The 59,572-nt window shown below is 44.7% G+C and overlaps 6 protein-coding genes and 1 long non-coding RNA gene across 9 annotated transcripts; 4 read left to right on the plus strand and 3 right to left on the minus strand.

Moving 5' to 3' along the window:
- Window positions 1–3,456: 3,456 nt before the first annotated feature.
- drd4-rs (dopamine receptor D4 related sequence) lies at window positions 3,457–13,817 on the plus strand. The gene is made up of 6 exons (XM_005475696.3): window positions 3,457–3,659; window positions 7,948–8,051; window positions 8,137–8,417; window positions 8,510–8,622; window positions 10,415–11,103; window positions 13,210–13,817. The coding sequence occupies exons 3-6, from the start codon at window positions 8,178–8,180 to the stop codon at window positions 13,410–13,412; spliced, it is 1,245 nt and encodes a 414-aa protein (XP_005475753.1). The 5' UTR covers window positions 3,457–3,659; window positions 7,948–8,051; window positions 8,137–8,177; the 3' UTR covers window positions 13,413–13,817.
- Window positions 13,818–14,963: 1,146 nt separating this feature from the next.
- Window positions 14,964–17,945, minus strand: LOC112842608 (uncharacterized). The gene is made up of 3 exons (XR_003214455.1): window positions 17,873–17,945; window positions 15,158–15,265; window positions 14,964–15,053 (listed from the first exon to the last, which is right to left on the minus strand). It is a non-coding gene; the product is annotated as an uncharacterized LOC112842608 (long non-coding RNA).
- Window positions 17,946–19,393: 1,448 nt separating this feature from the next.
- cdhr5-rs (cadherin-related family member 5, related sequence) lies at window positions 19,394–28,656 on the plus strand. 2 transcript variants are annotated; one of them, XM_025899439.1, is made up of 16 exons: window positions 19,394–19,566; window positions 21,335–21,423; window positions 21,925–22,133; window positions 22,212–22,268; window positions 22,351–22,443; window positions 22,572–22,658; window positions 22,740–22,850; window positions 23,044–23,208; window positions 23,436–23,526; window positions 23,601–23,707; window positions 24,106–24,306; window positions 24,382–24,504; window positions 26,226–26,304; window positions 26,953–27,146; window positions 27,595–27,615; window positions 27,828–28,656. In XM_025899439.1, the coding sequence occupies exons 2-16, from the start codon at window positions 21,351–21,353 to the stop codon at window positions 28,179–28,181; spliced, it is 1,965 nt and encodes a 654-aa protein (XP_025755224.1). In that variant the 5' UTR covers window positions 19,394–19,566; window positions 21,335–21,350; the 3' UTR covers window positions 28,182–28,656. The 2 variants fall into 2 exon arrangements, with proteins under 2 accessions (XP_025755224.1, XP_025755225.1); XM_025899440.1 differs by lacking the exon at window positions 27,595–27,615.
- Window positions 28,657–29,553: 897 nt separating this feature from the next.
- Window positions 29,554–35,160, plus strand: irf5 (interferon regulatory factor 5). Its single transcript, XM_003448820.5, has 9 exons — window positions 29,554–29,696; window positions 29,901–30,091; window positions 30,891–31,077; window positions 31,159–31,184; window positions 31,259–31,286; window positions 31,366–31,677; window positions 32,352–32,741; window positions 32,811–32,929; window positions 34,418–35,160. Exons 2-9 carry the CDS (start codon window positions 29,918–29,920, stop codon window positions 34,604–34,606), a joined length of 1,425 nt encoding a protein of 474 aa, XP_003448868.1. The 5' UTR covers window positions 29,554–29,696; window positions 29,901–29,917; the 3' UTR covers window positions 34,607–35,160.
- Window positions 35,161–36,001: 841 nt separating this feature from the next.
- tnpo3 (transportin 3) lies at window positions 36,002–46,851 on the minus strand. The gene is made up of 23 exons (XM_003448755.5): window positions 46,575–46,851; window positions 45,109–45,309; window positions 44,626–44,699; window positions 44,382–44,538; window positions 43,960–44,103; window positions 43,682–43,857; window positions 43,458–43,596; window positions 43,185–43,331; window positions 42,722–42,829; window positions 42,545–42,636; window positions 42,325–42,464; window positions 41,995–42,186; window positions 41,727–41,818; window positions 41,556–41,632; window positions 41,419–41,479; window positions 41,188–41,328; window positions 40,716–40,832; window positions 40,523–40,617; window positions 40,279–40,435; window positions 40,032–40,199; window positions 39,829–39,941; window positions 36,667–36,750; window positions 36,002–36,575 (listed from the first exon to the last, which is right to left on the minus strand). The coding sequence occupies exons 1-22, from the start codon at window positions 46,692–46,694 to the stop codon at window positions 36,690–36,692; spliced, it is 2,772 nt and encodes a 923-aa protein (XP_003448803.1). The 5' UTR covers window positions 46,695–46,851; the 3' UTR covers window positions 36,002–36,575; window positions 36,667–36,689.
- A 3,845-nt stretch (window positions 46,852–50,696) lies between these two features.
- Window positions 50,697–52,550, plus strand: opn1sw1 (opsin 1 (cone pigments), short-wave-sensitive 1). The gene is made up of 5 exons (XM_003448756.3): window positions 50,697–51,210; window positions 51,287–51,455; window positions 51,526–51,691; window positions 51,839–52,078; window positions 52,199–52,550. The coding sequence occupies exons 1-5, from the start codon at window positions 50,871–50,873 to the stop codon at window positions 52,289–52,291; spliced, it is 1,008 nt and encodes a 335-aa protein (XP_003448804.1). The 5' UTR covers window positions 50,697–50,870; the 3' UTR covers window positions 52,292–52,550.
- A 1-nt stretch (window position 52,551) lies between these two features.
- On the minus strand, window positions 52,552–55,750 carry calua (calumenin a). 2 transcript variants are annotated; one of them, XM_003448757.4, is made up of 7 exons: window positions 55,597–55,750; window positions 55,072–55,303; window positions 54,422–54,615; window positions 54,163–54,329; window positions 54,029–54,089; window positions 53,221–53,420; window positions 52,552–53,140 (listed from the first exon to the last, which is right to left on the minus strand). In XM_003448757.4, exons 1-7 carry the CDS (start codon window positions 55,604–55,606, stop codon window positions 53,036–53,038), a joined length of 969 nt encoding a protein of 322 aa, XP_003448805.1. In that variant the 5' UTR covers window positions 55,607–55,750; the 3' UTR covers window positions 52,552–53,035. The 2 variants fall into 2 exon arrangements, with proteins under 2 accessions (XP_003448805.1, XP_005475750.1); XM_005475693.3 differs by having other exon boundaries at window positions 55,582–55,694.
- Window positions 55,751–59,572: the final 3,822 nt, after the last annotated feature.

The following is a 59,572-nucleotide window of genomic DNA, read 5'->3' on the forward strand; positions in this document are numbered from 1 at the left end:
ACCAAATCAGTCAGAGTTCTGATGGACCTGAATCGATCAGATGCTGTCAGCAAGGCTAACAGCTCATTTATTAGAAGAGATCAATAAGAAACAAACATGTCTGCACCTGGTGTTTTCATATCAAAACAATCAGTTCATCCTGACACGATCAACAGCAACTGATTACAGAGGAAGAAGAGGATGAAGAGGACAGGCTTGTTCTCTCTGAATCTTTGTTCTCACTATAAATGGAACGTCATGTGACTCGTTCCTGTCCTCACACCTCCTACAAACAAATAAATAAATAAATAAATAAACCCAGCAGGTCTGATCCTGGATCTGATTCATCACACACACACACACACACACACACACACACACACACACACACACACACACACACACACACACACACACACACATAGGGAGAGTCTGGATAAAACCTGCAGACTCTCAGAGCCTCCTCTGAGAAAGAACCAGCCTTCATTGTCCTGCAAAGAGGCAACCACGATGGCAGGACAGGCTTAGACCACTCTTCCTCATCAGCTGGATCCTCAGCTCTCACCAAGACATTAGCCTTTCTCATAGTTTCACACACATGGCTGACACACACAGTCCTGAATCCATCACTGCTTTCACTCAGATTACTTCAAACTCGTCTCAAATCAACTCTCAAATGAGATTGCACTTCAGTGGAACCAAGTTCAGTTCAGTTTTATTTTTTCATTGTCCAAATCACACCAACAGTCCCCTCAAACCATTTTATATTGGAAGGTCAAGACCTAGAATTATGCAGAGAAACCCAAACAATCAGATTTCTCTCTTTGAGCAAGCACTTGGTGACAGTGGGAAGAAAACCCTCCCTTTTAACTGGAAGAAACCTCCAGGCGAACCAGGGAGGGGTGGCCATCTCACGTGACATGTTGGAGGTGAGGGGAAGAAGACAGGACATAGACACGCTGTGGAAGAGAGCCAGAGATTAATAATGGTAAAATGGCCTGTATTTATATAGCGCTTTACTAGTCCCTAAGGACCCCAAAGCACTTTACATATCCAGTCATCCACCCATTCACACACACATTCACACACTGGTGATGGCAAGCTACATTGTAGCCACAGCCACCCTGGGGCGCACTGACAGAGGCGAGGCTGCCGGACACTGGCGCCACAAATAACTAATGATTAAATACAGAGAGGTGTATAAACACATATAAACTCATAGTGGAGCAAGTACAGATAGAAGCAGGTACTCAGTTTTGCATCTCAGGTGAACATCATGTCACTGCTAATCAGACAGGTATATATACCCACCTGCCGCTTTATTAAGCACACCTTGGAGTGGGGCTCCTTTTTCCTTCAGAGTCGGTATAATTCTTTATGCCACAGACTCAAAATGAAGCTGGAAACACTCCTTAGAGATTTTCTCCCTCTTGATATGAACAACATCACACAGTTAGTGCAGAGACCGTACATAAATAAAGTGAAGGTGTGACCCAAAGACGATTAATGATGTAAATCATCTCAACCAGCAGAGCTTCATCGCTATGAACTGACAGCGAGGGCTGATGGAGTAACTGAGGTTCTAAGACTGTTTCAAAGGTTTTATGCAGATCAGTGGCAGCACTTGCAGGGCTCCATTAGGAAACAAATGAAATGTGTGAGTAGGGCCGTGTGCGCCTCATTAGCATGTTTTCATGTCTGCAATCAGAGACTCGCCTGTTTGAATCAGGACCAGAACGCGCCCGCTGCGACAGATTCATCCACAAATGAGTTACAGCGTTGTTTAGATTCTCCAGATCAGTCATGTATGACACATTTGTGCAGCAGCAGGATGAGCAGGATAAAAGGACTCTGCTTCCTCTCACAGATGCTAATAAATGACAGCTCATTAACATGAACAGCGCTCTCATCATGAAGCTCTGCACAGTGAACAATAACATCATCTCCAACCAACACGGAGCCCTGGGTCACGCAGGAGATCAGGCACAAACATTCAGCTGTAGCACACACACAAACCTGTCACTTGTCTGTTTCCACATGTGAGCGACCAACATGTATAAGGTAAACACAATTATGACCAATTCTGTTTACATTATACATGCTTCCCTTAGGCAGTATCATCAGAAGGCATGGTATACATTTTACTGCTATGCAGATGACACCCAACTTTATCTATCCATGAAGCCTCTAATTTTCTGCTTCTTAATTCACATAAAAATGAGGTTATTGTACGTGGCCCCAAAAATCTTAGAAATATGGTATCTAACCCGATTCTTTCTCTGGTTGGCATCTGGTAACACTGTGAAGAATCTTGGAGTCGTTTTTGACCAGGATATGTCCTTCAATGCACATATTAAACAAATATATAGGACTGCTTTTTTTTTTCTTCATTTGTGCAATATCTCTAAAATTAGAAACATCCTGTCTCAGAGTGACACTGAAAAACTAGTTCATGCCTTTTTTCTTCTAGGCTGGAGTACTGTAATTCATTATTATCAGGATGTCCTAAAAACTCCCTGAAAAGCCTTCAGTTGATCCAAAATGCTGCAGCAAGAGTACTGACAGGGACTAGAAAGAGAGAGCATAATTCTCCTATATTGGCTTCTCTTCTTTGGCTCCCTGTTAAATCCACAATTTCAAATCCTTCTCCTCACAAGGTCTCAAATAATCAGGCCCCATCTTATCTTAATGACCTCAAAGTACCATATCACCCCATTAGAGCACTCAGACTGCTCTCAGACTGCAGGCTTACTTGTTGTTCCTAGAGTACTTAAAAGTAGAATGGGAGGCAAAGCCTTCAGCTTTCAGGCCCCTCTTCTATGGAACCAGTTTCCAGTTTGGATTCTGGAGACAGACACTATCTCTACATTTAAGATTAGGCTTAAAACTTTCCTTTTTGAGGTAATTAAAGAGCAGAACTGTGTCACTTCCTGTCTGTACACATTGACACTTCTAAAAGAAGAAAAGTGATGAAGAGCCTTTCAGCCTCTGATCCCAGGTTAGAAACACTTGCAGGTTGGTGCCGTTCCCATGGCTACAGTTAAAAAAATAAGCAATGCTGACTCAGCATCCTCAGGCACCTTTAGGCTTTGCCCTCAGTGGGGTCTGACAGGCACAGCTGGAGGTGACGCTCTTCATCCATCAGGCAGCAGCTAAAGGTCACAGAGGAGGAGGAGGAGCCTTCCTCAGTCACACTGAAGACCTCTCTTTTTAATTTAATGCCCTTAAAGACATCAACAGTCACCTGACTGATCACCTGATCTCATCTGAATGATGATCCATAAAAATCAGAACACCTGTCCATCACACACACCTGACAGCACACAGGTATGACAGCAGCAGCTACGAAATACCACAGAAGAAGAAGAAAAAGCACCTGATGACAGAGGAAAGAAGGGAGGAGAGTCAGTACATCACTGCTGACTGTTAGCCAATCAGAGAGCAGGAACACCAGGAGGGAGGAGGAGGAGGTGAGTAGCTTTTTATAGACGAGGAGACAAAAGTTTGTCAGTTGAGACGTGAAGAGAGGAAGGAGGGAGAGATTCACAGAAGGAGAGAAATATTCAAACAGGAGGAGGAAGAGGAGGAGGATGATGACCAAACTCTGGGTCATAGACAAAACAAAGAGAGTCACAGAAGTGGAAGAGGAGGAACAGACGATGCTGCTTCAGCTCTGAAACGTGAGTTTGTTTTTTTGTCCTCAATATTGTTAGGCTTAGATTGAAATCAGCATAACATAATATCATATTATATCACACAATATATTTAATAAAATATAACACCATTTTTTAGATCATGTAACATAATAAAGTTGAAGTGAATCTGCTTACACCCGAGCTTTAAAGCTGACGTGATGTTTGAGAATGAATTTGGCAGCAGGTTTCAGTTTAATCCCGTCAGTCTGCCTCTGAGCGCCTCGAACAGCCTTTAATTATTTTAATGATGTCATCATCACATGTTTGTTTTCTCTGCCGCACTTTAATTTTTAAATTTAACTTCTGTTCATGCTCACAAACCTCTCTGACATCACAGCACCCCCACAGGCTTTTTAATGACTGGTGAGGTCACCTCACTTCTCAGGATAGCATCCATGTTTGTATCTTGTGGCATGATTGTGCCCAAACTGAAGTTTAGTTTAAAATTAGTTTCATTTTAGTTTAAGTGAGTGGAAACTTTAAACAGCACTGAATGATATGAGCAGAGACATTGCAGTTATAAATGCCAGATTTCCTCCTTGCTGTGACCCTCAGGATTTCATCTCACCACTGTGACATCACAGGAGGCTCACTCAGTTACCCATATGTAGGATCCAATTTTTTTCAGCTGTAAGCTATGAGACGAAACCTCTCTGGTCAGGTTTAGGAGGCGGTGTAACCCAGAATGAGACCAGCGACAGGAAACTCCATAACTGTTAATGGGTGCGGCCTGAGGTCAAGCTTTGTCACCTCTAAGGCGGGCGATTGAAGTATCAGCCAGTGGAAAAGGTGGACAACACCGTGGGTTAAGCGGGCCGGAATGATCCGGACCAACTAATGGATTAGTTTTCCCTTAGCTACCACCTGGTGGTCTGTCCAGCTACAGAATACAGATACTCGACCTGTTCTCACCATCGATCTGTTTTCATGGTGCAGATGCCCATAAAGCTGCAGTGGTGACACTCAGCATCTAGCTAGCACTAAAGAAGCAGAGCAATGTTTTAAAGTTCAGAAAACCACAAACTTTCCTCAACAAATGTAGGCAAACAGACAAACCGCTTCAGACACAGAGCTGTAGCTGCTGCTGCACACGAAATAACGCTAACGATCTGAGCAAGGCAACGGATTATTCTTACAGGTGAGGGCCGGTCAGGGAGTGACGTTTATAAACTGGATTTAAAGCTGACAAGTGATGTCCTCTTATTTAATCAGGATTGACACCTGATGTAACGCGATGCAGATGATTTTATGAAACATCGAGCAAAACTATGTGAAGCACTGACTCAGAGACTATACGAAAATATACCAATCATTCAGCATCTCATTGCTTTACAACTGGATTTCATAACCAACATTAAACCTACGTGTGTGTGAGAGAGAGAGAGAGACAGAGTACGTGAGTGTGTGTGTGTTATCTGAGAAGACTCCACAGTGGGCTCAGATGGCTTCATTTCCAGCACTCAGAGTTTTTAACCCTTCGCTGACTCAGAGTGAGACTGGTTAAAGCGTGTCTGTGATGATCGTGTGTGTGGTTGCAGGTTTGAGGCTCGTTGACGGTTTTTGGCACCTCTCGCTGATTAGATGACTAGGGAATCAATAAATCATCAGAAAGGCTTTTATTGTGAAATTATGAGATGACCTAAATTTAATCAGATTACAGATGTGACAGATGTGCTGCATAATTATGACCCATTCATGGATTATGGATTATGGACTGTGTCATGTGAACTGGTGACATCATGACCTGCTGTCATTATTATGACAGAGTCACCAGCAGGTTTTGGGTTGGTATGTTGGGTCCTGGTTGGATGTTTGCAGGTGAGCCTAGTGCACCTGTTCAGGTAACGAGACATAAACCTGACAGCGAGGGCCACCGCAGCAGCTCGGAGGAAGCATGAAAACACAAAGACAATGGGTGAAAACCCACGCTGCATCCTCTCACGTCCATCCACCTGGAGCTGCTCCCTGCACATACTCTGCTCGTCTCTGAGGCCCACGCCCTCACTCTTCCTCCGTGACACACTCTGATTAACTCGTGGAAACGTCTTCACGTCGGTTGCTATGGTTTCTCAGCACAGAGATTTAACATGTCCGCCTCCTCCTCTGTTAGGAAAAAGATCTCTTATTTTGGAGGTGACGCTCCTCACAGTGTTCTTCGCCTCCTCTCTCTCTGGCTGCTGTTACCTGACACGCAGGTGTGCTGCTGGGACAACAAAACTAACAAGAACCACTCAACAGGTTGATCACAAACCTGCCCGTACATCTTCATAAAGGAGCGTGCTGAAAACATGACAGACTCACCCCGTCTACCTGTCCGTGTGTGTGTCTGTGTGTGTGTGTGAGAGAGAGGGAGAGAATCTGTTTGTGGTAGCTTCATGGTGAAGTTCCAGCTGCCGCTAATCAAATAATAAGTATGAATAAAGTTTAACTAAATTAGTGCTTCTCTAATGAGATCAGAAAAAGGTCACAGTCACATAGAGTCAGCCATTTGGGTGTGCTGTTTGCCTGTTTCCTTCTTTAGAGGAGCAAGTCTGTGACTCTGATGAAGCTTTTTCTCACTAATTGTCACAACATCTTTTCAGGAGCTAGCTCAAAACCATCTGACAGCAGCTTATCAATTATTATTGATGAGGCATTGTTTTTATTGGCTGGTTAATGAGAGAAGGAGGATTTCTGTCAGAGGACGTTATGCACTAGGTGGCGCTGTGTTTCAGTGTGCGGATGTCCCCACTGAGAACATCTGGAAGAAGCTTTAGCACCTTGAAGCTGAAGCAGGTCTTGAGTTTAACAATGCAGGTGGGCCTTATCTGCTACATTACCATGGTAACTGATGTTGATCTGTATTAGCTTATGTTCAGATAAATGCTCCACAGGTACAGATCGATGACACGATAGGTTTTGTGCTCTAATGCAGATGCACCTCTCTAGGAGGCGAGGAGTGAAAATGCCCTAAGTGCAGATTTTAAACTCCTGTATTTATTTTACACCTCAGCTCACAGACTGTATGTAAAAGATTGTTGTGACGCCAGCTGACAGACAGTTGATTTTCTGGTTATCAGTTTTCTTCCACAGAGTCACATATGTGCTGATCAGTAACATCAGATAGTCCAATAACCTCACAGCAGCCACATTACTGGTCAGGTGACATCATTACAAATGCTCCAAAAGACTCCAACAGCACAAACACGGTTCAGAGGTTCACCTGTCAGTCAGAGAGGCCACGCCCCCAATAATGCAAAGTTGGACCTACAGAGAGCAGGTGCTGGAGACAGACAGGCTGTTGGTGTTTCTTTCTGATCATTATTGATTATTGATCGTCCTGCTGTGTTTGGGAGTCTGGGTGGAGGTAGGAAGCTTTCTTGGACATTGGACGTTGTCCTGCTGTGAGGATCTTAGTGCTCATTCTGATCATAAACACAAAGCACACTCAGCTCCCTCCACCTAACATAGTTAATCTGCTGCACAGATGTTCACAGTTAGAGAGTCTGACCCTCACTTCACTGTGCTGCTGTTGGAGGACGGCCTCACACAAACTCAGTGCTTTCATACGCTGCTGAGTCAGGTGGGTCAGGCTCCGCCCCTTGTGAAACAAACAGTTGTGAAAAAAACCTGTCTCAGGTGAGCAGACGATTGTGTGTTCACCTGTTTTAAATGATGGTTAAATGTCCCCTGTTAGCTTAGTTGCCCACAAATCCTTCAGAAACATATCGCAGCTGATTATCAATCAGCTGATAAAAAAACCCCTTAAATCGAGCCCGTTAATAAGCACACACACATCTCAGTGTGTGTGTGTGTGTTTACATGTAATGTTGGCAGCCATGGTCTGTGGTCGTCATGGTAACAGAGGATGAAGAGCAGGATGAGAGCGGCTCTAAGATGTGATTGTCTCTGAGAGGAGACACTTCAGCAAACAATAGGCTGACATTTAATAAAATGGGCTCCACTTCCTTATGTAACCACCAAAATAAGAGCAACGACAGTGCCCCCCCCCACCACACACTACAAAGTGATCTGTGTGTGCTGTCGTCTGATTGGTTAATTTATCGTCCCAAACACGGCTGCGAACAGTGATGGTTTCTTCGTGTTAGTTAAACAGGTGAGAAAATAAAGCGCTACTAACATGAAGCGTCCTTCTGTAAAGCGACACAGCAAGTAAAGACGTAACTGTCCACTGAGCACTGATACATCACCTGCACTGATGCCGACACCAGGACTACTTTTTACTGCGGATGAATACAATTGATGTAAAGAGGTTATTGTTTGTTGTTTACAGTTGCAGAAGAAAACAACAATGATGAACAAAGAGAAAGACCTGAAGCAAACAGGTGCTGACACTGAAACTCACCTGAAACCACAGACGGTACAGGAAGCAGCAAGGTAAGTCTGCATTACTTTGAGTACTTGGTTTAAATGCTCAGATTACTTAGTAGAAGCAATAACACAGTAACTGTGTCATGTCCAGATGTTGAGCGAAGCCCTGCAGCTGTGCTTAGGGCCTCCATCATGGACAATGTGACACCTGGTGCCCTTCCAGGTGAGCCAGACTTGAAGGAATACAACTACCTGGCCCTGGTTCTCGGGGTGCCACTGATCCTGGTCATCATCCTGGGGAATGTGCTGGTGTGTCTGAGCGTGCTCACTGAGCGCTCTCTGAAGACTGCCACCAACTACTTCATCATCAGCCTGGCGGTGGCTGACCTGCTGCTGGCCGTGCTCGTGCTGCCGCTCTACGTCTATTCAGAGGTCAGTGTGATTGAGCCGCCTGGGCTCAGGTGTGCTCTGAGCTTAGGTGTGTTCCAATTTTACCTAAAGGCCCTCTCTCTGTTTGTGTGCAGTTCTTGGGGGGGATCTGGACGTTGAGCACCTACATCTGCGATGCTCTGATGACCATGGATGTGATGCTGTGCACTGCCTCCATCCTAAACCTGTGTGCCATCAGTGTAGACAGGTGAGTCCAGCTGTGGATTCAGGTCACAGTAACAGGATCATTAGCACATCTGCTGCAGGTGTGATTAAGATTTTGAACTGTCTGAGTTGGAAATTTTTCTTCGTCACAGAGTCATGCGACCTGCTGTGTCCCTCAGTGAGTTTAATGGATTTTAATGAAGAGACACGTTAAATAAAAGCGTGCCCTTCTTCTCTCCTCACATTGTAACTTTATTTCAGTCGTGTCGCTGCAGTCACACTGCTGACACCTCATTAATGAGGTAACACGTGACTTCATCCTGATTTTTACAGACAGCAGCTGTTAATGAACCAACTGACACAAAGTGTTGAGAAAAAGAAATTCAGTGAGTCAAATATGTCAGAGATTACAGGCGCCAAACCTATTTTTACCAGTGGTGCTACAGTCTCTATTTAAAGCCTCTGAGCTGAGAAGAGGCTGCGGTGACACCTCATACACACACAATTTTGGATACAGCCTCATTCTGCCCACACCTGCAGTTTACCTGAGAGCTAATGAGGGGATCCAGTGTCCAGATTCTTAGTATAGAACATTTTCCAGAATTAATCAGAAAAAAAGTACATACATACACACACACACACACACACACACACGCGCACACACACACACACACACACACACACACACACACACACACACACACACACACACACACACACACACACACACCGTGGTTTGAAAGTGTTTGCCCCCTTCCTGATTTCTTTTTGTATGATTGTCACACTTAAATGTTTCAGATCATCAAAAAATTCTAAATATTAAACCAAGATAACGCAAGTAAACACAAAATGCAGTTTCTAAATGAAGGTGTTTATTATTAAGGGGAGAATAAATCCAAACCTACATGGCCCTGTGTGAAAAAGTGATTGTCCCCTAACACTAATAACTGGTTGGGCCACCCTTAGCAGCAACAACTGCAGTGAATAACTGGCAATGAGTCTTTTACAGTGGAATTGTTGCAATCCAGTCACACTGGAGGGGTTTCTAGCATAAACCACCTTTTTAAGGTCATGCCACAGCACCTGAGTTGGACTGAGGTCAAGACTTTGACTAGGGCACTCCAAAGTCTACATTTTAGTTTTTCTTAAGCCATTCAGAGGTTGTGTTTTGCATTATTGTCCTGTTTCAGAACCCAAGTGCGTTTCAGCTTGAGGTCACAAACAAATGCCCAGATATTTTCCTTCAGGATGTTTTGGTAGAATTCATGGTTCCATTTAACACAACAAGTCTTCCAGGCCCTGAGGCAGCAAAACAGCCCACTACCACCACCATATTTTACTGTTAGTATGATGTTCCTTTCCTGAAATGCTTTATTACCAGATGTAACGGGACACTCTTGTTCAAAAAGTTCCGCTTTTGTCTCCTCAGTCCACAGAATATTTTCCCAAAACACATCTTGGGGATCATCGAGATGTTTTTTGGCAAAACTGAGACAAGCCTTTATGTTTCTTTTGGTCAGCAGTGGTTTTTTTCTTTGACCTCAGGCCCATTTTGCCCAGTCTCCCAGTCTCTTACTTATAGTGGAGTTATGAACTCTGACCTTTTCTGAGGCAAGTGAGGCCTGCAGTTCTTTGGATGTTGTTCTGGTGTCTCTTATTACTTCTTGGATGAGTCGTTGCTGCTCTCTTGAGGTAATTCTGCCCCTGTAGAGATTGATTTTGTTATATGTGGTCTGATTCTCTCTGTGATCAGTATAAACACTGATTGTTGGTTTAAGTCAGTACAAATACTTGCCTATAAACCTAAAACCTCCTCTGTCTCTCTGCTATTGCAGGTACATCGCAGTGGTGGTCCCCCTTAAGTACAACAGGAACCAGTTCAGTGTTCGTCAGCTGGCTCTCATCACAGCGACCTGGGTGCTGTCGCTGGGTGTGGCCAGTCCTGTCATCTTTGGTCTGAATCAGGTGCCGGATCGTGACCCGAGCGTGTGTAAATTAGAGGACGATCGCTTTGTGGTGTACTCGTCCGTTTGCTCCTTCTTTGTGCCTTGTCCTGTCATGCTCTTCCTCTATTACTGGATGTTTAGAGGCCTGCGGCGTTGGAGTGGGCGGAGCCGCTCCCAAGCAGGCCGGGCTGGTCGGCAAGTTTTCTCTTTACGGCTCAGCTCAGCTCTACGGCGAGCTAAAGCCACGACAGCTGGCAGTCAAGAAAAAGTCGTATATACGGCGCCCCCCGGGCTCAGCCCCACGTCTCCTTCCACCGTGTCTATGGCAACACCCTCAGTGACACCGGTAATGGAGGAACACCAGGACGGTGTAGCGGTGGTGGCGGACAGCGACCCAATGACGACTCAAATGGACAGCCTGTCGGATGGTGACCCCACAGATAGGAGGGAGGGTGGCAGCCGTCGAGAGAATGGCCTGAAAGGCAGCGCTGCGAAAAAGAGGGGGAGGAGGCAGAGCAAGACCAGCAGGGTCAGCGGCCGTGAGCGCAAAGCAATGAAGGTCCTGCCCGTGGTTGTAGGTGAGTCTCATGTCCAGGTCTTAGCTAGGACCAAGTCTAAGGTGGGACTAAATCTGAGACAGGAATCACCTAGAACTATGGGGAGGACCAGCCTCAGAGTTCTTCCGTCTCATAGTTGTAGCTGATTCTCCAGTCCAACTGTGAGGCACCAGGACAAGGTAGTGACAGGTATAAGGCAGGACCAAGTCTGATATAGATCCAGATCTAAGGGAGGAACAGGTCTAAGGTAGTATCAGGTCTGAGGCAGGACTAGATCTGAAGTAGCAGGTCTAAAGTAGGACCAGATCTAAAATAGTGGCAGGTCTAAGACACAAACAGGTAGAAAATAAGACTAGTTCTAAGCCAGTAGTAGGTTTGAGTAGTACCAGATCTGAAGTCGTACCTGGTCTTGAAAGAAAGAATGGTTAGGTAAGAAAACTCCCTAAGATAGTTTTGGGTTTGGTGAAGAATAAAGGTGGTCATACCATATACTGACTTTCCAGTTTGTGTACAAAAAATTGAACAAAATCTTTTTTTCCCCGTTGTATACTGTATTCCCAACTCTGAGGCAGATCCAAGTGTAAAGGAGGTCTACTTCTGAAGTGGGTACAAATCTGATACAAATGGAGGTTTGAAGCAGCAACAGGTCTAACGTTTCCAGAGATATTTCTCTGTGCTGAGTTTTAGTATAAAACTAAAGCTCTCAGACATGTAACAAGTTACAGATGGGGCCAGAACAGCTTTGAAGGTCTACATACATTCTTTGGACTCAGCTCTTACAGTGCATTCACACCAAACCTGTTTTACCTCATTTAACTCAAATAGCCAAATATATGTCCCAACAGCCAACAGGACTAGGACTAAGACTATAACAGCTGGAATCACATCACAGAAACATATTTTAACCCGAGTTTTCACAGTCTCTGTGTAAAAGCAAGATCTAAAGTTTAGACTTGCACCGTGTAAAAAAGTTTATATTTGCTGTTAATGCACCATAAACATTCCCTCATTCCATGTTTTAGTGGAGAGTGCACATCTTCTTCTTCAAACCATTAGATGAGCTCGGCTGTGCAGTGCCAAAAGAGACCACCCCAGTCAGACAGAAACATCTGATCAGAGGATGGAGGCGATCAAGCTGTGTATTGATCTGCAACATCCTTCACTTTGAAGGATCAGTCGACCCAAACAGAGCCAGTGCATCAGTCAGGTTTAGAGGCCAGAATTCAATCTGTCAGAAACTTCAACTATGATTTACAAGCAAATGAGCGCAGACACAGTTTCACACATCATTATGTTCAAAGTTGTTGCATACAGTTAAGTTCAGCAGATTTAATGAAAGAGAAGCAGAAACGCCACAAAAAAATGGACATTGAGATAAATATGAAAACAAAAGCTCATCATCACGGCTTATTGTTGTGTCTTTTCATCTAAACGAGAGCTGTCTCTGCTGGACGTCTCTGCACTAACTGTTCATAACGTTTTGTTGAGTGAATCTTAGTAAAAATAGAAACGTCTTCTTGTATATATGTGGAAACCGCTTTAATTCACACCACAAAGTGTTCACAGCTCATCCAAAACCATGAGGCTGAAGGTGGTGTGAAGGATTTAGTTAAAGAGAAAACATGTCATTAGAACTTCAAAGGAACATCAAACAGATCAAGTGTTGAGTAAAAACAGAGGTAAGAGTCATTTTGGATAAACTGGTCTGCAGGAAGACTGGAGTCTCTGCGAATGCACCACAGTGCTTAAACTTCTTTCCCTAAAATTTAATTCATCAGGTTTATTGCAAATTCAAACTTAATAGTCATTGTTAATATCTGGCATACTTCCAGAACAAGTCTTTCCCCTGTCTTCCTCTCCTCACTCCAACAACCGAACACGGCAGATGGCGGCCCCTCCCTAAGCCTGGTTCTGCTGGAGGTTCCTGCCAGTTAAAGGGGTTTTTCCTTCCTACTGTCGCCAAAACACTCACTCATAAGGAGTAATGTGATTGTTGGGGTTTTCTTTGTTTTCATTGTATTATTGTAGACTCTTTACCTTACAATATAAAGCGCCTTGAGGCAACTGTTGTTGTTATTTGGCGCTATATAAATAAAACTGAATTGAAACTCTCTCTCTGTGTCTCAGGTGTGTTTCTGGCCTGCTGGACTCCGTTCTTTGTCGTCCATGTCACCAAAGTTTTGTGCCAGTCATGCAACATTGGTCCCACACTCATCTCCGTGGTAACTTGGCTTGGCTATGTGAACAGCGCTGTCAACCCGATTATCTACACGGCCTTCAATGCCGAGTTCAGGAACGTCTTTCACAAACTGCTCTGCTGTCAGACGTGAAAGCAGATCAACATCCAACAGGAAGAAGCCTCAGCGTGGAACTCAACTCGACTCAAACACTCTCAGACTTCTTAAGGTTTTTAATGTGTGCGTGCTCTTATTTTAAAAGTTTGGAGATGTTACAGCCCAGAGGCATAAAACCTGCGAACATGTTTCTGATATCTGACTGTTTCCATGTTTAAAGTTTGCAGCTCATAAAAATTTACTTTGACTGTTTGTACAGTGTTTCTGTGACTGAAGCAGAGAGCTTCATGTGGACCTGGATGTTTCCCTCGGTTTTGTGGTGAAGCTCGTTGAGGACAGATGGTGTTTTTAGTATTCTGATCTGTGGCATGAAGGTGATGAAATGTAGCTGAGCAATCTTCTGTGTCATTTGCACAAACACAATAAAGAGATTAAAGACTGTTTGATGGGAGCAGCTGATCTGTGGGGTAACAGCAGATACCCAGCAGGATGTGACTGCCCCGGGGGTGGGGGTCTTGGCCAGGTGAGTTTTATGTCACAGGTGGAGGTCTGGCAGCTCATTAAAAAGATGCAGAAGAAGAGTCAGGATGTGACCCAGAGCCACTGATTCATCAGAGAAGCTCCAGTTTGTTCACCTGTTCTCTTGCTCATCGTGCAAGGCATCACCTGTCTGCAGGCTGTCCGTGAAGCTGCTCATTCACCTTTTGTTTTAAAGTAATGACACCTCTCTGTGTGGGTGGAACTGCCTCCACCTGTCAGAGCACTCCTGCAGATATTTGAGTTTGTGTGCCTCTGAAGTAGCTTCATCACAGTCTGATGTGATGACTTACTTCATCAGAGTGGGGAGACCCCTTAATAACCACAGGTAACCATGGTGATGGGGAGCATCTCATCCACACATGTAATAAACATGGGTGTTCAGACGTCCATCTGGAAATCAGAGGGCTTTACTCTGCCTCAAATGACTAAGTTGTGGAGCTGACTTTGCTTCATCTGTGTGTTGATTTAGAAAAAGCTTTTCTCTCTCAGCTTTCAGCTTCATCACGACTCTGCAGACTCAGAGTGTCTGCGATGAAGCTGAAGCATGAACAGCACACAGACAGCTGCAGCTCTTCACTTCACAGACCAAGTCCAAGGCTGTGTTTTATTAACTGACCCGTACAAACACCCGAGCCTCGGCCACCCTCTGCAAAGCAAACTGAGAGCTGAAACACGCACTGATGCTCAGCAGTGATGCAAACACCATAAAAACATGAACAAAGGCTGGAAATGAGAATGAATGAAAGGCTGAAACATAGTGTGCAAAAGTCTTGGGCTGCCCCTCATTACTTTATAATCCAAGCAGCCAGATTTTTCTGTATTTTTAAAGTACTCTTGAGCAATAATTCTGCAGCTTTCTAAAGGATTGGCTGCTTTTCACTGTTTTAGACCAGTCCTTGTATCTGAATGTTTTTTGTGTGTTAGGCCTGAACTCTGACCTCTGAATCAATCAAGCATGAAAAGGCTCCTAAATCAAGGATGAACCAGTGTTATGTCTGCATATAATAGACACCTGAGGAAAGAACCAGTTTTAAATTGTGTCTTTAGGCTCTTTATTACTAGCAGCATGTCACACAAACACAACAGGTGATTCCAAAAGAGCTGTTAGCTGAAAACTTGGCATATCTCAGTGTGTCTCTAAAAATAAGAGAAAAAATGTACAGAAGAAGTGTGAGGGCTAAAACTTTCTACAACAGATGAACAAGATCTGAAAGTCATTCCAAAAAAAATCCAGCAAAGACCTGACAGAGGAGCTGCGAGATGATCTGGACCTTCAGCTGATCATCTACTGTTCACTCAAGTCTCGTCAGAATTGTTCTCAGAGGGATGGCAGCTGCCAGGAAGCTGTTCTTAATAAAGGGAAACAAGGAGGAAAGACGAGGCATGAAAATGACACAAGAAGTGGGCTAAGGAGCTTGGAAAGAAAAGTGTCTGGACTTCTTTGAGTTGCTTGAAGACGTTTCACCTCAGCCATTTACGTCCACTGTGAGCGACCATCTTTGAACAGAGGTGGTGGTTTACGACACCAACTCTCTGCCATCTATAATCCAGTTTTGAGATCCCTTCCCAGACGCGTTAACGCCCACTCACATCCTGGGCCATCTGACCTCAGGAAATCACATGATAGGGTGGGGCCAGGTTTCACAATGAGCTCATCCGAAACCCTGGCTGATTGGGACCCACACCCACTTTCACACCTTGGCTCATGTGATTAGGTAGAGGATCATCAGGGGGTCCTTTGTCCCTCTTTGGGGGGAAACTCCCACTAGGTTTAAATCTGGGACTCTCCACCATTGAGCCTTAGAACTGAAGAAGCTTCTCGGATGAGAGGTGAAACGTCTTCAAGCAACTCAAAGAAGTCCAGACGCTTTTCTTTACAAGCTCCTTAGACTACGATGACCTGGATGACTGAGAACCTTCACAGACATAAGAAGTGGGCTGAAAATCAGAGGAACCGCTCTCTGTGTGCTGACAGAGGCTTTGAGGCCTGATAGTGTATGAAGAAGCTGTTGAGCAGCAGCTGAAGGAGGAGAGACACATCAGCATGTCCTGTCAGGACTGACTTACCAGAAATACAACTGAACCTCCACCGAGGTACTCCTGACCTGCATGTGATAACACCTGAACCATGAGGCCTCTGAGAGGTGACCTAAAATGTAGTCTAGTTTCTGAAACCGTGAATGTTTACTATAGTTACCATGTTTAACATGTTGGCAAAGTGGGACTGACTGTGTACACAAATCAAAAATCAGCCTTTACTTAGGCTTTAAAAACTGGACCATAGGAGGACATGAACACAGTTGGCCGATTTTCCCACACTTGTACTAATGACCTCACTGCTGGATCACCTCCATGATCAGTACACAGTGACCTCCCCGCAGCAGGATCACTGTTTCAGCTTCCTCTCACTTATCTCATATCCAAATGATCATTCAGGAGGAACAGGAAGCTCTGACCTTGGTCAGACGATCAGAAACAGATCTGAGATCCACATAAAGGTCAGAGCAGCAGAACAAAGACACAGCAGCTCAGCCGGACAAATTAACCTTTAAATAATGCTGAAGGCGGAAAGATGAGGATGAGAAAGACGAAGGTGGAGGATAATGGTGAAGGGTAGGGGTGCTCCAGGTTTAAAAACAGGATTTAAATGTGGAGAAGAACAGCTGGACACACAGTGTTGATCACAGGATTCACACCTGAGTGTGTTCAGCAGGTCGTTTCCACTGTGAAAGCAATGAGTCACTGACGTGAGTCAGGCCACAGAAGAAGAAGAAGAGGAGCACTCTGTGTGGCGCTGACTCTCCGAGCATGGTTTGGTGCTTTGAGTGTTTGTAATCTGAGCTCATCGGTCAGGTTTCCCATCTGCAGACTGAAACAGTCAGAAATATCTGAAGATTGCCGTTTGCTCTCTGAATGAAACGTGATGGCTCAGGGCTGATCGGTGACTCTGTTCACTACTCTGCACAGAAACCAATGCTCGATGTCATCGATGAAGCTGTGAAATTACTCCCTGTTTGAGGAGCGCAGATGTTGCCTGTGCTGTGGTAACCAAATGACACACGTTTCCTATCGACAGTATCTATGAACAGGCTGCAGGTATCACTACACTGAATGTAAACCAATGGCCTTCTACTTCAGTCCCACTTACAAGACATGGTCATAGTGTTCCTGAGGTAGAGACTATATGAATCTCTTAGGATTTCCACAACTTTGACAAAACACAATGAAAAAGCTTATTGAGTCCATTAATAATATTACAACCACAATGTGCAACAATAAACACATTCTTTTAAAAAAATGAATTAACATAAACACACTTGTCCTCTCTGTCCACCTTTTTAACTGTATTTGTTAAACATGGGTTTGTTTTTAACTGTTTTAATACTTGTTATGGCACTAAACAATTTACATGACATGCTTTTTTAATCAACACCTCTTTTATTATGTTTTCACCTCCTTTACAAAAAGAATTGGTTTTGACATAAAATAAACACACTTACTGTTTTAATGCAATCTACAAACTATATAAAGTGCAATGCTCCTTTAATGGCGGGCTCTCTTACTGAGTTGAACCTAGGCAGTCACCATTAATGACAAAGTAACTTCATAAGCTCAATAACTGGCTTCGGTATTAAAGTACAAAAATGTTCTCATAGCCAGAAAAATACCACATAGTGTGAAAACTGTTCAGCTCAGCAGTAGTTCAGCAGTTTCTTGTTTGGTTTAGGTTAACTTACACGCACGCACGCACGCACACACACACACACACACACACTATTCTACATTAAGCCAAGCCTGCTAGCATTAGCATCATGTAAGCTACAGCCCCAAATCACAATTTATACACAATTCTCATAACAAACCACTTCTTTTACCAAGTTGTACAAAGTCCCTAATAAACATTTTCTAATCTTGAGCTCTGTAGTCTTCAATAATGTTAATACAAATTTACTAACCTGTGGTAAAGAACAGAAACAGCACACACTTTGAGCTGGTGTTAGCTTCACAATACAAAGAGTTATTTTTCTGCTTCACACACTTCTCTGTACCACGAGCATGATAAACGCCCTCTAGTGTCTGGATGTGGAATAGCATGTTAATGCCTGAAACTGCCACAAAAGTGCTTGACTGACAGGTTAACAAAACAAACATTAATTTTCGCAGGTAATTGTTTTCCTCTTTATCTTTTAAAGTATCATATTTTAACAGATAACTGTTTTCAATTCTCTGCACAAAAGATTCGCCGTCTCAGCCATCCACCCTCTGATTTCAGTGCATGCGGGTCAGGTCTGAATGAAATGACTCATCTGCAGGTAAAAGCGCCTGATCAATGGTTACTGTGAAATCAGACCGCTGCGAGGATGTCCCTCTCACATGTTTACAGACCGCAAGAACCAATAAATGATTTAGAAACAATCAGACGAAGCACAGAGAACCGATTAGGCTTCTTTTGAGTGCAGGTGCAGATCAGGAATCAGTTTATCCATACACTCAGTGAAACTACACTCAGCCCCATGGTTACAGCCTTAAAGCTTTCTTTTAGCGTGATTAGTGATCAAACATCTGACACGTACATGGATGTATATGTGTTTGTAACTATGTTTGGATCAGAGGTCACTGACTCTGATTGGTTCCTCCAGCTGTTCTCTGACCGCCCAAACAGGAGGAGGTGAGGGTGGACCTCGGAGTCCTGATCCACGTTCCTCGATAAAACTGCTGTCATTTGATCAATGAGAGGATGACATTATCGCCTCCATTCAAAGAGCATGCTCAGTAGCGACTGTTTCATTAAGTCCATTAAGAGTATCCCCACATCTGAGCTAGCCGACTTCATTGCTGCCAAAATAAAGGGCTGGCAAATACGGCACCAGACAAAAAGGAAGAAAAATTGCCTTCTTTTCAGGCTTTCAACACTACCAGACCCTGGACAGACATGACAAACAGGAAACTGAATGTTCATGAACGTCATTGAGGAAAACTGCACACGTGACAGCAGCCACAACCAATGAGACAAAAGAGTTTCTGACATGTGACAAGGTGGTAACTCAACCCAAGATTACAATCCCTGCAGATGGCAGCGACAGTTACTCATAGTCATGTGACATGTTCAGTCATGTGACCTGTGAAACAGGACGTGTTCATTTATGGCTCTGTGTTTGTTTGTGTGCCCACCCCACTCAGAGCCTCCTGTAACACCACATTAATTAAACATTTTCTCCTTCTACACACAAAACTTAAGTTTACATTAAAGGAGTCAGGCTGAGAGCTGATTGGCACTCTGACAGGAAATACTGACTAAAAACAGCATCTCTGAGGATGTGGATGTTTTACTTCTGTGTGTTTGAAATAAGCTCTGAGAGCAGCAGGTGGAACCAACAGGATCCTGCTGCTTCAAAGTCCTGCAGCATGTTGGCCTACTTATCCTGCTCATTAATGCCGGGTAAGCCTCTAATGCTCACACACAAACACACACACACACACACACACACACACACACACACAGTGACGGGGCGCTCTGTTCTCCGGGGACAAAGCAGAACAACAGATCAAGGCTGAAACACAAAATCATGAATGTGTGATGACATGAGGATGAAATCAGCGGCAAGGTCGAGAGACATCGGCCGATTGTAGGCCAGCAGAAGAGAGCAAGGTGAGTCTGTGTGAGGATGAAGAGTTGGTAAGAGGAAAAAGTGAAGTGGCAGGTGAAGGGTTAACACAGGCCAACACACAGCGATCCGAACCAACGACTGTGAAAACTCTTCAGTCTGTTCGTGTGTGTGTGTGGTTGTGTTGTTTTACTGCTTGTGATTTGTGTCATTTTATTGCTCTATTCTCTTACGCTTTCATCAGGGATGTTAAACTCTTTCACATCCTGGGCCGTGATGGGGGGGTGGGTCAGACCGGTGAAACTGGCCTTCCTGTCAGCGTAAAGATGTTTCACTGCACATTTAATCCCTGAGTCATCTGAATATAAGATAAAGAAGTACAACTCCAGCAGCACATTTCAGTTTCTCTACATGACAAAGAAATGTTGCTCCAGGTTTCAGTAGCACTGCCCTGTAACAGAAAGTTTTGTTTGTTCTTTCTTTTCTTTCAAACTGGGAACCCATCATGATAAAAAAGACATTTCTATAGCAGATCGCAAAAAAACAGGAACTTTTCTGTCACTTTATCTGTTATTTAATTACTGTGGTGTACCATGATTGTGTGTGTGTGAGTGTGCATGAGTGTGTGCGTGTATGGCGAACATTAAACACTTTGTTCCATCAGGTTTGATCAGGCTTTTTCAGCCTGTGATGGGACCTTGAATCAAACCGAGGTGTGGGGGTTATGTTTGAGCAGACAGGGACTGAAGAGAAGGAAGCTGAGCTCGTGGTTGAGGAGACCGATGCAGGAAAATGATTTCAAAGTTCACCAGCAGGAAACCTTCGAGGAGGAGGTTTCATTCATAGGCCTTCATCCTCAGTCTGTTTTTTATGAGACTCTACACATCCTCGGGGCTGCAGGAGCATCCCAGCAGAGCCTTTCAAAATAAAACCTGGATAAGGTGCAGTGATGATTTTCAGCTGAACACGTATGAAGTGGTGATGACCTGATAAAGACACATGAGCAGCGGTGTCGGCCTCTGATCATCCTCTCACTGATCTGAATTTTAAAAAATACCACAGCTTGAGTTTCATCCAGTTTTGACTCCACAGCTGCAGCTGAAGGTCATAAAAAAACATGATCATGTGACATTTTAGTGGACCTAGGCAGAGCTCAGGGCTCATATTTTCAGTTTGGTCACGTCTTGTTTGTTCACCACTCTGAGGTCAGCTGTTTGACCACTGCAGAGTTCCACCTCAGGACCTTTTTGTCACATGTGAACACAGCAGACTACACTGTGACCTCTGAGTTCGTATTTCCAGTTCATAAATAAAATCTGCTCAGATGTTACGTTCACACAGTGGATATGAAACAAGTGAAATGAGTCTGAGAACTCAAACAAACAGGCTAACAAATCACCTCACCGGAGCTGAGCCAGATGTTTTATACTATAAGGTGATGAACAACAATATTAGAGAGAAATCCCCAGCAGTTAGACGATGGTGTAGAGACTGAGGTCATTCCATCTCAGTCATAACTTCATATATCAAATATATTTCAAGATATATAGATTTTTTTTACATATTCCACTGAGCCACACTTGTTCCCTGACAGCAAGAAGATCCTAAGTTCAGTTCGACCAACTGGGGCCTTTCTGTGTGGAGTTTGCATGTACTCTGACTTCCTCCCACAGTCCCCCGGTGTACCCTCAGATAGCTGGCATAGGCTCCAGCCCTCCCTGCCTGAGAAACTTGGCTGGTTGTGTCGATTGTTGGTTGGTTGACTTTGTTGATGCTCTTTACCTATACTGCTCACTGACTTTGTGTCACCAGGTGGAGGAGGTCAAAGATGAAGATGTTGAGGTCCTGCAGGCTGCTGCTGTGGCAGGTGGCTCTCAGACTTTCTTATAATGTTGTTATAGGTAAGACAATTTAAAACCTGCTTTTCTCTGATATCAGGCACTTTGCCGTCGTCAGTGCCTTTTTGTCCATGGTGGTGCAGCGGTAAGGTTCCCGGTTTGAATTGCCATGTTGGATTAGGGTTTTTTGAGCATGATCTACCTGTGCCTGTGTGGGCTCTGTCGGATATCCTGGCTTCCTTCCAAGTCCTAAGATATGCTCGTTTGGGTAACTGGCAACTAATTCCCAAATAATGGGAATGTGAGGTAAATACGGTGCAGCATGATTTGGTTAAATGTTGCTAGTAATCTAAGGTTGGTTTAGGGTTTAAGGTGATGTGATAAAAAGATCCTGAAGTCCTAATCAGGACTAAAAAAGTAACTCTCTACTTTCAGACACTCCTGAGAAGTTTGTCTTTAAATATGTCTTTAGATAACAACAGAACCGGATCAATAAAATCGTAATCAGTTATTGATCCTCCTCACTGCCACGGACACATCAGATATGCTCTGCTCCATCCTCAGCGAGCCTATGTCGGGAGGGCTCCGACATCTTCACCTCAGTCAGAGAGAATAGTCCAACAGGTGAATTCATCTCCAGCATCAACATCACTGCAGGTCCACGAGCTAACACCATCCGCCTGTGTCTGTCCGGACGCAACGCCAACTGGTTTTACTTAGAGGGCCGGACTATCAGACTCAACTCCTCAGTGTTCAGAGTCCTTGACCGAGAGGTACACCTGAACACATCTCACCTGCAGCAGAAATACATCTTAAAACTTCTCAACTCATGCTGGATCTCTGTCTGTCAGGTGGAGGGATCAGTGCTCATTGCAGAGCTAATTTGTTATGAAAATGACATCATGCAGGTAGGTCATCTGAGGTCCTGTGCTGAGCCATAAATACATTTGATGACTCAGAGTCACTCAGGTGAGTCTGCACCTGTTTCAGGGTAACTACAGGATTTTGGTGGAGATTCTGAATGAAAATGACAACAAACCAAACTTCCTGTTGGAGACAATTCAGCCGTTTACCATCAGTGAGGTACAACCAGAAAAATTACCTTCATGTTAACCAGCCAATAAGCATCCATCATATGTACATTGTTTTAACAGGTGCCTCGGGTGTTTCCTCACCTGTGTAAACAGGATTTTTCGTTGTTTTGTGTGTAGCTGACAGCAGTGAACTCGGTGGTTTTCACTGTGAAGGCCGTTGATGCAGATGGGGACGTGATCAGCTACATCATCGACCCGTCATCGGTAAGAATAACGCCCGCCACTTGCTGCTTGACCATGAGCTGCAGCTCTTTATTATCTCACCTGTCATCTGCCTGCCTGCAGCAAGATGCCCAATTCTTCAGGATCGACCTGCCCAATACTGGAAAGGTAGTTCTGAACAAACCTCTGGACTACGAGACGAGAACTCACCTGCAGCTCATCATGTGGGCCCAGGTAACATTCAGACAGGTGATACATCCAGGTAATCAGGGTGAGGTCAGAGGTTTTATTTTACTGTGAAGTCATGTCAAGCCATTACACTCTAACCAGCAAAAACTATTCAACAAAAAAACAAACCCTGTGATATCTGATCATCAAATTATCACAGAAAAGTGAAAATAATGTCACACCTCTACACACCTGACAGGAATCAAACACTGTGGACAAGTTCAACACATCTGCTGTTCTCACCATCAACATCGAGGATGGTGATGACCAGTATCCTCACTTCTTGCCCTGCACACCTGTGTCTCCTGGCGTGCCTGTCTGCATGAATCCCACCTACACAACCAACATCACAGAGAAACACCAGGTAAATACCCGAGGAACCAGGTGGATGCAATTACTTACAAACTAGCTTCTGAAAACATTACCAGACCGTAAAACATCAATAAAAACAGCCAGATGTTTCTGGAGATGTTTTTCAGTATCACAAAATTTTTCCAGTCATTTAGGTTTGAGCGTCCCAGTATTTAGGGAACAAGTTTTATACCTGTCCAGATACCTGCAGGTATTTTTTTGTTTGTTTGTTTGTTTCAGGACGTGGGTCTGGACTTTTCTCCTGGCCCAATCACAGCAGAGGATGGAGACAAAGGGATCAATGCTCCTCTCACCTACACCATCCTCTCAGGTCAGACTCACTCACACTCACCATTAGACTCATGTACAAACATGTGTATACAGGTGTGTTTGCTTCACCCACAGGTGATGATCAGGGCAGGTTCACGATCAACAACACAACAGGTGAGATCAGGTTAACCAGAGCAGCAGATGACCAACGGCTGACACCAAACTACATGCTCACAGTCATGGTAACAACATAACTTCCTGTTTTCTGCCTCATTCACAACAATTAGCCACAGTATGTATTTTATACTGTCTTCCTTCTCTCACCCCTACCTGTCGCTGCTGATGGCCCCGCCCCTCCCTGAGCCGGGTTCTGCCAGAGGTTTCTTTCTGTTAAAAGGGAGTTTTTCCTTCCCACTGTTGCCAAACTCATAGCACTTATCATATGATTGTTGGGTTTTTCTCTCTATGCATTAGAGAGAAAAACTTACAATATAAAGTGCCTTGAGGCGACTGATGTTGTCATTTGGTGCTGTATTAATAAAATTGAATTGAATTGAATTGAATTGAATTGAATTGAATTGAATTGAATTGAATTGAATTGAAAACTATGAGACATCTACTTTCCCTCTCACCTGTCCAGGTGTGCCAGGTGGATGACAGGCTGAAGTACAGTGTGGCGTCAGTTCTGGTCAGAGTTCTCTATGAGAACGCATTCCCTCCGGTCTTCAACAGAACCACTTACAAAGGTTTCATCATCCAGAGCTCTAGCCCTGCCTCCATCGTCTCCACCTATGGGAACCAGGTGTTGCAGGTCCAGGTGTCAGACCGTGACTTCCCTGATGTAAGAACACATGCTACACTACCTGTGTTACTTCCTACATCATATCAGTGAATCATTCCTACTGTCAAATCACAGGGCAGGAACCCAAATATCCACTATTTGCTCCATCCTCCATCCGAATTGTATCAAGTCACCAAGGAGGGGGTTCTGATCGCCAAGACAAACCAACTGCGGGCCTTTGACAGGCAAATCCTACAGGTGAGTTAGATATTGATCAAACCAACTCACCTGTTAGTTAAACACCTGTCACCACTGGTATCACGATAAGCTGCCGCTGCTAGCACCAACTTAGTGTCTCATTAAGAGAATGGATCCATGGTCTTACAGGTGGAATTTTTCCACCTTAAAATAATATCAGAAGTCTGAATAAGCATTAATGATGGGTAGAGGCTTGATGGGCCTGACCTTCACCTGTAAGATGGGAATCAGGTGATTTTCAGTTTGTTAACTTTAGTCCCAGGTTGGTTGGATGTGGTTTGAATAAGCTGAACCTGAAGTTATTTTAAAGGGCGGATCTATCCAGGATGGTTTCTTTGTGTGTATCAGTGTCTGCAGGAGGTCAGTGACCATTACCAGGTCCAGTTTCCTTCACCTCCAATAAAATGATCAGTGTGCTTGGAACAATAATGTTTAACATCAGGAAATTAGATGGTTTCCATCTAACGATGATACATTATGTTCTGACTGAAGAAAACAGCTGTGCCTCAAATATGGAGTAAGCAGGAAACTAACAGCCATGTTTGGAAGGTCAGTGACAGTGTAGCGATGTGCTAGCTGATGGTTAACTGCAGAGATGTAGTTACACTAATATAAACTCATGAGCACAGAAAGATGGAGGAGCAAGGTTAAAGTGCTATCAGTAAAGTTCATGTTGAGAGACAAACGGCACCAAATGACAGGAAGAAGATGCTAAAAACAGACCAAGGTCAGCCCAGAGGTCTGAGATGATACTCAGTAGGTCAGTCTGTAACTACTACTGCTACCTGGTTTAGATTACTCTGAAAAAGTCCTGAACCTCAGCTTCATATCCACACTGATTCTTCTCAGAGGCCTGCAGCACATCAACTTGTTAAAACTGGGTTTTAGAACTTTTAGGTCAAATTACAATAACTCTTGAACATTTGGCATGATCGAAAAATTCCAACAGGCCCAAAAAGCATTAACTCTGTGCTTTTTCTGTGATATTAGAGTCATTATGGTAATCCCAGGCAGGGTGCCACATCCAAATCTTGGCAAATAAAACTGAAAACAGCAAACAGCAAAAACGTCTCTGTGGAGCTGCTGTGACACCATGCTTAGCAGATTACAGTAATGACCCTAATATCAGTGAAAAGCACAGACTCACTGCTTTCAGGAACCATTGGAATTCTTTCAACTGAGCAAATGGTTCGGGGGTTACCGGAGTTGCAGATGTTTAAAACAAAAGGGTGCAAAACCCCTGTCTGATGGCAGTGACAGGTGTGGCTTTAGATAGTTAAAAAGCAGAGCCTCAACCGATGAGGAGACAATAGGAAGACAGCAAAGTAGTTTTTTTTCACTGCAGTACAATTGTTCAGTTTTAATGTGATTCTACAGAAACAAACTAAGCTGCAGGAAGAAAAGTCTCCCTGTGTTCAAAGAATGTTAAAATAAATTTGTTTGGATTTGTGAGAAAACATCTCTGTGAAATAACAAGGCCTTGGGCTGCAGGTGAGACGTCTTTCAGGTGGAAGTGATCCAAACACCAGAATCAGCAGGAGGAGAGAATGAAGATCAGGACTAAAAGCTTCACAGTGTGAATCCTCTTCAGCTCTTTGAACACTTTAATGTTGGTCTAGAAAAACAAACAAACACACCAGTTTTTATTCAGTACTCTGGATGATTTTAGGTTTTAACCTTAAGGCTGACCCGTGAACACTGCTCTAATGTCCGCTCTGCAGGTCGTCGCCAGAGATGAAGAGTCAGGAGAAGAAGTGTCAGCTTCAGTGGACATCGAAGTCCTGCAGAGAGGCCAAGCAGGTGAGCATGAAACCTGAGAACACGCTTTAATATGAACATACAACCACACATATTACAAAAATAAAGCTGTGACATCACACAAGAGGGGACTGAAGGCAAGCCGTCAAAGGTAACTGATCACTGTGTCTGTGAAGGTTCTCAGTCATCCAGGTCATCGTAGTCTAAGGAGCTTGGAAAGAAAAACATCTGGACTTCTTTAAGTTGCTTGAAGACGTTTCACCTCTCATCCGAGAAGCTTCTTCAGTTCTAAGGGTCAAATGGTGGAGAGTCCCAGATTTAAACCCAGTGGGAGTTTCCCCCCCAAAGAGGGACAAAAGGACCCCCTGATGATCCTCTACCTAATCACATGAGCCAAGGTGTGAAAGTGGGTGTGGGTCCCAATCAGCCCGGGTTTCGGGTGAGCTCATTGTGAAACCTGGCCCCACCCTATCATGTGATTTCCTGAAGTCAGATGGCCCAGGATGTGAGTGGGCGTTAACGCGTCTGGGAAGGGATCTCAAAACTGGATTATAGATGACAGACAGTAACTGATCACTAATTCTTTGATGAGTAGGAAGGACATTAATCTGTTTCCTTTATCAGATAAACACACATACACACATTCACAGCTCCCATGATGCTTTTACTGAAATAACTTCTGTGTTTCAGTGCCAAGTGGTGCGTTCAAGGAGCAACAGTTGTTTGGAGACGTGGACAGCACGCTGGCAGGAGGAATCGCTGTGCTTATCCTCATCGTGCTCCTCTCTGCGATTCTGTTTCTGCTACTTTGGACCGTCCATAGGAGACGCGTGCAGGACCCTGAGGATCACCCCGCCATCGCCTTCGGAAAACATCCCAACGTGGTACGAAGTGAAACTTTTAACACACCTGAGGAGCTGTTTGAATTTCACACACCAGCCGGACAGAGACCATGAAGGTCTAATGTGATGTAATAAAGCCTTATGTGGGAATAATTCATCATCCACCCATCCACCTTTCATGGTTGTGGTGGTGTTGGAGCCTATGACAGCTGTCTCTTTGACCCGTTTTATTAAACCACAGGTTAGAAATCTTTGAATAGTCTTTTATTTTAAATTTCATGAGGAAATAAATGCTGTGTTCATTCTGCTGAACCACCTGAAAGGTGAAGCTATGAGTCAGACTGAGATGTTAAACTGTTGTCTACAGCGTTTCTGCAGCTTCACATATTCAGACTGCTGTTTCTGAGGTTTGTTCAGCTCACAGGTTCAGATGATAAAATCTGTGGTGTCTCAGATGTTAAACTGGGTCATGTGTGTCATCTCTCTGCAGAGGTTACTGTGGTTTCGCACGGTGAGTTTATTCTGAATGTGATGTCACTTCCTGTGGTTTCAGTACTCGTGTCATGTGGTGAGCAGTAGATCCCGAAGTCGAACACAGCTTTCACTGATGTCATGATTTAACTATTTAACATCTTGGTTCCTCTTTAGCTCCTGTTTATAGCAGGACTTTATGCCCCGTCTGACTCAGATGAGAGACTCTGACCTGTGCTGTGTGATTCTCAGGTGAGCAGCCCACCTGTCTTCGTGGACGAGTCGTCACACGGCAGCAGAGCTTTTACTCGTCAGTCTGGCAGTTTTCATGGAAGACAAGGAGTTTACACCAGGAGGCCATCTCTGCTTCCTCCTCCATCATCATCACAGCTCAGCGAGCCTGGAGAGAGCAGGACCAGACCCCCTCTTCCTCCACCATCATCATCATCATCACACCTGTTTACTGTTGCAGAGAAACATGAAGGTGGAGCTCACACCTGGGAGGCTCTGAGGTCGGCAGTTGAGTCCACAGGTATTTGTGGTGAAGACATACCAGCAGTCAACACTGGGATGCCTCAGAGAGACGAAAACATGAAGACCGATTGATCAGAGGAGACGCCACTGGAGTCCAAACCCTACCAATCAGAAACCAGGAAGAAACGAGTCACATATTCAGCCAATTAGAGAGCAGGAATCCAAACTGTTCTTTAGTCATACTCGTGATTCACTTTTTTTTCTTCTGGCGGCCTTATTGGCGGTTTTTTGTGTGTTTTTGTGGAGAAAAAAGTTAATAAATAAAAACAAACTTTTAATGATGTCAGCCTTTTTATTGTTTCCAGAAGATTAATTAATTTTGTTCCGATAATCAGATCCCAACTTTAATAAATCAGGATTTTACAGACACATTTGCAACTTTGACCACAACCCAGCCATCTGTCCGTCCATCCAGCCATCATCAATCCAGGCATCCATTTGTCTGTCCATCCATCCTTTACCTTACCCTAACCTGTCACCTGAGGAGTCAGTCTTGTGTTCATGTTTATCAATCAGGACTATTGATCAGTTTCTTCTTCTTTGGTTGTAAAAAAAAAAAAACGTGTCATCAGCCCCTACTGCAGCTCTGGACGTGGAAGCTCAAGCTCGTCACCTTCCTCACTTCTCCCTGGCTCTTCTTTACACTAAAAACAGCTATCACGTTTCCAGTGAGAGATCACGTGACCGGTAGTCCTTGTGACATCATCTTGTTGCAGAAAAAAGCATATTAAACACATAAAGAGAAATTTATAAAACGGATCAGTATTGATTACCTGCACTGATAATGTCTGATAATAAAACATATTTTATTTAATATTTTTCATTGGTATCTGTCATATTTCTGTTGTGTTCTTTATTGTTTTATTTCTGATTAATTCTTTCTGAATGGATATTGATTGTTTGTGATAAACAGGTCAACAAAAACTAAACACTTGTTTTAAGTTTCCGGAAGGAGGAAGGGAGGATCCTGGAGTCTACTAAAGAAAGCAAAGTCTGTAAAGTTACCTGAAGAGAGGCGTAACTCGCCGGATGTCGCATGACACACCTTCACAATAAAACATTCAGCATTTAGAACTGTCAGGATGTGCGTTTGTGGCGGTGTGGTTCTGTGTGGTTCTCTCAAACAGATGCATGGTTAGGGTTCCTCAGGGATGGCTATTTGAGTAACTGTGCATCAGTTTGACTCTTTGTGTTTTTTAAATAACTTCTGCGAAGCCTCTCAAACACTTTTTAAAACGTCATCTTTAAACTAAATAAAAGAGTAAAATAAAAGTGGCTCAATAATTAACTAAAAGGGTTACTAATTAATTATTGATCACTGCATGTTTTAATGACGTTTTGTTAGAAGCTTTTATTTTGTCGAGAGCTGATCTGCCACCGGAAGCAGTTTTCCTTCAAGTTACCTTGACGTCATGTGATCGGACTGAGGACGAGTTTGTCTCGGGACTTTTCTCCGGCCCTTCAGCGCTCCGCCGCCCTCTGTTTGTTTGTGTTTGTTTCTTTGTTTGTTTGTTTGCTGACGTCACCGTCACGCCGCAGAGAAGGAACACAGCGCGCAGACTCTGAACCAGGACCGGACCCGGACAGGTGAGTCCGTCCGCCCAGCGCGCACACGCAGTCAGGTATCTGTGCTCGTGAACCCGCGCGGAGTGAAACAGTTCGATCAGAAACCAGTTCCTCGATAATTATTCACTTATTACAGTTATCGATTTAAAGCTCTGAAGCGTCAGAGGCAGCTCGGACTCAGGGACCGTTTCCGTGCTCTGAGCGAATCCTCTCCCGCTCCCACAGCTCCCAGTCCTCCCAGCATGAGCGTCCAGCCCCGGCGTGTCCGCCTGAAGCCCTGGCTGCTGGCGCAGGTGAACAGCGGCAGGTACCCCGGCCTGCAGTGGCTCAGCGCAGACCACCGCCTCTTCCAGATCCCCTGGAAACACGCCACGCGCCACACGCCCGTGTCAGACGAGGAGAACACCATCTTCAAGGTCAGGTTAACCCTTCACACCTGACCTCTAACCTCTGATATAGCATCTCCTGTGGTCATGTGACACTCAGCTAACAGCTTAAAAGTTTCAAAAAACTTTTTTACAGAAAATAGTAACGCACACTCGTTTTCATGTCTTGGTGAGGACATCTCATTTCATAATGCTTTCCCTAACCCCATCAAAAATGAATGCTGAATCCTAACCCACAGCCTAATCCTAAGTATAAGCTAATTGTAACCCTGTCACTAATACCACATGGGGACAGGGATTTTGTCCTCATAGGTAATTGTTGGTCCCCACAAGTATAGAAGCATACCATTTTTTTCTGTCCTCACAAAGATGTCTAAACATGTACACAAATACAAACATACACAGACGGACACACGCACACAGGCGCACAAACACACACACAAACGCACACACACATACATACGCACAGATACAAGGGCACACACACAAACAAACCAAAGTAAAAACTACAAGCAGTTTCCTGAGCGACACATGTGAAGAGGAAGTAGGCGTTTGACTTCCTCCTTCCAGCGGAGTTTCGTTTCACAGTTTTTGAATAACTTCAATTTGAACACAGGTGATGATGTCACTTCCTCCTTCTCTGCTGACTGCTTCCTCTTTTGTGTGTCAGTCTAAGTAAGAAAAGTGTTTATTGACTTTGAGTAGCCTTGCCTAGGATAAACACTGGAAACAAAGGGAAACTGCTGGCACGGCAAAACATCTCTCAGCTTGAGCACAGGTGAGTCCTATCTGTTCACATGTGAGTTTTGCCCTGGTCTGTGTCTCCTAGGCATGGGCTCTGGAGACGGGGAAGTACCAGGAGGGAGTAGATGAACCCGACCCTGCCAAGTGGAAGGCAAATCTGCGCTGTGCTCTGAACAAAAGCCGTGAGTTTCAGCTGAAGTACGACGGCACCAAAGAGACGCCGGTTCAGCCGTACAAGATCTACGAAGTGTGCGAGCACCCCGGGAGCACAGGTGAGCTTCACCTGCACGCCTGTAACCTTCTGATGTCATGCGATGGTGACAGGAAGTGATGATCCCCGTTTTGTGTTTCAGACGGCGCTGAGGACGATGATGAGGAGGTGAGAACGATCACATGATGTAAACAGTCTGACATGTTTTCACGTGACTGACCGAAACACTTTGATCCTTTCAGATGCCCAACCTGATGGACCTCTCCATCAGTAAGTACACCTTCGACTCAGTGTCACCATGGAAACACTGTGGCTGTTGATGTAATGTCATGACGACATGTCTCCTTAGACCCCAGGCTGGGTGACTCCGCCCCCTTTGCCTCCTTCCCGGCTCCCTCAGAGATGAACCAGTTCAGCCTACCCCCTAACGGGACATTTGGACCGCCGCATATCCCAGTGCCTCTGCTTCCTGACATCACCATGACCTCTGACCTCCAGGGTCAGGCACACTTCCTCCATAACGGACTTCAGGATCTGAATGCTGCCGCCGTGCAACCAGAGCCGGACCTAATGGAGGCCAGCGGCATGGTGGGCGTCCAGAACCAGGCAGAGCTTCAGAACCACCAGCCCTGCAAGTACGACCTGCTGAGCAGCGTCCCACGTGAGTCCTGACCTCTAACGCAGTTTCCTGTCGCAGATTCAGGGCTAAAACGCTACCACACGCGGCGCCGCTCAGACAGTTTACCGCCAAACCAACTCTGATGTTACACTTTAACAATACAGCACCACAAAGCAGAGCTCATGGTTACCTTCACAGACCCATGAGGTACACCTGTGCATTCACAGGTGAACACTAGGGCTGTGCTTTACAACCAAAATCCCATACCCTAAAGCACGTCATTTCTTATCCCGATAACGACTTGTTTTGGTGACTTTACTGTGGTGACTGTTGCTAACCGTCATCTAAGGCAATGAAACAACATTGCAGTAAACATTGTGTTTTGTGACAGCACGAAATAAACAAGTATAATATGATCATCCCATATATTTCGCACAGCCCTAGTGAACATGAACCGGTGAGCACTGCGATCTGAAGGTGAATATCACGGCAAATCCTGTGGTGCTTCATCTGCACTTCACCTGCCTGCAGAGAAGCAGGTGAGGGCGTGGCACGGTCTGTGACACCCTTCAGTGTAACCATCAGTGCAGCGTCCTGTTTGCATGTCAGGAGCGGTGCCCCAAATAATCTCATTAATCTTGTTACCATAATAACACATACATAAAACTCCCCCCTCTATTGGCACAGTAATGGTCCTGTATCTCATGTTGCTATAGTAACAGATCTGGACCTGAAGTTCCAGTACCGGGGCCGTACAGTGGGCTCTCTGACCGTGAGTAACCCTCAGGGGTGCCGGCTGTACTACGGACACCTGGAACCGACCCCAGAGCAGGTGGACCTGTTCGGGCCCGTCAACCTCCAGCAGGTGCTGTTCCCGGGAACATCAGAGATGCAGAACGAGAAACAGCGATTTTACACCGAGGCCTTGCTGGACGTGATGGACCGCGGCCTGATCCTGGAGATCTGGGAGCAGGACATCTACGCCGTCCGCCTTTGCCAGTGTAAGGTGTACTGGTCTGGACCGGGCATGCCCGAACACGGCCCGCCCAACCCCATGGAGAGAGAGAAGAAAATCAAGGTCTTCAGCCTCAACGACTTCCTGCAGGGTGAGTTTGGTCTGCGGGTTTGTTGACGTGCTGCCTGACATGTTCTAACCGACATGCTTCTGTCCGCAGGGCTGATCCTGTTTCAGAAAGGCGAAGCCCCGAACCCGCCACCCTTCGAGATCTACTTCTGCTTTGGGGAGGACTGGCCCGACAAAAAGCCCAAAGAGAAGAAGCTCATCATGGTGCAGGTGAGGGGGTAGAGCTCAGTAGGTAGAGTGGTCGCCAAATGATCGGAAGGTCGGGGGTTCGAATCCACCGAATGCCTACCCTGAGGTACTGTCCCTACACACTGCTCCCCAGTGCGCCTGCTTAGTGGCTGCCCGCTGCTTCACTGAGTGAATGGGTCAAATGCAGAGAGAGTAATTTCCCCACGGGGATCAATAAAGTATACATTATTATTATTATTATTATTACACTGAGCGGCAGTGCTGACGGTTTTATAACAAGTGGGAAGAAATGAAGACGCCTTCGGTCCAAACACATCAGAACCAGAATCTTCATGAGCTCCACCCCTCCACCAATGCTCTCACCTGAGATGGATGGTTAGCTCATCCATGAGTCAGTCAGCTCCAGTTAACCTTCACTACATCACTTACCTCCTCCTGAGCAGCGTCAGTACTTCCTATTGGCTGATGTTGCTGTGAAGAACCTAACTAAACAGCATGACCCGAGTCAGAGCTCAGTCCTGCAGATGCCAGGAAATAGTCAGTGTCAGCTCCCATTGGACTATCATGAAAAGGTCTGGTTTAGCTCTGTTCATACATGTGATGCTAGCATGAAGCTGTCAGGTCACTTTGTGGCAGCGTTTCCTTTTAAGGGAACAGGTTTGTGCTAATATGTGTCGTCTTTGTTCTTTGAAACATACTTCACGAAGTTTGTACTGCAGTAAAACTCAGACGTTTCCATGACAAATTTACTCTGATTACACAAAAATGCAGGAGCAGGTCATAAGTAAGTGGACATGATTTCCCTGAACTTATTGTATATTCGTACATTACAGCAGAGGTGGTAAAAGTACATTCTGTACTTAAGTAGAAGTGCAGATACTTAAAAATACTGCAGTAAATGTTGAAGAACTGATTCAACTTCTTTACTCAAGTAAAAGTAAAAAAGTACACGCTGTGACGTGTACTCAGGTTAGGATTATGACATCTCTATTAGCTATTATTATGCAAAGGTAAAAGGACCCTGTGTTATATTAATACAATAATAACATAGTATTAGTAAATGAGAATAAAAACGCTATTCAAATCTAAATTTTAATGCTCATGAATGCACTCATCTTGAATCTGTGATGTAAACAACAAATAAAAAAATGTATTTTATGTTGCCTACATGGTAGAGGCCGAGTTTGCCTCCACACCTGAACAGGTAAAGGGGGCTCAGCGTGGGGCGAGTCCCAGCTCACAGTGCAAGCTGTGATCAGCTGACCTGAACACGATGTCAGCAGATGTTTCACAGCTGTATCAGTTAGTACAAAGGTGGAATTCAGTGAGTTGATCTCAGCACCATCAGCTTAACTTCATATTAATCTCTGCTGCGCTTTATGTAATCTACATTACATCAGCACGCTAACCTGTTTATCTGCACGTCACCTTTCAACTTCCTGACTGCCTCATGTTCATGGAGCTCCGCACACCTGTGGATGTCTCACAGTGGGGTTTTTTTGTCCTCAGGTGATTCCTGTGGTGGCCCGGATCCTGACAGAGATGTTCTCCGGAGAGCTGAGCTGGTCCACGGACAGCATCCGGCTGCAGATCTCAAATCCCGACGTGAAGGATCGGACGGTGGCACAGTTCAAAGAGTTGCAGAGGCTCCTGCAGAGCCAAAACATACAGGGGCCCTGGAACCCCACTGGCCCCTGAACCAGGGGCCCTGGACCCGACACAGACACTGCTTACTGCACCCTCCCCCAAACAGCAGGAGACCCTGACTGGAGGGAAGGTGCAGCTGTACAGAAACTGAACGTTTGAGACAAACGGGTGGAGGTCTGCAGGTGTATTTCCTGTTCTGTTGTCATGCCGACACCTTTCTGGGAGGTTTCTGTGTTCAGATTTCAATAAAGGCCGTTGCAGTATTCTCACACCAGGTGTGTTTTTGTTTTTAGACCAGGTAACAGGTCTAGCAGGCCTGAGAGGGTCAGACTCTACTTCAGTGTTTACCTGTTCAGGTAAAACCTGAAGCATCAATTTAAATGCACTATATAAGTGAGCCAGTGGTTGATGCCTGAGGTGTCTGCTTTTGGGCTGTGAGTAAGAATTTAATAATCAGTAGTTTCAGTCTTGGAAAAATACACCATATACCTGGACCTTCCTGCTCACCTGACCTGCAGCTCCGGAATCAGTATGACCTGTGTCTGTTTACATCAGTGATAATAACGTTTTTTTGTATTTTGAATAAAGACGATGGTTTGAATGAACTCTGATCTCTTTACCTTACACACCTCACCAAATGATGGAAAACATCAAGGAAAGGAGATAAGGACTTAGGAAAAGAGATGCTCGGCAATGCAGAGGATCCAACAGATTGGTGAACATCACACCTGATTTGCTGCCGTGTCTGAGTAACAAGCTCCTCGCCTCCCCAGGGTGCATGGCTCTGCGTTCAAGCTCGGGATAAATGAAGCACTGGGGCTCCTTTCCTCGGGGCTTAGAGACTTCAGCTCCTGACAGTCAGTTTGAGAATTTCCTGCAAGAAGCCAATCAGACGCTCCCCTGAGGTCTGAGGACAGGAAGATCACTTCAGTGAGCTCCAGGATGTGGTCAGGACTCTGAGCAGGTTCAGGTTTGACTCACGGATTTGTTTCTGCATGACAGTTTAACTGCGCTTACATCACACCTGTGACACATTTAAACCAAGCTTTTGCAGACCAACAGCTCCACATACAGAGAAACTTCTCTGTGCAGTAGCATGAGACCGATGCAAACCACCAGCTCACTCACGCCCTCCGATGACCAATAAAGCTGCTGCACTGCCTGCACAAGTCTGTAACAAACCTTGGAGCGTCTGTGATGGAGGAGCAAAAAGATTTGCTCTGTTTGACTTTGAAGATTTCTGTGATGAAGGTTTCTATTATTTTAGAAAGCCCCCGCACCCTTCTGAGCCGATTCATCAGGTCGCCACGATGATGGAGGAAACACTGACCTCATTCCTTCTAACATCTGCTAACCACAGCGAGAACCCAAACACCTGGCTACCATGCAGCTGTCTGACCAACTGGCACAGGTAAGTGAGGTGACAGTAATAACAGAGACACTGGATGAGCAGTTTTTTTTTTTTTATTTGTTTACAACAAGGCTACATCACCGATGATGTCATGGTGTCAGTCTCTCCGCCTCATTACCCAGAGTTCACTCTGTTTCACTTTGTGGAAGAACAACTAAAATTCAACCAAAGTTAAAAAGGTCAAAGGTGACGCCAAATCCTCCCGCAGCACGCTGCAGCCAAGAGCATCATGGAAAATCTTTTGGCTCCTTTTATGGCACGGACAAAAAAAAAAAAACAAAAAAAAACACCACGACCAAAGTCCAAAAATAAATCTCTAAAAACTGTTGACCAGGCACATCCTCCGATTCACGACCGCAGCTTCCTGACCCCGCCCACCTGCCGGACCCAGCCCCGCCCACTCACCACCTGCTGCAGGTGAGGTCAGGTGAGTTCAGGTGAGCTGGGGTGGACTCATTCTGTCCAATCAGTCTTCAATCTGTCAGTCCTTCAGAGTGAGCCGCCCTGTTCACATTCGAAGTCCTTCATCATCTTCATCCCTTTGGATCCTCGTCTGCAGACGCAGATTATTGCCGTCACCTCTGAATGCTCGTCAACAAAAAGATTTACCTGTGGGAAAAAAAAGAAGTCTTAAGCATATCAGAGAAGCAAACAAAGTCAGGCTGAACACACACCTGAGTGTACTTGAGAACAGGCTCACCTGGCGGTGCGAGAAGGCTGCAGCTATCGGAACAGTCTGGTGAACTCTCTGATGGCCCAACACACCTGTTTACACTCCTCAGCGCTGCAGAACAACAAATGTGAGGTTATCTACTTATCACCTATGCAGGTGTTCCACACACTGAACGTTTATCAAAAACATTTAACCAGATCATGAGATCCATTTTCCAGGAAAAAAACTCCTCAGTTGGAAGAGTTTTCTACCTGTGCATAGAGTGTTTTTCATACACCTGAAACCTCCCAATCAGGTCAGGACAAGTCCAGACTCGCTCAATCCGGACTCCAGTTTGTCTGCGTTCCACCGTCAGACGAGCGAGTCCCGACAAAACCTACCACAGGCACTTTTACCTGAACGCCTCACAGTCAGTAACGCCTGTCCCTGAACGCCTCACAGTCAGCAACGCCTGTCCCTGAACGCCTCACAGACATAATTGACTCACCTGAACACAATATGCGCAGTGATGGGAATAACGGCGTTACAAGTAACAGCGTTACTTTTTTCAGTAACAAGTAATCTAACTAATTACTATTTCTATCGTTACAACACCGTTACGGTTACTAACAAGAAAATACGTGTTACTATTTTTCAACAAACAGACGTTGAAACTGTTCAGTTTAACCCATCTTATATCAGTTGCACGGAAGTAGCTGACTACGTAAGTAATCTGGGTGCTATGGCTTTAAACAGCTGCGCGCGCTCCTGCGGACGGCAATCACAGACGATAACTTTTTGGCACAACACCTGAAGCCAGGGGGCAAAACAATCGCATGAGTGCTGTTGTTTGACTGAGGAAGAATAAAGTACTGTAGTCATGGTAAGCCAATCACATGACCACTTAAAGATAACAAAGCAACAAGGTGATATATACCAGTTTTTAAATTGTGTTGATAGGCCACGTAAAACCAGAGTCATGATAAACAATATACACGTGTTTTTTCCTGAATAGTTTCGTCACGTTTACTGTCTAAGGGCAGCGCTAGTAAGCACTCTCTGCGTATCACCAAAAAAACCCCAAAACACCCCTGGTGGAAAAATGCACCATGTCGACCAATTAGAGCTGGGCGATATAAGATTTTTTCATATCATGATATGTTTTTTTCATTTCTGGCGATAACGATATATATCACGATATAGGCCAAATAACTATGTTTGTAAGATTTAAATGTGCCGTTGCTCAAGAGTAAAATGTGAAATAATCTGCAGCTTGTTTTGATTTAAATATTTATTTCCCATAATAAGTTCAACAGGGTAGATGTACTTAAGGAACATAAGACTTCAGTTTCAGATAAATAAAGGCAAATATTGCAAACTACACAAAAGGCAGCCGCTAAAGCGTTTAAGTTTCAAAATAGAACAAACAAAACAGACCACTAAATTGTCAATTCCACTTAGAAACAAAATTTTAATTCTAAAAATAAATCTTAGTTTGTTTTACAGAAGAACAGACAAAATTGACTAACTTTTGTCAATATCAAATAAACTGAGAACTAAAAGGAAATTCTCAATCTCTCCTTGTTGTATAGCTTAGCTTTTCAAACAGTTTTAACAGTTACTTTAGTCTGACAAAAGCCGAATGACGAATTAGCGCTTTCAGTCAGAGATTGAGCATGCACCGCTTTATTGTATTTCCAGACTTGCTTTCGGCACAATTTACAGTGCGCGCTACTCTGTTTTTTGTCTGACTTGAAATAGCCGAAATACCTTCACACTACAGAACTTCTGTGGCCCTTCCGTTCGACAATCTCTCCGGCATTGGAACCATCATCTGTTTTTTCTTCGGTAACCTTCGCTCACGCTCTCGGTTGATTTTTCTCTAGTCGGCAAACTCATTTCCTTCATTACCCGGGCTGCACGGCTGCAAAAACAAATACACGTGCGCCTTGGCACTTGTGCTGTACATAACAAGTCACGTGAGGTGACGCTGCGGCTGTGATTGGTTCGGCTCTGCTACTTAATTTGGATTGGCTGTTCTTTTCTTTTTTTTTTTTAAGAGGACAAGAGAGATGAGGCCTATCGCAATAGTTTAATTTTTCTATCGAGAAAAAGTTATTTCGCAATACATATCGTTATCGTTTTATCGCCCAGCTCTACGACCAATCAAAAAAAAGATATGGCAACATGATATTTAGTTGTTTCAGAAGAGGGGGAAGTTTTAGGAGTGACAGCGAGAGAGAGAGAGAGAGGGAGAGAGGAAGAAAGACAGCAGAAAAAGAGAGAGAGAGCGAGTTTTGAGATGTGAGAGATTTGTGACGTTTAGCGTGTTTGGAGTGTGTAGTTAATGTGTTGTCTTGTGTAGTTAGTGTGTAGTGTAGAGGATAGTTTGGTGTTGTGTGTCAGAACAATGACGCGACAGCTGAATGAAAACAGGAGGAGTGATACACCTGCTGCTGTCAGACCTGCAGGTATCAGGCTGTGATGTTCTCCTTTATAGTGGACAGAAATTATATTTTTGGAGTGGCAAAATTAATTTGTGTGGCATCTTACTGAATGCAGAACACCTGATTGTTATGTAAACAGTTTGAAATGGTTATGAAAAAGGGTAAAAGGTAAATGGCTACAAATAACTTTGTTGTTTGCAAAACCTGTGCATATGATTTTAAAACTGACAATTTATATTTGCATTTAAAGTTATGAAATATGATTCAATAAACATGTTTGTGGTTGTTACAGTAAAAAATATAACTTTTTCTACTCGGATTTTATGTTTTTTGTCTGATTTTAGATCAGTGGTGTTAATGCAGTCAAAATGAAAACATAACTGTAAGTTTAGACACGTTAGGTTGTGCTGAAAAGGATGATACCAAACAAGGCAAAGTAAATAGTTTTTAAAGGTGAAATGTAGGGAAAATCAAAAGTAGTTAAAAATGCCCAATTATACCCTCGACCCCATGGTTAAACTTTTTTTTTGTTTTAAGTAACGCAATAGTTACTTTTCAAGTAATTAATTACTTTTAGAATCTTGTAACTCAGTTACTTTTTTGAAGAAGTAACTAGTAACTATAATTAATTACTTTTTCAAAGTAACTTGCCCAACACTGAATATAAGTTTCTTTAAGTTGCTTTCAGAGACACGTTTCACTTATTACCTGACTATTACTTGCCCCTGAGAGACAGACAGTAGAACACCTTGTGATATCTCACCTGGTGACCTGTTTATGGAAGTCAGTCAGCTGTTTGTGGGTGACTGTCACGGCGCCGCCTGACGTCTCCTTCGGTAAACCTTTCAGGGCGCTCTCTAACCAGCGGCAGAACGTCTGCAACACAAGGACACCATCATCAGCACCTAGAGTCACCTGACACCCCCAGCATGCACACAGGTTCGAGATGCCTGACCATGTACTCACCGGCCGGTCGAACACCATGACCTCCCAGAGCACCTCGGCGACGTCGGGTAGCGTGTACGGCGGCAGACAGAAGCAGCATGAGTGCATCAGCTGAGTGACAAGCTGCTGGCCGTGCTGCTCCATAGCCTGACCAATCAGACGCTTTCTCACCTCGAAGTCCTCCTCGTGCTGCAGACCCACAGGTGTTAAGGTGAAGCAGACTCCTGTGACATTACTGGCGTTTACAGCACGTTTCCATTGGACTTACATCGTTGGCGACTCCTGTGTGGATGAGGTCTCGGACAAACTTCATCACGCTGCAGTTGGCGTCTCGGTGGTCCAATGAGGTGGCGGCGATGGCGCACTGGATGATGTGAATGATGATGCTGCTGCTGAGCAGTGTGACAGGACTTCGCTGGACAAACCTGAGCAGACAAGGACGGCGGGTGAAAACGGGCAGAGCTACGGAGCATGGCACCACCTGGCTCAAATGGGAGGAGCTTCAGACTCACCTGGTGGCCAGCCTGAAAAGGTCGTCCACAGTGTCGGGGTGATTCCTCAGACCGTTCGGCTGCTCCAACAGCTGGAAGGTCGGCATGCAGAGAGCCTGAGGAGGAGGAAGCCACACCACCATCATCGTCACTGATGACCAGCTCAGTGAGCACATAACAGAAAGGTGGAGCCTCAGTGCCCAGGTGTGCTCACCTGTAGCATGTCGAGTAATCCCTGTCTGCAGCCCTCCTCCATACCGTACTCATCCACCAGGATGCTGCCCAGGTATAGGAAGCAGGAGTGTGGATACACCTGATACACACCCACCATCTGACAACAACACACACGTGATTGTTTCACTGGAAACAAAACAACACTGCATCCTCAGGGATCACAGATTCTCTCCAAACCAATCAGAATTGCTGACACTTTAGTCATAGCGCCCCCTGGAGCCTGGCAAACTGCTTTGTATCTGTTCACAGATGATTATTTTGTGTGACAAGTTTCTACAACACTTGCTTCACTCAAACTTCATTTAATTGATTACTGATTGACTACAACATGGTGCACATACTCAAAGCCAATTGGAAAAGCTCTGATCAGCTGTTCTGGAAGCTCAGAGTCTATTTTTAAACTCAGAGTTGTTGAACCTGCTTCCTGCTCCCTGTCGGATATGAGGCCTCACCTGTGTGACAAGCGGCTGCAGCAGGGAGGCGGAGCCTTTCCCGACACAGCGCACAGCGAACCTGAGGCAGCGACAACAGCGCTCCACGATGCGGTTATCAGCCTGGTGAGTGTTCAGAGTCTCCGACAATACGGGCCAGATCTGCAAATCACATGACCAAAGGTATCTCTATCACATCTATTCAAATCACTCTATTCAAATCAGACTTCCAGGTAAGCGCAGGTGTGTTACCTCCTGGATGACTTTCTGACATGGGTGAGTCTGTCCATTCTCGACGATCGGGTTTGTGTGTCTGCAGAGAAATGATGCGTCCACCGTCAGCTGTTTCATTAAAGTTATACTGGACATGAACAAACAGGCGAACTCACCTGAAAATCACGGCCAACCTGTCGAGCCACACCGTCGGATCAGCTGATTTACCGTTCGTGGACTGCTCGGTCAGAAGCTAAAACACAAACAAGTAAACACATAGGTAAACAAACAAACAAACAAACAAACAAACAAACAAACACACACACACACACACACACCCCTCTGACCTTCTTCAGAGCCATGACCTGAACAGCACACAGGTCGCTCAGACACTCTGCGATCTTCTCCAGAGGAAGTCGAGCCAGGACCAGAGCCGTACCTGTACAGGTAATAGTACACTGATGTGATTACACATGAGCATGCTGCATCTACACCACTCATGAGGATAAACCTGTGTCAGAGATTTAAACCTTGTACCTTCTAAATGTGACCATAGGTATCTGATAAATTCAAGGCAGGTACAGTACAAGTATGTGATGATGTCAGTGCAGGTACCTTTGAGCAGGCCGACGGCAGCCTCTGTGGAAAGGGCGAAGGAGTCCAGTGAGCGAGCGATGTCCAGCAGCCCGTGGAAGTGCTGAGCCATGTGATCTCTGCACACGGAGCAGATGTTGTGGATCGCCTTTGCTGCCGCAGATGCCAGCGGTTTCTCTCGCAGACCTTTCATCAGGTAGTTCAACACCGAGTCTGACAGGAAGTACAAAATATTATTCAGTACGCCCAGATGCAACTGTGAAGCTACGACATACTGAAAGGCAAGAAAGTTAAAACATGGCTGACTGCATCATCAGGACACTGCCATTGTTCAGGATCATTCCTCCGTACCAAGGAATCTGGGATTCCTGTCCACGACCTCGCTCATCTCGCCGACCAGCTCGATACTCGTGTATCTCACCGCCATGTGGACGCTCTCAGGAAGTAACACAATCTGCTGCAGCACCTCCGTGAGCGTCGGGTTGTTCTCCCTGAAATCCGACATGGAGAACATGTTTACCTGCTGAACGTGTCTGAGAGAACTTCCTGTGGCAGTGACACAGATACTCACGGGTCTACGCTCTTTGCGATGGAAGCCATGATGAAGAGGACGGCCTCTGTGACCTCCCAGGGAGGATTCCCATCTTTTAGCGTGGAATACAGCTGTGGACAGAAAGTCATGTTAATGAAAGAATAAAGGTGAAACAGATGCCACCTGTCAGCCTGAAACCACCTTAGGATTAGTTACCTGAGCGAAGCACTCCATGGAGCCAACCAGGAAGATGACATCTTTAACGAGGTCAGACACCCTCATCCGGAACTCGCCAAAGTCGTCCGTGTCCTCCGGGATTCCCTCCTGTGGACGGAGAAAGATTCAGACTAAGATTTCATGACCTGAACACCTGAAGCCAGCACAGGTGATGCTACCTGTGGGTGGAGCCAGAGCTGGAAGTCTGACAGACGCTGACATTTTAGTTTGTTTGTGTTCCTGACTTCACATTCAAACTGATTCACTGATTACTGATCACTCACAGTGAACACACCTGTGTGCATCATTGTGGACCACCATGGAGACAACGAGGACAGGGAATACAGTCAGGGTTCAACTTACACCAGTGTGTTTAAACTCAGCATCATAAAAACTTTACACAGAAGGATCTGGAGCCCGACTGCAGCATGCAGCAGCAAAAGGTTCAGGTTCTGGTTCTTACATGATCTGGATCGAGCTGGCAGTGCCGGGCCAAACAGTGCAGAAGCCTCTGGATGTACGGTCTGAAGATGGCGTGCAAAGTCGGGTCGTTGATTTTATACAGGTGTTCCCCAAGACGGTACCAGAAGTTAAAGGAGATCTCCACCACCTGGACCACAGAGAACAGAATCACACACAGAACCATAACACAGACCAGACAGGCCGACATCCGAATTAGAACACACAGGAGCTTCATATGCCATGTCATATGTAATGCCATGGAGTGTGTTCGTACCTCGTACTGGGGGTGTCCTGCACAGATCAGCAGCAGCTCCAGGGTCCTCAGGTCTCCCATGCCCTGTCCTGGGGTCCTGACTGTGGTCTCCAGGAAGGTCTCGCAGAGCTCTGTGAAGATCCTGCAGTAGTTCAGCACTCTGAGGATGAGAATTGCGCACGCGTGTTACTGACAATATGTAAACAACACATGAATGCCACAATCAGAACTAGATCTGTCCTCACTTGTCCAGATCTTCTCGGGCTACCGCCATGTGATAGGCCGTCTCTAGCGTCAGGACACCTTGGAAGAGCTGCAGCGCCAATGCGACATTGGTGTCCACATTTTCTATGGCGTAAAGCGCAGAGCACACGCAGTCGGAGGACGCCTCGTGGAGGTTGGTAGAGGTTTCGTCCCTCTGCTGTGGAGACAGTTTGGGGTAACATAGAAATATTCACACGATTCCAGATAGAGGCTCACGTGATCATCAGATCATTGACCTTGATCGCACTCTCACACTTACCAGGACCTGGAAAAGCACCATGAGCAGCTGGTTGCTCGCCATGAAGTTGCTGTCGAGGACGCCCAGGTTGAACCAGCTGCCCAGACAGCGAAACACCTTAATAAGCATCTTCTCGTCGTTCCCAGTTTTCTCCACGCAGGTTGTCTGAGGACAAATAAAGTCAGAGTCCTGTTTAAATAAAGATTAGTGACATCATCAGTGACATCCCCAATTTTTGAGTGATAACAGTTTCCGCCACATTATCATTATGGTTGTATTACTAGCCACACCCCTACCTTAATGACAACATGCAGCTAATGTGGCTATCATGTGACAGTTAAACAGCCACTGGCCCGGTGAACAGATACGATCAACATTCAGTGCTGTTCAGACTGAAGCATTACTGAGCTGTCTGACAGGTGAGAGTCAGACAGGTGTCTCACCAGCAAGGTAACCACGGTGCTTGAGTAGTACGCCAGGTCCTCGATGATCTCTGTCCTCCGATTCGCTCCGATTCTAAGTGAGCGGCTGTGAACTTCCTCTGGGAGCACGGTGAGGATCTCTATGAGGAAGGGCATTGAGCTGATGTCATTGTTGTACCTGAGAAGGGGTGGAGACAGAGGAACAGGTGAGTCACTGACCAGCTTCAGAGAAAACATTATGTGAGCCGATTTTGTGAATTCTTACTTTTCTATCAGTGTATGAACACATCCTTTCCAGGACGCCATCTGCAGGGCAAGGTCAGCGATCGCCAAAGCCAGCTGAGGGAAAGGGTGATGAAGGTCTGAGTTACACAAGTAAAAACTCTCACAGACAAACTTTCTGTTTTTAAAACCCTGATGATGTCACTGCAAGTTCAGCTTACTTTTTAAAGTTAAACCCCCACCCTCCGACAAGGTGTGGTAACAACCATACAGATGTATTAAAGCAGATGTTAACCAGCTCAAGCCAACATTAAACATCACAAGTAAGAAATATTTCTCAGGGTGATTCTGTGACAGCACTCATTCCTCTTAACTAAAGCGATAATCAGCTGTTTCCAGGGAAACCCCACTGAGACAACTTTACAGCTGACTCAAGCCAACAACAAAAGGTGAGGATCAGTCAAGAGTCAATGAAGTCCTATTGACTCCGATCAGATGCTGATACCGGCGGAACAGGTGTAGTTACCTGGGTTACAATGATGGGCGACAGGTCCTTGAGGTTTTGGATGTGCGTCAGCAGCGAGTCTCGCAGTGCATTGTGGGTCTCTGGCGGGAGCTCGTAGAAGCTCGTCTGGATCTTCATCTTCATTGTCTGTGCGGCGAAGTAACACGACTCCACGTCCTGCTTGAGCTGCAGCAGCTGGTCTGACACCTCCCAAGCATACATCTGAGGAGGAAGTGATGTCATAGCGAGGGATGGGAGAAGAAAAAAAATCGACACGGCATTACATTATGATATTTTATCTATACAGGGACACCAAACAAAAATAAATAAACTAATTAAAATATGAAGAGGGGGACTTCAGACTAAATTGAAGGAGGCAACTTTATCAGGTAACTGCTGTATTATCTCAAACAGATTGCACATAATTGCCAACTTGACTCCATTCAGTTGCAGACTGACTCATATTATGGCAACATTTATGCAGGTCTTAGTGAAATTTTGGTGAGCTTGGTAAGAAAGCAAATGAAGAGATGATGTTACATTGTTGTATAAAACAGGTACTAACAAAGTTTAACTTTGACAACATAATCTACAGTTTAAAGGTGGTGATTGTGAACATTACTGTAATACTGGCACATTGTAAAATGTTAAAAATCAAATCTTCAGTGAAATATTTTCATAAGATTGAATCGTTGGCTGTCTGCTGATTCTGCTCCTTATCATTAATGCCCATCAGCCACTCAGGAGAACATCTGACCAGAAAAACATCCTCATGTTTCCAGCTAAGTGACACTGCAATGAACCGTTTGATCTGTTGTCCCCAAGAGATCAACCACCTTCTGACTGAACCTGAAGCTCTTCAGGTGTTCTCCTCAGGTCCACCTGAGAGGCTCGAATTAGTTCTCAGGTGACTGAAGGCTGTGAGCTGGGGCTCCACAAACACCCGACTGAGCATGCTCACTGATCAGCTGACTGCTACAGGGGGAAACTTTCACCTGCATAACTTCAGCCCTCACGCACTGTGGCTGCCCTTTTACCCCAGGTCACCTGACTGTGACCATGCTAACATGCTAACAGCTGAATAAAAACAAACAAGCCGGAACCGCAAACAGGAAGTCCAAACACAGGCGGGGAGCGCTTCATTTATTCACCTGCAGCAAGGTGACTCACTCACTCATTCACACACACTCTCTCACACAAACACACACACAGAAAGAAACAAACAGACACACACACGTGCGCAGGCAGGCAAAGTAACATACAGACAGCTAGCAGTTAGCATAGCAGCTAGCTCGGCATGTTTTCCTCCATTCATTTTCTTTAGCTTAGCTGTTATGCTAACGGAAGCGGTGGCTCCTCTGAGACTGCGCACTACATTTCACCTGTGCGTTTTCACACAGGTAAACCCCTGAAATCCGCTTCACACGGATCCCCGAAAACACGAAGCGACCTCCGCCCGCCCGGGCCTCTCCCCCCCGCCCTCTCACCGATCTCTGCAGCTCTCCCAGCCACAGCGAGGCGCGCTCCTTCCCGGCCGGGTCCGGGTCGTGGTACAGGGCCTGGACCGCCTGGTACACCAGCGCCAGGCTCGGTTTGCCGCCCTCCATAGCTCGGGTCAGACACAGGGACGCGGTGAGGCAGACAGCTCGGGGTCCGGGTGCTCGGATCCGGGTTCAGGGTCCTAAACGCTCCGAGAGCCGACCGCCATCTCACAGGCTTTCCGCTGCAACTGCAATCCCGGTCCCACCGGAAACACGGGCACCAAAAGAAGTTCCGCTTTGTCCTCCCGGAAGAAGACTTCTGTGAGAGGGTAATTAAAAAATAAAACGATGAAATAAAATGCAGTATATTAAAATAAAACAAAACAAGGGGCACAATAATAATACGATACAATAAATTACAATGCAGTACAATAAAAAAAATAATTTAAATTTAATGACAACTTATCATAATCATCCATCTTCTGCCTCACACCTGGGTTTGGGTGGTGAGGGCAGTAGCCTGAGCCAAAAAGACCAAACCTCCTTGACCCCAGTCACCTTCAACAGCTTATCCAGGGGGAACACTGAGATGATCCCATTTCAGCTGAGAAATTTTATCTCTGAAGTGAGAGCATCCCTAAAAACAACCCAGGAGGCATCCTAGTCAGGTGCCCAAACTACCTCAACCGGCTCCTTTTAATGTGGAGGAGTAGCAGCTCTACTCTGAGCCCCTCTCAAAAGACTAAACTCCTCACCTTGTCTGTGACAGAGAGGCCAACCACACTTCAGAAGAATCAGAATCAGAATAGGGTTTATTGCCAAATGTTGAGCAGATTGAGCAGCCCTACCACCGGGCCCCCCTAAGCCAACAGAGCTCCATGGATACTTGGGACACAAAAGTCCTCCACTACAGCAAGGCGATTTACGGAGGGGATCCTACACGAAGGAGTACAAATAAAAATAAACAAACATCACAAACATTTACACTTGAAATTTTTGTAATTACTGAATTAACATGCTGAACCTGGATAACGGAGAACCTACACACAGTTAAAATCATCACATTTAACCCCGAGTGTGTGTGTGTGTGCGCGTGCAGTCACACTGTTTCAGATCAAACAAACTTAAATATCAAAGTTAATCTGAGTGAATACAAATACACTTTTGATCATTTCGTTTATTAGGGGAACATGAACAAGTAGCAGGTACAGGCTTAGTTTCATCACTGACATCAATGTTAAAGAGTTCGACCAGTGGCAACATCTGCTCAGCTTCATATCTGATATTAATGAAGCTGTTCAGGCTTGCAGGTTACAGACAGATCAACAACAGCTGATGATGTGAGCTAAAGTTCTTATGACTGACATGTTTCTGATGCTTCCAGATTTATTTTTTTTTGTAACTAAACCAAACCTGATGCAGGCTGTGGCCACTACTCTCAGGTAGACTGACAATCCTTGGGTTCATTTCTCACATTCATCTCCCACTTCCTGTGACCTCTGACCCTGACTAATGATGTTAGTATAAATGAAGCCCTATATGGAAAAGAGATCCTGGATAAAGAGATGCTCAGGGACCTGATGACGTGCTCTGAGCTCTGAGATCTTCATAAAATAATTTTAAAGTCAAATTTAACTGCACTAAAACCCAAAGAAACACGGCTTTAAGTCATCTGTGAACAGAATTTAGGGCATTGATTAATCAATAAGTCATTTTAGTGGGGCATTTTTATTCACAGAAAAAAAACTGAGCTGCTTGGAGTTTGATTCAGTTTCAATAATCAGAAGTTTGGAAGTTAAAAACATTTCTGAAGTTATAATTGTAATAACAGGATAATAAATCTGATGAATAATAGTGTGCCTCAATGCTCCAAAAAGGAATTTTATTAAAAATAATAATTAAACCAAAACAGCTTCTGAGTTTCATTTAAATGTTTGAAGTAAAGTAATGATTCACACAATCAAATGACTTCATTGATCAGCAGGTTCTTTTTTATTTAACAGTCATTAAGGATGAAAATAAATAATACAGTATACATGAACACCTGAGGCCACTGTGACCTTTAGTGTTACAGCACAAACTCACAACAAACAAAAACCTAACATTAAACAGTGAAAGCAGTAGACATAATCTCCGGTCTTCATACCTGAACCACCAGGAGCTTAATCAATAATCCATAGTAGCAAGTAATCAATAGTCAATACATCAATGATTAATCAGTCTGTTAAGGCTGCATGTCACCTCCAAACTGAGGTCGTATCATACCCATGCTCCATGCAGCTCACAGCCTGGTTATGATACAGCCCCCGCTCTAAAGGTCAGCAATCATTGATCAATCGATCGATCAATAAACATTTCTCCTCATCCGTCCGGTCCAGGATGAAAATGGGCAACAGAAGTGGAGATGGAGCAGTTTCTTCTTGTCTGTGACGCTCTCTGGACTCTGAGCAGGAGAAGTGATCAAGATTGGAGGACAGCTCCTTCTTAAAGGCTCGGCGTTCCTCCTCTTCCTCACAGTCTTCCTCACGCTGAACCCCTTTAACCGTTTCAGTGGCCGTGAGTCTTCTAATCTGACTGTGTGACGATGTTTTGAGGATTTGGAGGATTGAGGAGGATCACCTGGTCAGGTAAATCTGAAATATCCGGATTACATAGGAAGTCGGACACACGGAAAAACAAAAGACTCTTATTGGATTTAGATCCGTCAGCCACCTGCTGCTGCTCTTCATCATCAGGAGTCTTCATCGCCCTGCTGCGGGCCTGACAGCAGCTTGTGTTTATTACACTAAAAACTTTGTAAACATATCATGAACAATATTATACAGCAGGGACTTACCTCTGCATGTGTAAGAAGGATTTTTAGAGTTGGCAGCAGAGCAGCAGTCAGCTCTGTTGCCTCACTAAAAGAAGATCCTTGTTTGAATCCACCAGCTGGCCTGGTTCTGTCTGCATGTTCTCCCTGTTCCTCCCTGGGTTCTCTATGGCTTCCTCCTACGTCCACACATCTCTCTGACACTGGTGACCTGTCCAGGTGTCTACTGTGGTAAAAAGTAGCTTCCATCAACTACGCCAAATTTCTAAGGCTATACCCTTTATACCACGCAGAGATCTAGAGAAACTTATTCATGCATTCATCACTTCAAGACTAGATTATTGTAACTCTCTTTACTTGGGCCTCCAATCTTCCCTCCTTCAATGATTGCAGTTGGTCCAAAATGCCGCAGCACGTCTTTTAACCGGCACTAGAAGGTATGATTCCATCACCCCTGTTCTAGCCAACTTACACTGGCTTCCTATCAAATATCAAATCAATTTAAAAATCTTATTGTTTACGTATAAAATCCTGACATTCGCGCATCAGATTCTATTCAATCTTTTAAATCTAAAAACGTACTTGTTTAACCTGGTTTTTAAGGCTAATTAGTGTGGTTTTTATCTGGATCTGCATTTATATTATGTAATTATTTTATATCTGTAATTTATATTTTATATTGTGATTTTATCTGTATCATGGTTTTACTGGAAAGCACTTTGGTGCACTTTGGTCTTTAAATGTTCTATACAAATAAATTTGGTATGACATGATATGATATGATATGATATGATATGATATGATATGATCTGATCTGATATGATATGATATGATATGATATGATATGATATGATCTGATCTGATCTGATCTGATATGAAGTGTACCCCGCCTGTCACCCACCGACCCGCCCACAACCCTCAGCTGGTTGGATGGATGCTGATGTTTCTAGTTATTATGTGTAACCAAACTTAAATAGTACAAATAAATCATTTAGCATAACTAAAGTTTGAATTTCATGTTATTAGCTGTTAATATGATTGCTGTTTTATGTTTAGATCACTAATAATTTAGTTAGTGAAATCAATCATTAAATTAAGTCTGTTTGGTAACATCAACTGACCACAGGGTTCCAGGTTCAGTTCCTCCGAGTTAAAGGGCTAATTCCAGAGCCATTTACTAAAACAATAAATAAATAAATAAATAAAACCAGTCAGAGTTTTATAAAAACAATGTATAGGTGAAAGAAATGAAGACGTGCATGCAACCACGATCACTTTTAAAGCAGGAAGTATGTTTTGAGTTTTCTGAAGTGAACTCGGGTGGATCCGTGTGTTCAAAGAGAAAACCTTCTGTAAGCAGATTAAGGAGTCAGAAGTTCTTAATCCTGAAAGTTTAGAAAAATCCCAGCAGCATAATCTTTGCTGTAAGTGGTTTATGAGCGTATATAAGAGGCTGACACAGCGGCAGCAGCAGAGAGCTCAGGGTCACAATGGGGAAATACTTCCACCTGTACGAGAACATCTCCAAAGTCAGTCCCTTCGAGGGGCCCCAGTATTACCTGGCCCCTACCTGGGCCTTTTACCTGCAGGCTGCCTTTATGGGATTTGTCCTGTTTGCTGGCACACCTTTAAACTTCGTTGTTCTCGTGGCGACGATGAAGTACAAGAAGCTCAGAGTTCCCCTCAACTTCATTCTTGTCAACATCTCCTTCTCTGGCTTCATCTTTGTCACCTTCTCCGTCAGCCAGGTGTTCTTAGCCTCCATGCGAGGTTACTACTTCCTGGGTCACACGCTGTGTGCTCTGGAGGCTGCCGTGGGCGCAATTGCAGGTAAACCACCCGATCCATTGGCAGGATACGTACAGATGTGTGCAGGTGTAATGGTGTGTTTCTCCCTCCTCCTCAGGTCTGGTGACCGCCTGGTCTTTGGCGGTGCTTTCCTTTGAGAGGTACCTGGTCATCTGTAAACCATTCGGAGCCTTTAAGTTTGGCTCAAATCACGCTCTGGCTGCAGTGGCCTTCACTTGGTTCATGGGGGTTGGCTGTGCCTGCCCACCTTTCTTTGGCTGGAGCAGGTACTGTAGGCACCAGGTGATTCTGCCCATGTGTGTGCTGTACAGGTGAACTGATTGTCTGTGTTGGTAGGTACATCCCTGAAGGTCTGGGCTGCTCCTGTGGACCCGACTGGTACACTCACAACGAGGAGTACAACACGACCAGCTACATTTACTTCCTGTTGATCACCTGCTTCATCTTTCCTCTTACCATCATCATTTTCTGCTACTCCCAGCTGCTGGGTGCTCTGAGAGCAGTGAGTCAATCAATCAATCAATCAATCAATCAATCAATCAATCAATCAATCAACACTAAGTGATTAACTGAGTCTCTGTGCTGGTTGTGTGTTTGGAGCTTGAGAACTTCACTCCATTAAAGCTTAGCCTTGCTGTTTCCTCTGCAGGTTGCAGCCCAACAGGCTGAGTCGGCCTCCACCCAGAAGGCGGAGAAGGAGGTGTCAAGAATGATCATCGTCATGGTGGGGTCCTTCGTCACCTGCTACGGCCCGTACGCCCTGGCAGCTCTTTACTTTGCCTACTCCACAGATGAAAACAAAGACTATCGACTTGTCACCATCCCGGCATTTTTCTCTAAGAGCTCCTGCGTCTACAACCCGCTCATCTACGTCTTCATGAACAAACAGGTGAGCACACTCAGATAACACAGTGCAGAACGCAGGGTTTAGTTTTTCGCAGCTTTTCTCTGACAGTTTGAGTTGGCCCTGCCGCTGAAGTGATGACGAGTTCTTCTGTTCTGTTCTTAGTTTAATGGCTGCATCATGGAGATGGTGTTTGGAAAGAAAATGGACGAATCCTCTGAAGTTTCCACAAAGACTGAAGTGTCCACAGCTTCTTAATGCTCACACCAAAGTGACACTGAGGACTTTTAAAAGGGCGTGACTGAGCTGAAGAGGACTTTCACAGGTCAGAGTTTGGAGGACGAATGTTTCCTGTATACTCATCGTTACATGTAAATACAGTTTATACGTACACACGATCAGCTGATATCTATGTTCCTGTAGAACATATGTGTTTAGATAAAAGGCAAAAATAAACATTAAAAACAATGAAGTGTCTTTCTTTAGACTTTCTGAATAAAACGTTCACGAAACCAAACTCCGAGTTTCACTTTTTTTTTATTGATAAACAGGTAAAAATGTGACATACAACTCAGACTTTGTCTGTAGATTTTTTTAAGTTTTAAGGCATCTTTAAATCTTTATAAAAACATTTGTTATTTGCTCCAAAAGTGGCAACGCTCTGAAGTACGAAGTACGACAGTAAAGCGCTCTCACCTGAACTCACATGAGCACTCCTTTTAGTCCACCTGTGTCCCAATGACATAATTTTCTTCAATGCTAAATGAAATAAATGTGGATTTTAGTGAAATGGCGGCTCAGTGTTTTACGCTTCTGTACTGCAGAAGCAAAAACACATATGAAAAATAAAAAACTTGTAAAGTCTGACCCAACAACCTGGCAGTAACTGTTGAACATCAAAACTGTTTTTGTTCTTTGGCTCTAAAAATAAATTATCTCCATAAAGTTTCCACCAAAATTCAGAAACCGTTTGTTCCAGCGACGCTTCAATTATGTGACCTTCTAGAATTCGTCGTGTCGCAGTAGCGCCTCTCCAAAGTCTGTCACCTGACTTCCAACAAACACCTCATGCTTGTCCAGGATCTCTTTCTTGCTCAGTTTTCCATCCTGTAGACACAAAAATCAGCTGTTACACATGCAAGCAGGTAAACAGAAAGCTGCGAGGGGCGTTTTTGGTTCAGCCTCACCTGGTTGGCATCAGACTCATGCAGCAGATGTCGGGCTTCGGCCTCGGCATGGTCATAGTCAGAAGGAAGGATCCAGTCCATCGTCTCCTCTTTGTCCATCTTCCCGTCCTTGTTTTTGTCTCTGAACTCTGAGAACTGCTGACGCTCTGTCGCCACCCACTCAGGCTCCTCCTCGCCGTTCTCAGACATGTACATGTCACCTACGACAATTCAATTCAGTTTTTTTATATAGCACAAATCACAACATTTTCCTCAAGGCAATACAATAATAAGGAGAAACTCCAACAATCATATGGTGCCCTATAAGCAAGCACTTTGGTGACAGTGGGAACGAAAAACTCCCTTTTAACAGGAAGAAACCTGCAGCAGAACCGGGCTCAGGGAGGGGCGATTGGATGTGACAGGAAGTGACCATACTTAGAAGAGGAAGTTAAACTTATCTGTTTGGTTACAGTCTGTTCACACACACACACACACACACACACACACACACACACACACACACACACACACACACTTCCACCTAACAAGCATTCTGATTGGCTAATCATAAAAAGGAAAGCTACAGCACACAGAATAAATTCAGCTGCAGGTAAATTTCGTGGTATTCAGCAGCGAGCTCGTCACAGTGCTGCCCCCTGCTGCCTGACATCACAAAAAGCATGCATAGGCTCCAAGGTCCATTTTCATCATGAGACCATCACTGCTGAGTCCGTCTGTCAGGAGAAGGTAAAGGCCTGACCTCCTGACCTTCAGATCAGCTGCTTCCTGTTTCCTCTAATGCTCCACCTGATCGATAAAACCTCACCGATATACTCCTTCAGGTCGATAAACCCGTCTCCATTCTTGTCGATGTCTTCGATCGTTTCCTGTGACAAAAAAAGAAAGTTAAATATTTGAAACAAAACAGTGGGTCACATGACCCCACAACATCAGTCTCACCTGCACCACGACGTCCTTCATGTACTCGTGTTCTTCAGGATGAAGAAAAGCGGTAAACTCTTGTTTGTCTGCGATGAGGTCTCCGTTCCTGTCTGCGACCCGGAACCTCCGCTCGTCCCTCAACATCATGTGGGTGTAGTTGTACTCTGATTCCTTCGGAGGGTCATCTGGAGCCAAGCAATGAGAGACCTGATCAGATCGGTTACAGCACATTAACGTTTATCAAAGAAGACCTAATAACCTCAGACGGAGTACTGACCCAGATAACTGCCGTATGTCACGTTCTTGTACTCTTCCCAGCTGATGCGGCCGTCGCCATTCAAGTCGAAGTCTTTCCACTGATGCTCCACGCTGCCAGAGATGTGCTTCCTCTGAGCGTTTTTGATCCAGGCCTTCAGCTCCTCCTCAGAGACGAAACCATCGCGGTTAGTGTCAATTTTATCCACGATGATGCTGCAGAGACACGAATTACCAGAGCACAAAGCCAAAAACAACATCTTAATGAGAGGCAACAAAAATAAAGACTGGACTTGAGAAATATCAAACCTAACTGTACCCAAACTGAGCTCACAGGTCCAGGAAATACACTGGACTTTATTTTAATTGTATTGAGTTTTCTGTGAACACAGCCGAGCTGAGTATGTGAGTTGAAAATGTAAAGTTTCTCCTGCGTCTGCAGCAGCTGGAGGTGGAGACGACCAGTGAGGACGTCTATTTCCTCACGGTCAGGATGACGCAGCTACAGGAAGTGATTATCTGAATTTCTCATTATGCTCTGTGGACCCTGTCCCTGCACAGCGCTCAGCCACAGTCTGCTCGGGCTGTACTTCAATGTGGAAAGCCGAGGCCGGCCTGCTTCTCTTCATCACTCAGAAAAACTAGACGAAGCTTCAGATGACCTGAACTCACCCGAGTCTGCGTTGGCTCTCCTCTGGAGTAAGTTGCTCGAAGGTTTTGGCCTCCTCTTGTCCCAAAAACGCTTCGTGGTCGTAGTCGAAGTTTTTCTGGTCATCATGCTCAAGCGCGCTCAGAGGCTCCTCATGATGGACCCGACTTTTCCTCTCTGTGGGCTTACTGCTGCTGCTGACCACCACAGCAAGGATGAGGAACACAAACACTGGACGCACCATCCTGACATACACTGTGACACACATACAGAGACACACACACACATACATACGCACGCACGCACGCACGCACGCACGCAATTCCACACCCCACACACAGAAACAAAGTTCACGTTTTAAGCTTTAAATTCCTCTTTGAATATTTTCACTCACAGTCAGCTTCTCTCGTAAACGTCAGTTACGTAATAATAAACTCTGTTTTTTACAAACATCACAGTTTCTGTTTACTGTTGATATTCATAAAACTGCAGATTGCCTCAAACTCGCTACAGCTGTTGGAGCATCAGCTCACCTGCTCTCCTCTCACCTGTGCGCATGATACTCTTACACCGGGTGACCGCTGCTCTGCTCGTTCCTCACATCGAGCCCAGCTGCCAGCGGCCCCGCGGAGCCGCCTCCGGGCCTCCGAAGCCAATCAGAGCCCGCCTCAGACTTTTCCTTCGACCTGATTGGTCCACCTCACTTACACGTCATGCTCCCTCGATGATGTCAGAGGGTTGCTGTCCGCGGACTCTTTTCTCATTGGTTCTTCTTCACGAGAGGAAAGAAGGAAGCGCTCATGCCACGTCCGCAGACCCGCGCGCTGACATGAAGGGGGCGGGGCGGAAAAAGCATGAAGTTTAAAAATGATGAAACTGTATTTCCTGCAGATTCTTTCGTTCACGTTTATTTAACTTAACACGAGACCCCCACTGTGGTCATCCCCAATAAAACTCTATCTATAATCTCACGTACAAACAGCGACATTTAAATAAAGTAAAAGTACTAATAGTAAAAAACCCCTCAGTTTTAAGAGGTTTGTCTGATAGAAACATAAAATAATCTGTGGGGATTATAATCTCAGGCTCCTGTTGGAGCCACCTGTGGATTATTATTAATCACACAGTTCTCCCCTTGCACTCAGCCAGCAGCACATCTTTGTGTTTCTTTCGTCACACAAACAGGAAGTAGTCACATGACCTTTGCCGGGTTTTCATGATGCTGAGGTGTCTTATGACATGTTTGTCGCTCACTTTTTAATTTTTTAATTTTTGTGATTTGTTTTTTATCTGGCTCATTAAAATCAAACATTTGTTCTTGGACCACAGTCCATTTCTGACATAACATCCTTTTTTCCCAAGTTTAGTATGAAAATGATGAGCTAATGCAAAATCCTGTGATCTGATATTGTAAGTTGTTTTAAACTTAAGCAAAGTGCAGCAGTAATAGGTGAGCAGGTAAGCAGGTGAGCAGGCCCTCTGTGAGAGAGTGTAATCAAAAGGTGGTGCTGTGTTGCGTTTAAAAACGCCCTCCATCAGAGTTCACAGTGAATGGTAAAATCCAGTGGCAGACTCAGAGCTTCAGGGTGGAGCAGAAGCATGCAAACATCATCCCACGAATCTCTGGACAGAAACACGATTCGCTTCTGCACAAAGATTTTCTTAAGTCTGGCACCCACATGGAGTCGTCTCGTTATTTAGTGTTTGCAGTGGGTCTGGGGTCTGCTTGTTCTTGCTTTTCTGTACTGCAGATTCTTCTATAATCAGCAGACTGCAGCCAGGTCTGAGGAGAGGCACACAACACCAACTGGACTGAAAGTCACCCATCACAGCCCTCATCAGACCCTAACCATGACCCACCTCACCTTCTATCACCACCTCATGGCCGTGCCCAGGCACTGCACCCCATGTCTGAAATTTCTTCCAGTCTGCACTAAACTGCTCGCTATTGTCAAACCACCATGGAGCAACATAATCATTATACTTCCCCTTTCACTGTCATTTCACAACATGACAACAGTGTTGCAGAATTAGCCACTAACCCTTCATCTTATCAGCCCTGCAACAAGGAGATGCACAGCTCTGTGCTGATTCTGCGCTGGATCAGAGAGCTGGTTTTCCTAGAATGCCAAACTTTATCCACACATCTAAAACAATGTCAGTGTCTTGGAATAAAGCACTCCACAGGTGTTGGCAAAAGTAAATTTTGATGGCTTTACTGATTATCCATCACCATGCCCTCAACACTACCATCTTCCGCACTGCTCGGGAGGATAAATCAATATAACCACCCCATGTTTTCAGCTGTGGGATTGTTCCCAAGCTTCACTGTTGAGTAAGTTGGAAGGGGAACTAACCCATCTTACCTCACCTTTTACCTCCATATACATCACAATTAGACCTTTGGCATATACTTGAACAAAACCAAAAGCTCAACAATGATTAGAATGAGTCCAAATAATTTAAAGTAAAAAGTCATTTCTGGAAACCTGAGATTCTGAACTTTATGTACATGAAGATTACATCACATTTTTTCTCTTTCATAGGTAATTATAATTTTTTAATTACCCAACAGCAAGGAGACGCTGGAGTTATTATATGTTAATAATGGAGCAGAGATCTAAACCCTTATTGGTGCTGCTGAGACAGGTGTAGTGGTGTTCTTTAGGTGGTGCTGTTAAATGACTCTCTTCACATGTAGTCCAACCGATGTTCTAAATCCAAAAATGCTACATTTTACAATTTAGAAACATGCTACATTTTAGAAATGACTTTTTTTAAAAAGGAATTTGACACAAACAATGATTTTTTAAATTGTGATATTAAAATAAAACAATAACAATCACTAATGCTTCCAGTCGTTTTTCAGAGTGCATGGCAAGAACGGGACCAAAATGGAGGATTTTGTAAATTCTCTCTGTTATTTACAGTGAGAATGTGAACAATACTGAAAGACTTTCCACAGACGTGGCTTCTGTAAATGTGCTCCTGACTCCCGCTCAGTTCTTGTGGTCGGTGGTGTGACAGGTAAACAACTCCAACACTCAATATTTACAAACGCTCCGCTCCCACGACACTCATCTCCAGGTTCCTAACAAGACACAAAACACATACACACAACATGCTGTCCAGACCGGCTTCACCTGGGACAGATGAAATGAGTTATGAATCCTGATATTACTAGGAAGGTTCAAACGAACAGTCACTGGGTTAATAATTAACAGCACCTCAAATGTGCCAATGAACCAAGTTTCCTACTTCTTAGATTTGGTCCTCAGAGGTACATTTTTGGTGAAACATGACAATCTGCCAAACGTTTATTTTGTTCCACTGACCTGAGGATCTGGATCTCCAGAGGTGGTGACAACGACGCACGTGATGCTGGATTGAAGAGAAGGGAGTTCCCCTTCCGAGACAGACAGCAACGGGGATTGGTATCCCAGGGAAGCCTCGAAGGGCTGAAGATGTCATTGAGTTGTGGGCGTTCTCCACCCACACCAGCTGTGAACTCCAGGTGGAGTAATTTGAAGAAGCCACACAGCGAAGACCTATCCAAGAACCTCCAGTTCACAGCCTTCCACAATCACAGCCACCTGTGAGTAGGGACGGTGAGGGGGACGGGGGTTCAGACGGGTGCATTTTGAACAAAATCATATCCAAATTGCAGTAACCAAGAATGTGAGCAGAGGAGGAATGTTGTCCCATGCTCAGGGACTTTGCTGACATCTACAATCATGTCTTAGCACTGGAAAAGAACTGTAAGGTAAAATTGAAAATCTTGCGCGATTATTACAAAATTTGTGAGGAACAGACAAAGTTCAGGAATATCTGCTGAAGCTCACCAAGGCCAAGCTAACAACAAAGGCATAGCTGAAGAATGTGTGTGTGTCTTTAAATACATGCCATCAATATTCAATATCCTTAAAGTGCCGGCCGTCCTGCATCCCCATCTAACCTCCAACTGCATGTACTGGTAGCCTATGACAGACTCCTGCAAACACCCAGTCACTTGTTTTCTACAAGAAACCATACATGATTCAGTTTGTAGCCTTCTTTAATACAGGTAAGCTGTAAGCTCAGTGAAGTTTGTATAATACTGGTTATTAGCTTCACCTCCTGAGCTCTGCTCTTTAGGCCTGAGACTGTCCGATTTGTCTGCTCTACTCCAGATTTCTGTTTATTGTTCCAGTTGGTTCTCCACACTCTGGACTCCTGCTCAGTTCAACTAAGCTCTGCACATCTTTGGCACAAAGTATCATCAAGTCATATTTGTGACTTTTAGCACTGTTTCTTTCATATTTTTTTTAATGCGGCCCTCACTCAGTTTTGTGGAAGTGACTCTGACAGCTTATTGATTTGACAAAGCTATATCATTACTTCTGTATATATGATTACTCTCTGGTATGTGCAGAACAGTTTTGGTGGCCAATTTTAATGAAGGACATTAATGTCTGTCTGTACCACATGTGCTCAGAACAATTTTTCCAGCTCTCCATCTGCTCACCTACTTACTATACTTCAGCT

Source organism: Oreochromis niloticus, linkage group LG17 (genome assembly GCF_001858045.2).
Source record: "Oreochromis niloticus isolate F11D_XX linkage group LG17, O_niloticus_UMD_NMBU, whole genome shotgun sequence".
NCBI lineage: Eukaryota > Metazoa > Chordata > Actinopteri > Cichliformes > Cichlidae > Oreochromis > Oreochromis niloticus.

What these genes read in the sequence shown, in the direction of transcription:
- drd4-rs (XM_005475696.3), top strand. Translation starts at nt 8,178, where the DNA reads ATGGACAATGTGACACCTGGTGCCCTTCCAGGTGAGCCAGACTTGAAG. An exon ending in CGCTCTACGTCTATTCAGAG is followed by an intron (nt 8,418 to 8,509) that starts GTCAGTGTGATT and finishes GTTTGTGTGCAG; the next exon opens with TTCTTGGGGGGGATCTGGAC. An exon ending in TGTGCCATCAGTGTAGACAG is followed by an intron (nt 8,623 to 10,414) that starts GTGAGTCCAGCT and finishes CTGCTATTGCAG; the next exon opens with GTACATCGCAGTGGTGGTCC.
- cdhr5-rs (XM_025899439.1), top strand. Translation starts at nt 21,351, where the DNA reads ATGAAGATGTTGAGGTCCTGCAGGCTGCTGCTGTGGCAGGTGGCTCTC. An exon ending in ACATCACAGAGAAACACCAG is followed by an intron (nt 23,209 to 23,435) that starts GTAAATACCCGA and finishes TGTTTGTTTCAG; the next exon opens with GACGTGGGTCTGGACTTTTC. An exon ending in ACTACATGCTCACAGTCATG is followed by an intron (nt 23,708 to 24,105) that starts GTAACAACATAA and finishes TCACCTGTCCAG; the next exon opens with GTGTGCCAGGTGGATGACAG.
- irf5 (XM_003448820.5), top strand. Translation starts at nt 29,918, where the DNA reads ATGAGCGTCCAGCCCCGGCGTGTCCGCCTGAAGCCCTGGCTGCTGGCG. An exon ending in CTGAGGACGATGATGAGGAG is followed by an intron (nt 31,185 to 31,258) that starts GTGAGAACGATC and finishes TGATCCTTTCAG; the next exon opens with ATGCCCAACCTGATGGACCT. An exon ending in CCTCAACGACTTCCTGCAGG is followed by an intron (nt 32,742 to 32,810) that starts GTGAGTTTGGTC and finishes TTCTGTCCGCAG; the next exon opens with GGCTGATCCTGTTTCAGAAA.
- tnpo3 (XM_003448755.5), bottom strand. Translation starts at nt 46,694, where the DNA reads ATGGAGGGCGGCAAACCGAGCCTGGCGCTGGTGTACCAGGCGGTCCAG. An exon ending in TGCCGTCGGCCTGCTCAAAG is followed by an intron (nt 41,819 to 41,994) that starts GTACCTGCACTG and finishes TTACCTGTACAG; the next exon opens with GTACGGCTCTGGTCCTGGCT. An exon ending in ACACAGGAGTCGCCAACGAT is followed by an intron (nt 40,200 to 40,278) that starts GTAAGTCCAATG and finishes GTGGGTCTGCAG; the next exon opens with CACGAGGAGGACTTCGAGGT.
- opn1sw1 (XM_003448756.3), top strand. Translation starts at nt 50,871, where the DNA reads ATGGGGAAATACTTCCACCTGTACGAGAACATCTCCAAAGTCAGTCCC. An exon ending in CCTTTCTTTGGCTGGAGCAG is followed by an intron (nt 51,456 to 51,525) that starts GTACTGTAGGCA and finishes CTGTGTTGGTAG; the next exon opens with GTACATCCCTGAAGGTCTGG. An exon ending in ACGTCTTCATGAACAAACAG is followed by an intron (nt 52,079 to 52,198) that starts GTGAGCACACTC and finishes TTCTGTTCTTAG; the next exon opens with TTTAATGGCTGCATCATGGA.
- calua (XM_005475693.3), bottom strand. Translation starts at nt 55,606, where the DNA reads ATGCGCACAGGTGAGAGGAGAGCAG. An exon ending in CACAGGTGAGAGGAGAGCAG is followed by an intron (nt 55,304 to 55,581) that starts GTGAGCTGATGC and finishes TGTGTGTCACAG; the next exon opens with TGTATGTCAGGATGGTGCGT. An exon ending in CGACCTGAAGGAGTATATCG is followed by an intron (nt 53,421 to 54,028) that starts GTGAGGTTTTAT and finishes GAATTGTCGTAG; the next exon opens with GTGACATGTACATGTCTGAG.